Source organism: Stegostoma tigrinum, chromosome 14 (genome assembly GCF_030684315.1).
Source record: "Stegostoma tigrinum isolate sSteTig4 chromosome 14, sSteTig4.hap1, whole genome shotgun sequence".
NCBI lineage: Eukaryota > Metazoa > Chordata > Chondrichthyes > Orectolobiformes > Stegostomatidae > Stegostoma > Stegostoma tigrinum.
Window position 1 is genome coordinate 30,877,821 of NC_081367.1, and position 72,089 is coordinate 30,949,909.

Below are 72,089 nucleotides of genomic sequence, written 5' to 3' on the forward strand. Positions count from 1 at the left end.
AGTTATAGGAAAGCATTAAAGGAAAAGATTCAAACCAGTTTCAGACAGTAAAAGCAACTCCCTTTATCACTACAGGGAGAAATGAATACAGAGATTAGCAGACATTGGAATGTGAATTGAATGAGCACATTAAGACACAACTTCTCAACTAAAGAATTCTAACATTCGGTGTAATCACCTAACTTTGTTAGAACGGATCAAAGATCGAAATTCTTTATTTCCTGTAATGAAGAATTTAAAAGGTCCTGAAATAATAGGCAAGAATCCAATTAATTGGCAGTTAACACGGTGCAGCTTGCAAATGTTACTTGAATACTGTATCCATTGTGAAAAGCCTCAGAAAGGGAGATAAGAGCCTGGCAATATCATGAAGCACTGGGCATGGACCACAAGCCTGTCCATCTATTTGTCATTTTGCTGAAGCAATCTTAAATTGTATAAGATGCTGTACCAGAGAGCCAATTACAGAGGGGCAACTGGGCTCTGATGACCAATATTAATCAAAAGGGGCATGTGCACTCTAAACTGTTTCAGTTAAGACAATCCGAAGCTTTTTGTGTGCCTTTCTGCTGTGCTGTACCTGACAGGTAAGTCACAATAAAGGTCACCTGAAACCGCCCTATGGCCCAGACTGTCATTGAAGATATGAGACCTAACAGATAGCTTTCTGACAAGAGCTGCTGTTTTAGCAATAGAAGAGGATTGAAGTAATCCATAGCAAAATGAATGAGAAAAAGAAATGTTAGAGACTGCAATATAATTTGCATATTCGATCACCCACAGTGAAACTCATAAAGAAATACTTCACATTTTAGAGATAATGAACTTATAGGTTTTATGGTAGTATGAAGGATAATCTGATTTATGTAAGATTTATCATTTTATCAACAAGAAACAAATGATTAATACAAAATGTTAGTGGCCAGACAAGTATTGGATTTTTCAATGTAACTCTTACTCTCAGAATTAGCCAGCCATATTCAATCCACATAAAAAGGAAAATTTTAATCCAATCACTTACCAATATATAAAAGTCCTCCATATCAGAGGTAAAGTGGTCAGATGGGAATATATTAGCATTATTGTATGGTCGATTATTTTAACAAGTAACACTTAATCACTAATAATCAGCTAGATAATGCTCAGTTCAATTTCCAACAAAAGTCTTTGGTTCAAAACTCCATCACAACATTGATCCAGACATGGGTTAGTTGCTGTTTGCTCGAGGAGAGAGATGGCTTCCTGGGGATTACCACTAACTAAAAGCACAACCAAGATCAGAGCAGAGCATTGTACTCTGCAATGCCTGGCTTACCTCTTGGCTTCTCACTGCCCCTCCATAATGTGCAAGACTTGTCAAGACTGTGATGCAATACCCATCGCTTGCCTCAGTCAGGAGAGTCACAATCAGACTATAGGCAGTAGACACCATCCAGAAAATGGCGACTGACATGCTTTTGATCAAATTCCCACCTGCTCTGCATTGAAGGTATTGAAGCTACTGACCACAGGTTATTCTGGCCGTATTTAACTATGTACTGGAACTCATTTCAATGTGGTTATGGACATTCCAAGGACATCTAGCAGTGCAGGAACTATTTCGCTGTTGGTGTCAATGTTAAAATTGCAGTGTGATGCCATCACCATGCCCTCACCTAATCCGGATCATTTGGTCAAAGAATGGGCCCATCAGCTGTGGAGAAGGAACAGTTCAGCAGAATTGGGATGGGTGGGTAGGACATACAGATTGCCTTAAGTATATTTGTTTACTTAAGTGCAACCATAATTTTCATTGCTGGCAACATGGAAACATTTTTCATTGTGGTCAAAAATCATGACAACCTGAGTTGATTTGCTGCCTGACTGTGTGATGCTACTAAATCTCATCGTTACAAAAATGTTGAAACTATAATGAAATAGGAAAATCAGATTGTCATGTAACCTTAATTAGTGTTATTCACTCCACTCACTGCAGAAAATTAATGAGACGACCTTGCTCACATAAGAACTGACACTTTTAATTTTCTAACTATGCTAATAGTAACTATCAAGATCAACTTTAGCATTTGTTGCATAACTTTTCAAATCTGAATTTTAATCCAAGTGTAAAAAAAAAGTCAATTTGCCAGTATCCAGCCTTTTTCCTTCTTATTAAAACAGAATATAGCATTTGGCATTGCTGACAATTTGATGTTTCATTAATTACAGCTGCCTGGAATGAGCCAAGTTAGTTTCTGTAAGATGCACTGTTTACAATCCTACAAGTGCCTTCTGCTGATATGTCATTTATGTTTCAATTTCACATTAAATTGAGCATTAGAGATGGACATCAGGCAGAATGTGGCCTTGTTTTGCGAGGAACACTAAAGAATTGAGTGGAATTACTTTTCTTTGTAATCCAGTTGACAGTTTGAAGAAGACCTCTGATATGGTTCAAGGTCTAATCTCAAATAAATGAATCACTTTTACAACATGTTAAAAGAGGAAAATGGGAAATAATTTGTTTTTAATTGTCACCCGTAATGCGTCCATCATTTAACCCATTTCAAATGTTTTAATGTTCTTGGTAATTAATTTAAGCTCAAAATAGTTGAGCTTGTCAAATTCAACAGATGTCAAGCACCAAAGACCAACTAGAACCAGAATCAATGTCTATAAGCAATAGGACCAGGATATATATTGTAATGTTATAATGCCCTGAAAGGTCAATGCTTAACGTGCCAAACATAGCTGACAGTTAACAATTCTGATGGTTTCTTCCCCTCCTATCTGGTCTAACATAAAATAAGTTTCCTCATCGACAGATCCTTCCATATCTTTGTTCCAGCATTCACTATAACGCTCAACAAATCCAGGTCCTCTATAACTTTAAACTCACTGCTTTAGCTTTCCACTCATTGATAATTCTCCTCCCTCATCTCCCCCCACTTCACCTTTCAACTTTCTTCAATAAACCACACTGAAATTGTGAAAAACTTGTCAAAATGTATTTCTTCAGCCATGCTTTTGGCCACTTCTAAATCTACCCACAGTGCTTAGCAATCATACTCATTCCTCTGTGAAAAACATTGAGTTTTTTTTACATTTGAATTGTGCAATAAAAGTAGAGACTTTTGTTATTTCTCCGATGTTGAGAATCACCAATTCTGCAGAATCACTCTCATATACAAATATTGCGTAAAGCTAACATTTTAAGGACCTCATTGGATGGTGTTTGAAAATTAAGTTAAAGGTTTACAATGGCTGTTTTTTCATAATGACTAGTAACAGTTCAAGCTACATGACTATAAATGGGGGAAAGTTTTGTTGGAAATTACAGAGCCATCTAGCATTTTTAATGTATATTTAAGTCCTTATTTACGATCGTTTTGTGAAAAAAAAACAAGAAAATGTCACAGGTAATGTAGGTTCTGACGAGGTGATAGACGAAGGTGAACGTGATGCTGAATGAGGTAGTTTTAAAAGATCTTCATTCCAACATCCCAGTTCACTGCACAGGCTATAGTGTTATGGTCAATTTCATGCAAAGTAAATAGACAAAGACTTAAGGACACTGTTGGCCAGTAACATGTATTATGTGGAAGGCAGTAGTGAGAGATGATGAGACAACAAATTACACAGGCCCTTATGTGGCATTGCAATGTATCTACATATTCATCTGGAAATAGAGTTAGGAAGGTACCAATAGAGAGGTGCAAGTCGTAGCCTGAGCTGTTTGACATTGTTAATTAGCCCAGCTCTTTTCTTTCCATTAAACATAAGTAAATGGAAATTTCCATTGGAAAATCTATTGTTGCAATATTTCAAGCTTAACTAAAAAACAGATGGCTAGCAAACCTAGCACAAATCCTTCTGATTAAACAATTCTAAACAGAAAAGAAGTTTAGCTTAATCTGTTGATCCTATTACCGTACCCTGAATGGAGATAAGAAAGCAGAACAACCAACAAGTCCTTGGATGCCCATTAGGTATCGGTTGATAAATTAGCCTTAAGCTGTGAATATCACAAAATTGTGTGAACATTGAAGTAATATCATCAAGACTGATTATAACATAATTAACTGAAATCTAATAGTCAATTTTAGTGTCAGTAACATGATTGCATGCATGAATGGTCAATAGTTGCCTACAAACCTCGCAAAAGGATCCCCGTCCATCTGTTGATCAATTGTTGCTGCTTTACAATTTTTAATTGAACAGAAGTAAACCTGAAAGTGACCATTTCAAAAATAAATTACCATGTAAGGAATATTTTTGCCATTTATTCAAGGTTACCCTCATATAGTACACACTGTTTTTTATCTTTTTGGAACAATAGCATACTATTTATTGCATTAGGAATACAAAAAATATCTACAACCAAAGTGGGTGAGCATATTTTCATCAGAGATAATGGGAACTGCAGATGCTGGAGAATCCGAGATAACAAAGTGTGGAGCTGGGTGAACACAGCAGGCCAAGCAGCATCTCAGGAGCACAAAAGCTGACGTTTTGGGCCTAGGCCCTTCATGACTGGCAGAATAGGGGCCCTGATATTTACTCAGACATGACAAAGCTGAAGTGAGGTTAAAAAGAAATTAGCTTTCTATGTATACATTGGCGTTTAGTTCTATGAGAGATTGATTTCATTTTGAAGAAGTTCTTTTCCCAGAACAGTGCCTGATTGAAGGACTTGGGGGGCTCCTGTTGCAGGCAGGAGCAGATACAATTTGTGCTTTTGAGAATAGAGACCATAGGTGTCAATTGAATGCTGGTGTGGGGAAGTGGGGTGGAGAGTTTTGGGGAGGAATAGGAGGCACACTAAGATTGGAGACAGAAAAACTTAGTTGGGGAGCAGTCAGAGCGTGTCAGAGATTGGACTCGGTGATGGAGGTAGGAAGAGAAAGGGTCAGAAACTAGAGGGAGTTGGGCATTAATTAAGTATCAAAGATAGGGGTGATAGAGAGTCTGGGACATTTTGGTAAGCATGGAATAGATCAGGGATAAGAGCGTGTTTGGGGATGTTTGGTGATGGGAGCAGGTTCATGGAAAGAACATAGAGGTGAGAAAGACATGTTTCTAGTTAACCTGCTGGATCTGGATAAAATGTTCCTTCTGTTCCAAGCCAAAAAATCAATTACCTTTTCTATCTAGTCTTACCCCCTTCCTTTCTAGTTTCCCCAAGGCCCAAAGGGACAGTTGACTGTTAAAATGAAGGCATGCAACATACTTAGAAGTCCCCTTTTGTGTACAATTGCCATGCCTCATCTTGCCTCTATTAAAAGCAGAATTCAGCAGGGTTAAGGAAGGTTGAGCTTTTAACTCAGGTTTTTAACAACATTACTCAAAATAAAATCTACCATTTTTCGGGGTTAAAGTTAGTTTTAAAGTTCATTGATATTGACAATAGAATCAAATCCAGCCACTTTTCTTCAAGATTCTTGTCATTTTGTTAACCTCCATCGCTTACAGCTCCTACATAGAGATATCCCTTTATATTAAAATTTGCTAATGGTTTAGTTCAATTATAAGTTAAAATTGAAAAGGCAGACAAGTCTATTGCAATGTCACCTCTGTCAAAAGGGATTGAAGAAAGATAAACATTTTGATCACTTTACGGCCAGGTGGAAGTAAGACTGGCCTTATTCAAAAGTAGGAAACTGTAAAATTTTAGTTAGCTGCATTGCCTAGTGAATTTTGTTACTTTGGCAAGGTGCATTTATTGGAATAATTTGCAGGTTCACACTAAAATCCTTAATGTTCTGGAAAGACTTAATCATTGACTAAAAGACACAAAACAGTATAGAAATAAATGAGCCATTCCCACATTGCCAAATGGTGTACTGCAAGGATCGGAATATGGGTCTTAGCTATTGACAATATATATCAATAGTTTGGATGTAGGAACCAAACGTATTGTTTTGAAATTTGCAGATGAAATAAAACCCATCAGGTCATTATGCTACAATGAAGATGCAAAACATTTTCAGGAGGGTTTGGACAGGTTCACTGAGCACAATAACATAATGCGGAAGAATGTAAGTTTATCCACTTATTGAAGAAAGAAAAAATGTGTAGAGTATTGCTTAAATGATGAGGGGTTTGAACGCAGATGTGCCAGGGACTTGGGTGTCCTTGTTGATAAATCCCTGAGGGCTAATGTGCAAGTGCAGCAGCCTATTAGAAAGTCTAATGGAATGTTAGCCTTTATCACAAAAGGACTTCAGTACTGCTGTAGTAAAGTCTTGCTTCAGATGTATAGGAGTTTGATTAGACCACACCTGGAGTAATGTACGCAGTTTTATTCTCCATTTCTCTATATCTCAGGAAAAATATCACTGCCATAGAGGAATGCAACAAAGGTTCACCAGACCTGTTGTGGCAGGAATGTTCTATGTACAGAGATTGGGAAACCTGGACCTATATTCTCTGGAGTTTCAAAAATGAGAGGTGATCCAGTTGAAATCTACAAAATACTTAGAGTTATACAGGGTAGACACAGGTAAGGTGTTGCTGGGGAATCCACAGCTTGGGACATGTTTAAAAATAGGAAGAATGTCATTAAAGACAGAGATGTGGAATTTTTTATCCTCAGACAGTCATGAACCTTTGAAATTCTCTAACCTAGAGGGCAGTGCGAGCTCAGTCTTTGAGTATATTGTAAGTGGAGGTTGATGACTTTTGATTACCAATTAGAAATTGCAGATGAAAGATTTGATCATTCATGATCATATTAAATAGAGGAGTATTTTTGATGGGCTGAATAGCCTACTCCCGTTCATATCTTCTGTATTTTAAGCATTCCTATGTTCCTATCATGGACCATTTGTTGATATACATTAGAAATTTGATACATTTTTCATTTTCTTTTTAATCATCTCAAGTAATAGTTGGAAAAGCATGCACACAGAATCTGTAATTCTGATATATAATCTCAAAGTAGAAATCTATTTAGCAAATATAATTGCTCATTACATTGAGATGTCAAAGGACAGGGCATGAAAACCAACATAATTCTCACTAATTATTTAACATCTTGAGCCATTATTTCTCCTCATCTCCAGAGAAGAACAACTGAGTACAAGTCCTTTAAGTGTTTCTATATCTGATTCCATATTGCCTGATCATGCTGCCCTCCCACTGTTCCATGGCAGGACTTTGTGTTATTACTTCAGCGAACTCACCTTGCTTTCTTGTGGAACATCAGTCCATACTACAGAAAAATCCTTCAGGAAGGTATCCTAGTGCTAATATGCTCAGAATGCATCATCACCCTCTACGTACAATAGTAATGGCCTTTCCTATGTGCAGCACTGATTACACTGCAAGGTTATTCAACATGTTTGCAATGTTTTATAACTATTCAAGAATTACTGAAGTACCAGATGATTGCAAGCTCTTTCTTCAATCTTTATTCCCCCAGTGTTTTTTTTTCTGATAGATCCTCATTGCCCATCTGTTCCACATTCAAAATCACATGTTTAATAATGCAGAACAAACACTTGAAAATTAATGGTTTTACAAAACAGGAATGATGCTGAGATTCCGTAGAGGGTCTGCTGACTCCACGTACATTTCCGGAAAGCATCATATAGTCTTTATGTCATTGTTCTGGAAAACTGTCAATTCTCTACCAGATGTAGAGTAAGAGATAGTGAAATCACTGGCAATTTTATGAAATTTCATGATTTAAATTTTGAAGACCTGTACAAACATGGCTGAATATGCATTGTTTCACGTAGAGTCAGTAAACTTGAGCAATATCTTCAGAAAATAAACTGGAATTTATTGTTTATTGTATAGTATTTTTGTTAGATTTAGTGAAACTTATGTATTCTTAACACCCAAACATTAACTATACACCTTATTTTGATGAACACAGAGAGTCAATTTTGCTTTAAAATAAACTCATTTTTACTTGATTTACTCTCTAGAATTCTGTTGGATCTAATAGTGCAATGAATAGATATTTCAAGGGACCAAACCCTGTGCTAATATAATGAAGCTTACTTAATATATATCATATTAATAATGATGTTATGTTTTCACAGTTGGTATGCAGTATACCTTTAAGACATATATTCATGATATCAACACTGCGTCATAGCATGTGGCCTGAGGGAAAAAGATCTCACCCTCTTTGTTAACAGGTGCCAATTGATTCTGATAAAAAGACTGCACAGTGTGTAATAGAATGGCTTAATGTTAGTTCAGAAGCTAAAGTACCTGTATATGTAATAGATGGATGTATCAGGAGCTATCATAATTTCAGCTGAGTTTTTCAACACAAGTTGCTGATGTCTAGCCTTTAAGGTACAAGAGTTAATATAAATATTGCCACATCAGGTATAAATATCCAGCTGGAGGTATAGCTTACATCATGGTGGTAAATAAAAGAGTTCAAGATCTCGGTGGCAACTATCTGGAAACGTTTAAGTCACTGACGATAAACAATATAGCAGCCTGGATATCTAAGCATGTTGAAAACTAATGACACCAATTTTCATGAGTAGAGATGTATTAATTAAATAGCCAGGAGGCGATGGTATTCTTAGTCTGTTTAAAACATAATTTCTGTCAATTTAGAAGATGTCATTTAAAAAAAATACTATTAGCCTGTTTTCTAATTTAAAAGCAAAGAATAGCAGTCAAAGGTTGCTTACAGGTTAAATACAGAGCTCTCCTGAATGAAATGTGGCATTTGAAAGAATAAAAGGCAGTTTTATAAACCAACAAGGCTTACCTGCATACAGTGATCAGCTGGTTCCACTATTTTGCCTCTCTGGTTGAGTGTCAAAGCAGAAGGACTCTCCTTATTTGACATGAATATCTCTTATTGGCAGAAACCTACTACTAGAAACATATATTTCTCAAAGGAACAATCTAAAGTGACCAAAATCCAGTAAAGGAACAACAGCAGTGAACAACGAATTAAATAAAGATTTGAAAAAAGGGAAAACAAGAAGACAAAAGAAAAAATAAATTAAAGAAAGAAACAAACAAATGAACCCTGCAATCTACTTAAAAAATACACTAAGGCCATTCAAGAATAACTAGAATTTATTTGTTGCATTGTTAATTATGTTCTTACTGAACAATAGCTTCTCAAGTAGAGAATTTACTTGGAATACTGCGTCCAGTTCTGGGCGCCCTATTATAGGAAAGATGTGGATGCTTTGGAGAGGGTTCAGAGGAAGTTTACCAGGATGCTGCCTGGACTGGAGGGCTTATCTTATGAAGAGAGGTTGACTGAGCTCGGTCTCTTTTCATTGGAGAAAAGGAGGAGGAGAGGGGACCTAATTGAGGTATACAAGATAATGAGAGGCATAGATAGAGTCGATAGCCAGAGACTATTTCCCAGGGCAGAAATGGCTAGCACGAGGGGTCATAGTTTTAAGCTGGTTGGTGGAAAGTATAGAGGGGATGTCAGAGGCAGGTTCTTTACGCAGAGAGTTGTGAGAGCATGGAATGCGTTGCCAGCAGCAGTTGTGGAAGCAAGGTCATTGGGGTCATTTAAGAGACTGCTGGACATGCATATGGTCACAGAAATTTGAGGGTGCATCCATGAGGATCAATGGTCGGCACAACATTGTGGGCTGAAGGGCCTGTTCTGTGCTGTACTGTTCTATGTTCTATGTTCTAAGTAATGTGCACAGTTCTATTTTAGGGATCAATGAACGAATGATCCTGATGAGATATTAGAAAGCTTTGCTTGCCATCACTAAGGCTTACAGAATTAATACATCTAGTCATTCTATGGAAGATAAAAAGATGAAGAAAAGGTTAGGAGGCTACTTAAAGATCAGCTCAAAGTAAGAAGTAATTTCAAATTTTATAAACAACAAAATCTGTAGTGTACAGCTTGGAGCACCTCCCCAAAAATTGTCCAGTGTTTCATCATATCTGCAAAGAACGTGGCACCGATGGATATTGGACACTATTTGCAAAAACACCTGATTCCAAAGGCCAACCATTCCTCAGAACAGAACACAGGTGAGTGCCAAGGTGGTACAGCAGCACAACACTAGGAGTAAGGGAAGTCTAAAGAATGTGCAAACCCGTCATGAAATGCAGTCACCTGAGTGAGAGTGACCAGACATTGCCTGTTATTGTGACGGCACAGGAATAACAAACCAGGCCAAATCCAACCTGTTAACATTGGATTCACAGCACAGCAAAATTAAAACATTTGATGACACTCAAAATTGCCCAATTATTTCTAACCAGATCTTAAGAAAAACAGATAGCAGATATCAAATTTATAACTAAACAGAAGTTAACAATTTATTATAACTACTGTAACTTTAGCAGAGTAAAGTAAACAAAGTAATCTAATTAATGTCTACGATTCAAGCCCATTCTTCTGTGATCACAACCCCCACTCACACACAGAGAAAGACAGAGAGACAGACATAATTAAGGGATAGTTTTTTTTAAGCACGGTTGTAACTGGCTGGTTCATTTAAGCAGTTTTGAACATGGTTTCAAAATATTCATGCAATCATAGAACCATAGTCATGCCACAAGGAAAGAGACCCTTTAGTTTCAACCAGTCCACATCGAACATAATGCCAACCTCAACTAGCCCCATCTACCTGTGCTTGGCCCATATCCTTTCAAACATTACCTATTCATGAACGTATCCAAATGTCTTTTAAATGTTGTAATTGTACCCGCACCAACCCCTTTCTCTGGTAGTTCATCCCACATTCAAACCATTCTCAGTGTAAAAAAGTTGCCTCTCATATCCTTTTTAAATCTTTCTTCTCTCACCTTAAGAATATGCCCAAAGGTTTTGAACGTCCCCACCCTAGGAAAAAGACCCTTGTTATTCAACTTACCCATGCCCCTCATGATCTTATAAACCTCAATAAGGTCACCCCTCAACCTCCTACTTTCCAGTGAAACAAGCCTCAGTCATTCCATTGTATTTTTATATCTCTAACCCTCCATTCCTGGACCCTCTCTAGTTTAATGATATCCTTCCTGTAACAGGGCGATCAGAACTGCACACAGTACTCCAGAAGAGGCCTCACCAACATCCTGCACAAATTCAACATGACAAATCAACTCAAAAATTCAAAGCTCTGAGCAATGAAGGCAAGCATGCTAAATGAGGTATACAAGATAATGAGAGGCATAGATAGAGTTGATAGCCAGAGACTATTTCCCAGGGCAGAAATGGCTAGTACGAGGGGGCATAGTTTTAAGCTGGTTGGTGGAAAGTATAGAGGGGATGTCAGAGGCAGGTTCTTTACGCAGAGAGTTGTGAGAGCATGGAATGCGTTGCCAGCAGCAGTTGTGGAAGCAAGGTCATTGGGGTCATTTAAGAGACTGCTGGACATGTATATGGTCACAGAAATTTGAGGGTGCATACATGAGGATCAATGGTCGGCACAACATTGTGGGCTGAAGGGCCTGTTCTGTGCTGTACTGTTCTATGTTCTATGTTCTATGTTCTATGTCTTCTTAATCGCCCTATTTACCTGCGACATAAATTTTAAAGAATTATATACCTGAACCCCAGGTCTGTCTGTTCCACAACACTGCCCAGGCCCTACCATTAATGGTATACATCCTTGGATAATGAATAGTTCGCATGAATGTGGGACTATATTTTTTCCTTGAGTTCTGAATTCACAGTCAATGTAAACAGCTTGAGCAAACCACTGGAGACTTATGTTTATGTCCTAAAGGTCGGGTATTTTTTCGTCTCTAAAAACTCTTAATAATTCAATAAAAACTGAACAGGAAAATAAAACTTAACAACCAGTCTAGTACCTTCCAAGCACACTGCCTTTGGCCCAAGAAACAGTCAAAACCTGTTCGATCATTGGTCTCTCTTTCTGATTGGCATCAGCCTCTCTTTGATTAACACTTTTAACATCAAAGCAGCTGAAATATAATAAATCTTAGATGCCAAAACATCTTGAGTGTTCTTAGAACAATAACAACCTTAGATTAACTTTCCAAGCCATTTCCCATGTATGTAGTTTGTTTTTTCAAACTTATTTTCAGACAAGGCTGCTGTTCAAAGTCTAAAGTTCAACTATAAAATTTAGTTGCAAAAACAAAAATTGTAGGAAAATCTCAGCAGGTCTGGCCACATCTGTGAAGAGAAAGCAGAATTATGTTCCAGGTTAGTGACCCTTCTTCAGAACACTTTAGCTCACAGTTCCAAGCCATAAATGAGAATAATAAAGAAAAACAATGATGATTCTGACATTGTTAACCTCACTGGGTGGAATTTTCTCAGCTGCTTAAGAATGTGGTTAATGGCATGTTAGTACAAAAAATATGGCATGATTTGAAAAATGAGATTCTCTTGGTGCGACACTGAACTTTTTTTAATGTGGGAGGAATGTGAGACCCATCAATGCGCAATTGTAATAATCATGCACTTACACAGTACAGGTCATTATAGACATCATAATCATAGAAAGTTGCAAGTGAAATGTGTGCAGGGACCAAATGTATGGAATACAAATTCTAGTCACAAGCAATCTTGACCATGCCAGAGTTCATTATAGAATGATCATAGCCATCTATGTGAAGCCAATGTAATCACAGGAAATCTTAAAGGTTTCACTTGCAGGCTGCAATTCACAAACTTAAAGGTCTCATGGAATGCATGGTGGGGCTGATTTTTCTCACATTGTGAACTATAAATATTTCCAACCATACTCTTATATGTAGCTCTGCTTAAATGGAGATAGGTAGTAGACAGGGGATAAATCATGAATATTCTTACTGGGAGCACAATGTCCGACCGTATTTGCAGAACGGTTTGTACTGCATACACCTGAATAGAGCATACAATGTCAAATGTCCACAGAAGGTCATTCCAAACCATTATTGTTTGAGTCCTCTATGTCCATTTTATCGAGAAACTATGTTAAACTCTGATTTGTGTTTGATTTGAGTGCCGACTGCTCATATCACAAAGAAATTTTTTGATTTCAGATATTTCCCAAATATACTTATCGGAGCTATGACTAATGGATCTAACCATGCCAAAGATTGTGGACACTGTGGCCACTGCTCAAAGAAATTGAGGAGGAACAAATGTGATATTAAGTACAGGACGAGCAGCAATGTCGATCATACGTAGAACAAATTCCTCATGATGAAAAAGTAGCAGAATGTCCTTTCATATTGCATTGGAAGTACAGAATGCCCATCATTTATCATTCTGCACGTCATTTCCTCCAGAATAATAAAGTGCAGAATTAGCACCAAATGAGAATGTCCTGGGATACCATCACAGAATTGCATCATTTGCTGGAGTAGGACTATGACTACAAGTTATGGGTGGCCATTCAATCCTGCTTGCTGTCAAGATGACAGTTTTGGTTAATTTTTTAACGCAACTGGATATTTCTAAGAATCCATTAGGGACCTATGTGAGATCTTTCAGACCTCAACAAAATGTTCCAAGGCTGCTGTCAATGGAATTTCTGATAGATCACGCCACTTAACTTTCCCCTGGCAAGGTTGGAGCTGCTAACTGGCTGTAGTTTTTGCCAAAATAGCCGACCTCTCCAAGATGCAGGCCACGAGGGAATGTGTTGAGAGCACAATCTCAAAATGTGGGAGACTTCGACAACAGAAAAGGGTTAAATCATATCAAAGTACAAATTACCTGTGAGCTTCAAAACTAAATCTTGAAAGTTTCTTCCATGATGGCTATGCCCTTGAGAATTTTGATGTTTCAGACTTAATTTCAAGTGCCAGATATCTTACAAGGATTGTCACTGGGAGAGATGGGCTACCCTCTGGGGCTATGGCTGATGACTTTGTTTCAGAACATGCTGACTGAGGCTAAGTGTAGATACAATGCAGCCTATTGTTCCACCAGGGCCAGAATGGAAATGATAGACTTCCTGAAGATGTGGTCCTGATGCTTGAATCAGTTGAGGGAATCATTGCTGTGTGCCACATAATTCTTGCAGGTTGTCCTCTGTGCAACTGCAGCAGGCAAGGTGTGGATGATTTGGATGCTGAAGAACTGGGAGATTGATTGCAGTCTGCCAAGGATGAAAATGAAGAGATTGAGCAGGAGGCACATCACCTTCACAGTGACAGAGCAGTGAAGCATCAGACATAACAACTGGACATGACTTAATTGACACTTGGTTCCAATAGGTGTGGGCCTGGTGAATTGATCAACATTGACTGTGAATTTGTGTTTACGTTGATTCCCAGAAACCTACATTTATCCCCAGAATACAGACATGCACACACAGAAGCATGCACAAGTCAGAAAAAGAGAGAAAATAAGATTTCTCTGGGAAAAAAGAAATCAATTTGGCCTGTAGGTTATTCTTGAAGACAAATAGATAAAGTGAAGGATTTTCCAGCATCTGTTTTCAGTGTTTTTAAAACATTGAGCTATAGATGTTCACTTTCTAACCAGTGGGTTAGAAAGAAACTTTACCCCACTGTGTTTGAAACTTAGTGAAATGCTCCTGTTGAGTATCAAAATGTAAAGTGCAAAAATCCTTCCCATCATTTTAGTTAAGGATAGAATACATTATAATTATAAACTCCTTGTCCTGTCTGTAATATTAACATTAGATGATAAAAATGTAATTTCAAAAGAAATCTTTCTTCTTTACGAAGGGAAAAAATCAGATTTTAAAGATTACTTAGTAAAATACAAGTGCTGTGTGTGAATTTTATCTCTTTTCTCTCTCCTCTCACGGGTTAAGTAATTTATGCTGAAGTGCTGGAAAGTTCAAGAAATACAATAATGAGGCATGGCTGCTAAAACAATTACCTCTACCTGGCTGATTTAATACTGACCGCAAGTATTCCTTGTCTATTTATCCTATCCAGGCCCCTCATGATTTTATAAACTTTTGTAAGGTCATCCCTCAGCAGCCAATGCTCCAGGGAGAATAACCTCCTCCCCTGGCAAAATCTTTGTAAATATTTTCTGAACCCTCCCAAGTTTCATCCTTCCAATAGCAGAACTGCAGACAGTATTCCAAAAGTGGCTTCCCAACTCCTATATTCAATGCACTGGTCAAAGAAGGCAAGCATACAAAACACTTTCTTCACTATCCTATCTAATTGCACCCCCATTTTCAAGGAAAAATGAACCGGTACTCCAGGGTCTCTTTGTTCAGCAACCATCACCAGGGCCTAACCATTAAGTGAGAGTCCAAAACTAGAGGGCATAGGTTTAAGGTGAGAGGGCAAAAATTTGAAAAGGATCAAAGGGTCAAATTTTCATGCAGAGGGTAGTGCATGTATGGAATGAGCTTCCAGTGGAAGGGTTGGAGGCTGGTACAATTACAGCATTTAAAAGACATCTGAATAGGTATATGAATAGGAAGCATTTAGAAGAATATTGGCCAAATGCTGGCAAATAGGACTAGATTCATGTCGGATATCTGGTTGCCATGGACAGCTTGGATCAAAGGATCTGTTTCCATTCTGTACATCTCTATGACTCCATGACTCTAGGTATTCTATTTATTTAACAGAAATTAAATCTTTTAAGGTGAGTTTCAAATGTAGTGAATGAGGCTCCCACTGAGATAATGTCTTAGGACCACTCGTCATGCATAACTCTCAGCTAAGTCATGTTTGTAAGTGGCCAGCTATGGGTGCAGTTTCCAGATTACTTTGAAGAAGGGGTAGGAACGATGGGAGAAGCAAATGGCTCCATGGCATAGCATAGCCATATGTGTAGAAGAAAAAGACTTTTTTAAAGTACCTTTTACACACGTGGAAAGTTCCAAAACACTTTACGGAACTTATTTTAAAAGCATTATACCAGAAGCATAGCAGCCACTTTGCACACCACAAGAACCAGTAACCAAGCATTTTGTAAAATTCACTTCTGGGACATGGGCATCACTGGCTGACTAACATTTCTTACCTGTCCTGAGTTGCCATTGAGAAGAACAAAGAACAAAGAACAAAGAAAATTACAGCACAGGAACAGGCCCTTTGGCCCTCCAAGCCTGCGCTGATCGAGATCCTGTGACTCAGCCTGTCACCTATTTTCTAAGGCCTGTATCCCTTTGCTCCCTGCCCATCCATGTACCTGTCCAGATACATCTTAAAAGACACGAACGTGTCTACGTCTACCACCTCCGCTGGCAATGCATTCCAGGCATCCACCACCCTCGGTGTAAAGAATTTTCCACGCATATCTCCCATAAACTTTCCTCCTATCACTTTGAATTCATGACTCCTAGTAATTGAGTCCCCGACTCTGGGAAAAAGCTTCTTGCTATCCACCTTGTCTATACCCCTCATGATTTTGTAGACCTCAATCAGGCCCTATTTGTTCATAAGTTATGATTCTTAGTCATTCAGTGCATAAGAAGGAAAAGCAAAACAAAAGGAGAAGTTTAATAAACAGAAGAAAACTAGAGGCTGCACACAGTAAACCAGCATTACAAACTGATATTCAAAAGTGGATAATCTGAAAATCCCTGTTTTATTAAGCAGAAGTACTTTTGTTGTGATAAATTTAATGAATTTTATAAAGCTTGTCAAAACATACTTGTATCTGTAATGGGTCTTGTAACTCATCAGGACTGCTAAATCTTTAGATTGGCTCTCCTCAGACTATAATTGTGATTTACGTCTTAAAATTAAAGTTATAGAATCCCAAAATCTTAGAGTGACTTAAGTGATGCATTTACATGATGAAGGGTTATTGATTATTCCTAAAAACGGTAAGTATTTAGGAATTCAAATTTCAAACTGTTCATTCAGTAGTTGAAAATTTCCTCTAAATATGTAACAAATCAAAACAAATTATAGTTGCAACCAAATGTAATTGCTTTGGTATTTGACAGATAATGAAGTGAAAATGTTCTCAAATATTCTAAAGTTCTATTCTTGAATTATTGCATTCAATAGAATGCAGAACATCTTGGAAAAATATAAGGGTATTTGAAATGAATAATCTAAAACTAAGATAACTTTTCAGCAGATGCCCATACAGAATTTTTGTTTGCTTTTTTTTGCCTCTACCTAATCCAGTGGAAAGTTATGTAAAATAAATAATGCATTTTTGCTCTTAACCATTGCAATCTCCAAGGACTGATTGTAAAAAGCAACAGCATTATTGAAAACCTTGAATAACATTGGCAAATACCAACTTCCAGTACTATTACTCCTGATTAACTAAAATATTCTGGTCTATTTCTGCTCTGGGGTACCTACGTAGTTTCCAAAAATTCTTGAATAAGGGTACGTTTGTTCGTGAATAATGGTAAACTTGTACTAGGCAGGCATATAATATTGTGAAGGAATATTTGGTCCATGATATTCACTGGGGTAAGGAGTGAAGTTTGAACTCTATGCCTTGCTCTTTGTTTAAAAAAAAAGCAAATTCCCCATCCAGAAATGAGTTTGTGGTTTGATTAACAAAATTGGATGCCTGACAGATTAATCTCGCAGACAAGGCCATTTTCCAAGAGCTGGTAAGTTTGGTGGTTATTGAAGTTAGAAATTACAGGTGTTAGTAGAGCTCTTTAAAATATGACTGGGGGGGTCAGCTGACCACAGGGTAAATTGCAAGACAGGAGTCAGCAAAGGCATTCAATGACAGGGGTTTGGAGATGGAGAAGTTAGAGAGTAGATTAATGAGATATGTTGTGAATGAGATTTTGCTGGGTTTTGGATAATGAAGTGAATGAGGTGACGTTGTTGGGTAGAGATCACAGAGGTGGGAAGGTGATTACAGGTATATATGTCAGGCTGGGAGAAAACATTCCTATTCCTTGTGACACACAGCAGGGATGATAAAATGCATGTATGATGGATTCAGAGTCAACTGTTGTTGAGTTAACATTGCTGTTGTCTATGAATTTGAAAATTGTCAGTGCGAGTCCCGCTCTAGAGACATGAACGCAGTTTCAAAGCTGACACTCCAGTGCAACAACGAGGAACTGCTATGTTGCTGGAGATGTGATCTTTTGGACAAGACGTTACAAATCAGGTCATGAGAAATCACATTGCGTTATTATGGAAGAACTGGGTAGTTAAGACTTGTGTCCTGGACAGCTTTTGCCAGTTCAGAAATAACATCTACTATTATCACATTGCTGTTTGGGGAACTAACAGTGCACAAAGTGATTGTCATATTTCTTATATTACAACCAGGATTGCATTTCGAAAGCGTTTCATTTGATGTAAAGTGCTGTTATGACCAGATGAAAATCACCAGGAGGGCTTCACTCTTTGCCCACACCCTGTTTGATTTTCAACTTATTTATTTAAAACAAGGATACATGCTCCAATCAAACGGGTGTTTCCAACTGCTAAACACACGGACAAGTTCTGTTTTATTTTCTAAAATAAGAATAACAAAGTTTAAACTCGGGGATGTTTTGGACTAGTTGTCAAGGTGGATTCGTTTCAGAGACAGCAGATGCTAGGGTTAGGGTCACTCCCTGCCAGTAATATGACAACTATTAAACAGCACAGAGAGCTCTAAACTTGCAAGTTTGATGGGTTTTTTTCTTTATTCTTCACAGCATTTTATTCTTGAGAGTCTCATTTGTTGTGTGCTGATCTGCAAATAAGCCAGTAGTTTAAATACAAAGGGGTCAGCTGGCTTATCACAAGATCATTCTTATTCGATAGCCCAACAACCCAAAATAGTTATGGCTAGTGGGTTCTAGTTGTCTGAATATTATTATTAGATTATTCCTAGGTCTATGCCTTTCATATCCAGAGTCCTGTTGTCCAAGTAATTATGTCTAATGGTTTGTCCCTACTGAGTTGATTGTCGAGGTGATTCTCAGGATATTTTGTTGATGACATAAGAGATGGCTCCCATTTGTATTCCTTCAAAGTCATGGGTCCTGTATCCCCAACCCACACTACAAATTTTCACAAAGATCACACAATATCCATCTAACTCACTTGTTTTTTTATGGAAGGAACCTTGTCACCCTTACTTGTCCTGCTATGGATGTAATTCCAAATCCACAGCAATGTGATTGATTCTTAACTGCTTGTACCAAATGGCTATGATTGCACTAGTTCAAGGATTAGCTCAGAACAATTATCATGAGAGCAATGGGTGACAGGGGATCATGGTGGAGCTACTACCCATATGTTATGAATGAGTTCAGTTTAAAAAAAATTGAAAAAAATATATTTAAGCTCATTTTAAGTACTAAATTGATGACTCAAACATTTCCTTTTCATCGTGATTTTCAGGCAATGAGTAGAGCCCTGTTGAAGCAGGCTGATTCTGGGAGGATAAATATCAGCTGTCACCAGGCCTGGGTTGGGAGAATATGTTCCACCAGTGATCTCCCAAGGGCTCTCATGTCTTTTCTGTAAGTAGGTCCTGGGCTCACTCCTGTTCCTGCCAATATAATTCCATTTTTTGAGACAATTTTACAGCAATCTCTTTCAGGATAATGGATGCTCAGTGCCTGTTATAAATAGATGGAGCATTTGCAGCACAAACTTCATTGTTTGTATTGATGATCAGATTCTGGAGAAGGAGGTAGAATTGTCAACTCCAGTTGGATGGATCTGATTTCAGGGTGGAGTGTCCAATCCGTATCACTGGGCCAGAAGTCCCAAACCATGAATCAAAGGGTTAGTTTGATCTGCAACCCATTATTGGTTTCCTGATCTGCTGTGGTTTTATTTTTCCATTAAAAGTTCTTTTGCAGCATTGAATATGGGCCAAGAAGATTATTGGGGTATCCTTGCAGCTCCCCACCCACTTTTCATCAACATCAGAACCTAAAGCCCTCACCTCAGGATCAGACTGATACCCTCCCCTTTCCCTGTCAACCACAGCCAAGGTTTAGGCTGTCTCCCTTTCAATTGGGCTGTCCACCAGCTTCCTGGATGACAAATCCATTGATCAGATTGACCTCCAAGCAGGGAACCATTCTTGGCTAAAAGTCACTTAAACCTTCGGGAAGTTCCAAACTTCTGGGTTTTCTTGCCCATCACCAAATTTTCTATTTCTAGCAAGTCGCCACAAGAAACTGCCTCCATTGTTTACTCTCCTTGAAATGTGTCCATTAAATAACAATCTCATTTCTATGCCAGAATAGGGAGGTGATGGCCCAGTGGTATTATCACTGGGTCGTTAATCCTTCCGGGGACCCGGGTTTGAATCCTGCCACAACAGATAGTGAAATTTGAATTCAATAAAATATCTGGAATTAAGAATCTAATGCTGGTTATGAATCCATTGCCAGACCTAAAGAATGGTAATGCCCAAAATTTTGACTGCTCCTTTCCACCAAATGTTACCTGGCGTGCTACATTCTTCTAGCCTCCTGTTTGTCTACCTTGGGTTCCAGCATCTCCAGTTTTTTTTACCTCTGATCTCTGTTGGGAAAAACGCATTTGGTCCACTAATGTCCTTAGGAAAAGAAACTGCTATCCTTATCTGGTCTGGTCTACATGTGACTCCAGACCCACAGCAATGTGGTTGACTCTGAACTGCCCTCTGGGCAATTAGGAACGGGCAATAAATGCTCCCTAGTCAGCGACATACTCATCTTATTAATGACTTTTCTTTTAAAAAATGTGAAAACTGCGAATTTCAAAAGATTGGGTTGCCATTATAATCAATCATGTCTTGTCACTTCTTTCCAAATAATCATCTCATTTCTCCCACTCAGGATAGCTGCAGTCAAAATGTATTTAAAACAGCTTTTAATATTTCTATTTTTAATGTTAGAATGCTGGACTTGCACAATATCAAGGTGCCAGAGATAGTGAGATATCAGTGACTCAACGTCAGAATGAATACCACTATAAAATAATCATTCAGTTCTAGCTTGTGCACTGTGATCAAATTTGATCGTACCATTTGACCAGTCCTTGAACATTTTGTTGAGTTTTGATTTCAAAGGAGCCATTATGATTGATTGTTGACTCTGCATATTGAATTGCTGCACAATTGAGGGTAAATATATGCGGAGAACATTTATGCTGGCTCTCTGGCCATGTGCATGGCATACATTTTGAGTGGACAATAACATCAGTGGCATGAATTTCCCAACAGGAGAAACAGCAAGTTAACTACAACGCAACCTTAGGGCTGAAGTGTTATAATTTGGACAGCGACTGACATCCAGCATTCATACCCGAAGTCCAATTTGTTATTCTATCCATATAAACCGGGTATGCAAAGTTATGAGACCATGGCTTTCATTTTAAAGTTATAAATATACAAAGCCTTTGTTCAGCTTTTAATTTGAATTGTTGTCTGATTAAGATTTGAACCCAGATTTTGAAAATCCATCTCCTGAAACATTTTTTGATGCAAAGTAATTGTATTTCAATAATGAAGTAATGTTTTACTTTGTCTAGCACATGGGAAGTGACAATGTCCAAAATATGCTGAATACAGAATTCTGAGAATTTTTACAGCAGAGAAAGGTCCTTTGAACCATCGTGTCTGTGCCAGTTGTGTATCATCTATGTATTTTAATCCCATTTCCAACACTAGTTCTATAGCTCTGTCATTTGCTGTTTCAAGTGTTTACCAAACTGCTTCTTTTATGGTTTCTGCCTCCAGCACCCTTTGACAGTGAGCTCTGGATACCCACAATCTTCTGTATGACCTTTTCCCCCTTAAATTCCCTCTGAACTTCCTGTGCCTTACTTTAGAAATATTCCCATGGTTATTGACCTCTGTGCTAGGGGGAAGTTTCCTCTCATTTACCGTGTCTATGTTCTTCAGCACTTCTGTGCATTTTAATCAGGTCCACTCTCTGCTCGGTGGAAAACACCTTTAGCCTATCTAGTGTCTCGTCATAGCTGAATCAATCCAGTCCAGGCAACATCCTGGTAAATCTCACTACACCCTCTCTGCCCCAATCACATCTTTCTTATTGAGTGATGAGTTGCACACAGTCTTCCGACTGTGGCCTAACTCATGGTGTATATGACTACATCATAACCTCCTTGACTAACAAAGGCATGATCCATTTTGGCTCAACCACCATCTCCCTGTTCAGTTGTTTTCAAAGATCTGTGGACATGACCACCAAGTTTCCTTTGATATTATACATTCCCAAGGGTCTTACCATTCATTAAGTAGTCTCTTGCCTTGTTAGTCCTCCCTGACTGCATTACCTCACCATTACCTCAGAAATAGAGTAAGACTGATTCACTTGTTGATTGTTTTAGTTATTTTTATTAAACCACATATAGTGAGTTTGGACATGGTGTGACATACCGCTGAGGTAGGTGGAGCTTGAACTCAGACCTTCTGACTCAGGGATAGGGGAATTACGAATGCATCAGAAAATGCTCCCTGATGATTTTTAAGTCTGTCATTTTGTTGCCATTTCAATTAAGCAGGATTACCACTGTTATTCACCAATCTAATAATTCAATCAATCAGGCTTGACTGCAGCCAATATTGTGGGTATGTTGAGAGTAAGCAGTTTAAGATCATTACAACACTTTAATTATGCAACAAAAACATGTGGTCATGTCAAATAGCAAGCTCTATCAAGCAGGAGAGCTGACGTGGAAACAGCTTTTCTCTTTTTCCTCTGCTTGCTCCTTCTCCAAAAACTTTCAATCTGCGCAATATAATTAAACCATAATCAACATGGTTACACATTTGAAAGCCTTCTGTTCATCACCTAGCATCAGAATTCCTTCGAGACAATTGGATATTGTGTGATTTCGTTCCATTTCAGCTCTATTTTTAACTCCATATTTATTTCCTTTTGATTAATTTAAACTCCCTAGCTGCCATGTTGCACTGTAAATTCAGCACACCAAATCTTAGGGTCTCCTCTGATTATTAGCCCTGTTTTACAACCACTTTATGCTACCATTTCCAGGCTAATATTTCAAATTCAAGCATGTCAGATACAAGAGATTTTGATGTAAAAGACTGAGAGGTTGTGGGGATGGGGATCTTGATGATTCTAGATAATAGTTTATCTTAGACAGTACTATTGTTAAACATTTTACCAGTACTGAAATTAGGATAATCCGTTTAAAAAACTTAGGCAACTACGATACAATTTAAGAAAAAAAATTCTTCATTCTGATTTCAAAGTAATTTCTAATTATATGTTTTAACGGTCATAATATCAGAATATATGTTCCATTCTTCCGTTTTAAAGAACAAATGTTTTATTTCTGCACTCTACTCGATTTCTTAATATTTTGTTCCTCAGGAATTCTAATCAGTCAGATATTGGCACCAGGAAATTGCATACATACACAACTTAAGAAACATGAGAAGGAAAAAATAGCCTATAAGTCTTCAAAGATTATTTTTCTAACTCAATCAAAAAAGAATTCAATCTTGCTCAATTTTTTTTGAGGAATTAAATGTTGTAGGCAAATGTTCTTTGGACAAAATTAGATTTTTTTAAGGACTTTATCTAATTGGATTTAGCTGCATTTCTGTTTGCTATTGATTATCATTAAATGTTGGAATACAATGCATTGAGTGGAATTTTAAAATCAGTCAATTCTATTTTAGGATTTGATAGCCTTTTTGGGTTCATAAGAAAAGCAATAAAAACAAATTTCAGTTAAACAGAACCAAACTGTCTTTGAAAACAATGGGGATTGTTTTTATCAATTAAATTTTGGGAACACTGAAACCCTTGTTTTCCGTGCTTACTCAAACTCCGCTCTCCAACTTTGAATACCAACCCGCTCCCTGGTAACAGTCTGTCTGCAACCTCGGTATCTCATATGACACTGAGAGCTTGCAATTTCATACTTGTGCCATCAATAACATCTTTGATTTTATCTCCATCAGAGAGCCAAACATCACTCTCATGGTTTGTTTAAACTCTCATCATACATGCCTTCTTTATCTCTAAATTTAACAACTCCAATGCGCTCAAGGCTGTCATTTGAATTTTACCCTCCATGCATTTAACATTATCCCAGCCATACGGCTAATGCCTTAACTCACAGGTCTCACTTAATGATCGTCCCCATGCTTGCTTTTTTACTTATTTTGGCCCTGAATCAAGCAACGTTGTAGTAATAAAATTCATTGGTTTAGTTCAAATCCTTTCGTGGCTTTGCACCACTCTATCTCTGTAATCTCCTCCAGCTCCACAGACTTTAGTCTCTTGATCTTAACTAATTTTAATCTCTCCATCATTGGTTGCTGTGTCTTCATTTGCATAGGACTGAACTTTGATAGATTGTCTCTGCATCTGTCAGCCTTTCTGCTTTTTTTGTCTTTAAGACAATCTTTAATACCCACCTTTTTAACCAAGCATTTCATTTTCTGACCTAAAATCTCGTTCAGGAGTTCAGTTTTTTTTCTATTTACTTTCTTTAACCATCCACCAATCAACCAAAGTCAAAATGTCTGCAGTGCCTCAAAAATAATGACAATTATCAATCTATTTGCTGCAATTATTAAAGTATGCTGAAAGCAAATCCAAGATATAACAACCTAGAAAAAAGGCAGGTAAGGACTCCTATATGCATTTTTTTTAAAGAAAAGAGAACTACAAATCACATCTCGTAAATATGGGGCAACGCATTGGCTCAGTGGTTATCACTGCTACCTCACAACAACAGGGACCTGGGTTCAATCCCAACCTTGAGTGACTGACTGTGTGGAGTTTTCGTGTTCTCCTTCTGTGGTTTATTTCCACAGACCACAATGTGCAGGTAAGGTGGATTGCACATGTAACAGGACATGGTAAATGTGGGTTAAGAGGATCGGTCTGGGTGGGATACTGTTCAGAGGGTTGATACAAATTTGATGAGCTGAATAGTATCTTTCTGCAGTGTAGGGAATCAAATGGTAATTAAGGGTTTGGAATAAATCCATGCAATGCATTCCAAAAATGCAGCTTTGATTATTTATATAATTTGCTAAAATAACCTTGTTGCAACCTACTGAAGGCTGAATGTGAGTAACAAAGGGGAACCAGTTCATTTTTCTTTAGCCAGGTGCTGAGCAGTACGGGGTATGCTATCTGGATCAATTATGAATTGGGGAACCTAGCCCAACGTCTGGGTTATAAATTGGGGTAATATGCTTAGTTCAAATTTTCATTTTATTTCTAATTGAGTGTGCAGTATCTTTCAGAAATCACTATTATATTGCCATTATGCGGAAGAGACTTGTCTCATCTGAAATAAGGCCAAAGAAAGATTGGAGCTTGTATTGTTCCATATTATAGCAGTGCCAGATGTCTCAAAGAGCTCTCTGGCAACTTAAATACATTTTGAAATGTTGTCACAGTTTTAGTATATTAACAGTGTGAAACAGACTGGTAGGCTAGAGGAGGTCGCTGTTAGTAAGGAAGATGTGCTAGGATTTTTCAGGACGTTGAAGATAGATAAGTGACCTGGGCCTGATGGGATTTATCCAAGGATTCTACAGGAAGCGAGAAAAGAGATCTCAGGGCATTTAACAATGATCTTTTCAACCTCACTGTCCACAGGTATAGTGCCGGAAGACTGGAGAGAGACAAACGTCATTCCCTTGTTCAAGAAAGGGAATAAGAATAACCCCGTAAATTATAGTCCAGTTAGTCTTACTTCAGTGGTGGGCAAATTATTGGAAAGGGCTTTGAGAGATAGGATTTATGATCACTTGGAAAGGCACAGTTTGATTTGTGATAGTCAGCATGGATTTGTGAGAGGTAGATCATGCCTCACAAAACTTACTGAATTCTTTGAAGAGGTGACCAAACACATGGATGTAGGTGGAGCAGCGGATGTGGTATACATGGATTTAAGTAAGATGTTTGATAAGGTTCTCCATGGTCAGCTTATGCAGAAGTTAAGGAGGCATGGGATAGGGTGAAATGTGGCAGATTGGATTCAGAATTGGCTGACCCTTAGAAGACAAAAGGTGGTAGTGAACAGAAAAAAATCACTATGGTGTTCAGTTACGAGTGGTGTACCTCAAGGATCTGTTCTGGGTCCTCTTCTACTTGTGATTTTTATAAATGATTTGGATGAATGAGTGGAGGGGTGGATTAGTAAGTTCGCGGACAATACGAAGGTGGATTGCGTTGTGGACGGTACGGAGGGATGTTCTAGGTTACAAAGGGACATTGATAGTATGCAGAGCTGGGCTGAGAAGTGGCAGATGGAATTTAACCCTGAAAAGTGTGAGATGATTCATTTTGGAAGGAAAAGCTTGAAAGCAGAATACAGGGTTAATGGAAAGATTCTTGGCAGTGTGGAGGAGCAGAGGGATCTTGGGGTTCATGTCCACAGTTCCCTGAAAGCTGCCACCCAGGTGGATAGAGTTATTAAGAAGGCGTATGGTGTGTTCACTTTCATTAATAGATGGATTGAGTTCAAGAGCCGTGAAATTATGCTCAAGCTATATAAAAGCTTGGTTCGGCCACATCTGGAGTATTGTGTCCAGTTCTGGCTGCCTCATTACAGGAAAGATGTGGGAGTGTTGGAAAAGAAACAGAGGAGATTTACCAGGATGTTGCCTGGAATGGAGGGAAGGTCTTACAAGGAAAGGTTAAGGGAGGTAGAGCTTTTTTCTTTAGAACAAAGAAGAATAAGAGGTGACTTGATAGAGGTGCACAAAATGATCAGGGGTATAGTTAGAGTAGACAGCCAGAGACTTTTTCCTAGGGTGGGGTAGCTATTATGAGGGGGCATAGTTTTAAAGTGAGTGGAAGTAGACATGGGGAGAGGTTAGAAGTAGATTCTTTACTCAGAGAATAGTTGGGGCCTGGAATGCATTTCCGGAGAGGGTAGTGGAGTCGGCCTCATTAGGGGCATTTAAGCGGCTATTAGATAGGCATACGGAAGATAGTATAAGGTAGGGGTGGAGGTTAGATAGACCTTAGGATTAGGATAAAAGTTCGGCACAACAGCGTGGGCCGAAGAGCCTGTATTTTGATGTACTATTCTGTGTTCTGTGTTCTATGTTCTACGAAAAGCAGTAACTAATGTGCAATCAGCAATATGATAATATCCAAATCATCAGATTTCCAATATTTTGCTTAGAGGTTGACAAGGACAACTGCACCTATTTCCTCCTGTCAAGATGAGGCTCAAAATTGTAAAAACATATATTTAATGGCAGCTCTAGAAATAGATTGAATATAACAGGGGACAAATTATTTGCACTTCTTCAAAAATGTTGCCCTCAATAGCCAAGTTTCATGTTTATAGGAGCAGGCATGTACCTGAGATGTACCTGTTATTGTATATACCATTCATTTTTTTGAAGGGACTTTGAATAGATGTCATGAACGTGATGAGGTTTTGTGACAGAGATGAAGTTACCCTGCTCAATTTTCAGGCACATTTTTGTTTTCTTCATCAAAAATGTGACATTTCGCAAGTTCTTTGCAATGGACAAGCAGTGAACACAAGGCTGCGTACATTTAAGAGAACTTCCTAGATTAGAACATTTTGATTTAGTCTTTGGCTCTGTAGCTTTATGCACCGAAATTTGAAAATTTCAACTTATTTTAAATCTAGGGTATTTTTAAAACGCAAGTTGAATCGTATAGTTTATTTCCCTATTTTTCTCATTCCCCTCATTGATGGGGATGACTCTTGCTGAGGTCTATTGTTATGTTTTAATAGTATGTTCATTGCATGAGTGAGGTAAAGGATTTAGAGTTGTGTGAGTGTCTTATAGTGCTGCAGTTGTGCCCTATATTTTGGCTTCATAGTTGTATTTTTGAGCGCACTGATACTTCTCGTAGTAATCCTGCTGCCAGGACACTTTGCACTCAGGGAAAGTCACCAACCTCATGGAATGCATCTCAGGGCTCCTTATTTGCTCTCTAAACATTCATCTACATTGAGCCTATTTAGATGACCACGACACCTCTGCTTTGCTTTGTCTTTCTGAAGTTTTCTTTCTCAGCCAGAGCTAAAGGCTCACAGTGCTTTATCTTGCCTTGCTGTTTACAGCACGCACAAATCCTCGAGGAAATGTAACAAAATTGACGCTTAGCTGACTTTTGGTAAAATTCAGCCCATTATGGCCCTTTTACTTTAGGTTTCTACACCATATTTAAATGCACTTGAAAGGTGATGGGCTTTTCAATCAAACAGGATTTAAAGAAAACTATATGCTGCAATATAATTGCTTTAGAATGTCTTTGTCTCAACTTTTCAAAAGGAATTTAGTAGAAAACCCATACCTTTTAGAAAGACAATCCATTTCCATTATATACTCACACAATCGAATCACATCATTCTACTCATAGGATCTCTTTTCATTCATTCTTACAGTACAACCAGTCCTCTCATTTGGCTTCTGTCACTGGTGTTAGGCTACCTTCCAGTTACAGGCCTCCATGGTCCCCATGTTTTCTACAATGGTGTCCTTCTAATTTCTTTGCATTAATTCAAATGCTACATCTCATATGTTTTATTGCCAACAATTTCTATTAACAACACAATTTCCTTATTATATTGCTCACTTCCTTTAGACTAACAAAATTTGAACCAGTAACAAAGTATTTTGTCATCTGTATCTCTGTCAGTTAGATAGTGAGGAAGAGTTGTGTCTTCATTTTAAGGTGGCAAGCCTAGACTTGTAATTGAGACCTTCAACACAATGAAGAGATCCTTCAACCACCAGAATATATGCGTGTGTACATTCTGTCATTATTTTACATTGTAAATTCCTACAGACATACTTGTAGTAATATAAGGAATGTGACATTTCACTTAAATACAGAGATGAGAAATTGATCAGATAGAGGGAACTGCTGGCGCTGGAAATCTGAGATAACACAGTGTGAAGCAAGATGAACACAGCAGGCCAAGCAGTATCAGAGGAGCAGGAAAGCTGATGTTTTAGGTCTGGACAGTCTCCACAAGGTGGATTTAAGAGGTTTATTCAAAATCATGAAGGGTATTGATTAACCAAATGAGGAGAAAAGTGTTTTGCAGCAGAAGGATAAATACAAGAGAACACAGATTTGGGGTAATTGACAACTGAAGCGGAAGGTAGCAGATTTGTAAATGCATCAAAAATTTGACCTGCAATTTTGCACATGGGTAAGAAATTAAAATATCAAATTATGCTGGTTAAACGTGCAAAGTCCTATATTACAAAGGGTTGAAGGCAAGCTCTATTTAACATTTTGAATTGGCATCTCAGTTATTAGTTGTTACTGCACTTCCAAAATAAAGTGTTTCAAAGTCATCTTCTGTTGCTGCCAGAATTGCAGCTATGGTTTAGATTTTTAAAAGAAGATTGATGAATCTGACAGAAGGGAAGAGTGTAAGCTTCTTTGTTTTGAGAAAATTGCAAATTAGGAAAGTATTCCCTAACAGCTGTTAAGCAATCATACCCTGCGGGGAGAATCTCGAACAGTGAGTATTCCATACACTAGGAACAGATCACAGGCTCACTTGATAGCAGGTCTTTTTAACTTTTCTGTGAAGTTATTAATTCCCAAACCTAGGAATGAGAGATAGAGAGAAGACACTGATCACTGTACTCCCCACATGATGTGCTGACTACCTCTAAGATACCTAACAGTCTCTCCACATTTTCTTTCCCTTTTTTGTTGTTTTTTTTGTCCCCTTGGTGACATTTGCAACACAGCATGAGAGATCATATTATATAGTGTTGGCAAAAGAAATCTGAAATTATACAGCAGGTCAGGCAGCATCCAAAGAGGGAGAAAAAGTGTGACAATGGATTTTGATGCCAGTAAAAGGGGGCAGCAGCTATATTATTAACATAAAACAAGAACAGCAACCTCCAACCAGCATGTGTCACACAACCTCCAAGGAGAAGCAGCAGGTATAGGCCAGACCCTAACTCTAACCACAAATCTATCCTTCTTGTAATCATTTTCTGTATCTCTCAGAAATACAGTGCAGATGCAGAATAAGGATGTCTTGAGCCACCATCACCTAAATATATAATCTGTTGGAGCAGGACTTACATTCAGAAAGAATGGGTGGCCATCAAGATTATAGTCCCTTTGTATTTTTGTGTTAATGTCTGGTTTGTAGTAGCAATGGGGCTCTGTGTGTTATCTTTCAATCCTCAACACACAAATGCATCCAGACGTGGCAATGCCATTTTTTCCAGATGGTACCTGTTGGTATCTTTGACAAGAAGAGTCAAGTAGTCAAGCAGCTCATGGAGTAAGCTTCTCCAAAGCCCAATCACTGTCTTCCCAAGGAACAGGACACAAGACAGTGTGTCCACATTGATTTGAGAGTGCTCTACACCAGATTGCAGAGTTCATTAACAGAAAAGGCAGCCACTCCACCAGTATTCAACTTACTTGTCACCAATAATGCCAGTTACATTGAGGCATGTGTGAGATATCCGAGGAGCTACTGTGACACAAACATACTAGAGAACCCAAAGATGTCCCCTTATAGCTGCCCCAACCCTTGCCAAAACCTTCTCAACTCTCCTGATCCCCACCCCACAAGTACCCTTTCTCACTGTGGACTAGGTCCTGGCCCTTGTGTGTTTGTTGTTCTAGCATCTGCAAAGGCCTCCTCAGTAATGCTGTCATTCAAAAAACTACTGGCTCCTGATTCACCAACAAATCTTCATAGATAACAAAGTGTGAAGCTGGATGAACACAGCAGGCCAAGCAGCATCTCAGGAGCACAAAAGCTGACATTTCAGGCCTAGACCCTTCATCAGTTGGTTTTTCTGCCTGGAAGGAGTAGCCCCAGGGAGACACCTGCTGCTGGCATGTCATATTCCTTGTTGGCACATACCACCAGCCAGCCTTCCCAGAAAATTATGAAACCAGAGTCATTAGGGGAGACTGCCATCATCACAATATTCTACCCATTGCAGATGTGATACAAATGCAGAGCTATGTACATGCAGCTAAGTTGATGGAACACTAAGTAGACACCAATGCTGCTGTGGGCCGTTATCAAAAAAAATTAATAACTGCTAACAAAATATGATAACAGTTTACTTTTTCAGCTATCTGTACTCAGTCAGTATCCCAGAATAAAAGAACCAAGCATTAGGATTCAATTTCTGTCTGCATTAAGCAGTCAGGTGAATAAATATTCAATCGTTCAGGATAAAACAGATGTGCTGGTATCACAGTCTAGTCTAATAAAAGGGAAAAGGTGCTTAATTAGATGGTGCTAAATACTTGAATGCTCTGATGATATTGATCGAAATAAATCAAGAACTTAACTAATGAACCCAAAAAAGCTGTTAAGAAAGCAAAGGAACATGACCAAAGGATTATTCGCACAATTTTGTTAGAGCTTATTACAGTTTAATCATTTAAAAATGGACGCATCACATCGTAAAAAAAATTTCCTAAATCTGATTTTCTGCAGTAATTGTAAGAAGTATCCATTTCAAATTATTTCAAGGATTGCCTCAAAAAGTTTGGCTTCTACTGTAAGCATTGAGTGAAATTCTCTAACAGTGCTGTTTAATTATTTTACATTTACTTTTAACTCAGTATCAGAAAGATAAACCAATTTTTTGTTCAGAGATTTTCTATTTTTCTAACTTTATGTATAGCTCTCATAAATATGCTGGATTTGAGCAGAAATAAATTTTGTGGAATAAATTTTGCAGGAGATCATAATTATAATGCTTAAAAAGCTTTTTTGTTGAGATAGGTTGGCTCAGTGCTAAAACAAAATACATCACATGTAAAATGTATTAAAAATACATTGAATGGCCAGATGATGTCTTAAACCAAATTTACGCCTGTTGAGTTAGGTATAAAAATCCCACAACACTATTCAAGAAAATATGACAAAGTAATATTCTCCCAATTTTCTCGATAGCATTGTTTTTATTTGTTCATGGAATGTCGGCTTTGCTGACTATGCCAGCATTTATTATCGATCCCCGCTTCCTCTTGAGAAGTTGGCGGAGAGCTTCCATTACGTTCCTCATAAGGGAGAGAGGTTTGAAGAGCTAGGTTGGATTTGTCTTTTTTTTTGTGCACAGGATACACCTGAGCAATTTTCCACATTGTCGGGCAGATGCTAATCTTGTACCTGTCCTGGAACAGCTTGGCTCTTCTGCATCAAGCTGTGGAGCACAGTGTTGCTGCCAAGTAACTCTTGGTGATGGACGGTGCACCCTTGCCATCCCCCGTTCTTCCTGAAAGTGGTGTTCAGCTGAGTGGAGTAATGGCTCATCAGCTGTGTGTGTGGACAGGGTGGGGGTGGGGCCAGGCACATGGTAATCAGCAGGAGCCTTGCCCATGTTTGACCTGATGTCATAAGATTTCATGGGGTCTGAAGTCAATTTTGAGGTCTCGCAGCTCAACTCCCTTACAAATGTGCACCAGTCTGCTGCTTCGTGTGCCTGGTCTATTTGGTAGGACAGGACATATTAATGGATGGTGCTATCTGGGACATTGTATGGGTATGATTCCATGACGTATACCATGTCAGGCTATTACTTGACTAGTCTGTGACACAGATGTTAGCAAGGAAGCCAACTTTGCTGTTGTCAATGCCGGGTAGCCTGTCCAGTTTCCTTCTATTTTTTGAGGCTCTTGAGCGATTGATACAACTGAAAGGCTTGCTAGGCTAGCCATGTTGCTGTGGGCCTGGAGTCACATGTAGGAAGGAGTCACAGGTAAAAATGGCCATTTTCCTTAAATGAAGATCATGAATAGCGAGGTTAGACCGTAGCCAGTGCCACAATGCCATTATCTACACCTAAACAAACTTGGAAGCAATCAATCATAGAAGCATAAACTGTGGCTATGAATGTTTCTGGAATTTTTTCAGGATATCATGGGTGTTTTTCTACCATGAGAGAAACACCTTGATTGTCAGGACAGCAACATTCAGAATTTGCTTGGAAGTTCTTTTGCTCCACTTACTGTACTTTACCATGTGTGAGGTGGGATTGCCCCTTACTCCTATGAACAGGGATTTTCACAACAGTTCTATTGAAGTGCTGATTGAAAATCAGGATCAGCTCAAGGAAACTTCCTGCTGCCAGATGAAAAATAAAATCAGATAATATAGTGTGATTTCAGGAAAAAAAAGTTCTGAAGAAGGGTCTCGATCCGAAACGTCAACCCTGCTGAATTCAGAAAAAGAAAATTTCTGAAGGGTCCCAACACAAACATAATTTCTCCTGCTCCTCTGATGCAGCCTGGCCTGCTGTGTTTCTCCAGCTCCACACTGCATTATCTCTGACTCTAACATTGGCAGTTATTGCTATCTCTGAAATCTAAAATCACTTCAGTTGGTTATTTTCACATTTCCCCAAAAAGAACTATTCTGATTTTAAGTGCAGTATATTCTGTGGGTGGGTAGTTGAAGAAGACATTGTGATTCTTTCGTTTTGAAAAGAAACTCCAAGAGAAGCATAAAATCAGCAAAGCTGCCTGCAGAATATGAACCACTTACTGAATCTTTAGGGAAGGTAATAACATTTCCAAACATCTGAATGCGATTGTTAATTTTATGCTTTCAGAATTGTCCCTTATTTCCTTTTAGAACATAGAAAAGTGCAGCACAGTACAGGCCCTTCGGCCCACAATGTTGTACCGTGGAATAATCCTAATCCAAAAATAAAATAACCTAACCTACACACCCCTCAATTCACTGTCCATGTGCATGTCCAGCAGTTGCTTAAATGTCACTAATGACTCTGCTTCCACGACTACCACTGGTAAACTATTCCATGCACTCTCAACTCTCTGGGTAAAGAACCTCCCTCTGATGTCTCCTCTATACCTTCCTCCTAACACCTTAAAACTATGACCCCTCGTGGCAGTCGATCCTGCCCTGGGGAAAAGTCTCTGGCTATCGAGTCTATCCATGCCTCTCATTACCTTGTACACCTCGATCAGGTCACCTCTCTTCCTCCTTCTCTCCAGAGAGAAAAGTCCAAGCCCAGTCAACCTCTCCTCGTAAGACAAGCCCTCCAGTCCAGGCAGCATCCTGGTAAACGTCCTTTGCATCCTCTCCAAAGCCTCCACATCTTTCCTATAATAGGGCGACTAGAACCGGACACAATATTCCAAGTAATTTAGTAGAAGAAGAAAGATTATAAAGAATTTTTGAACCCTGTATTATCTCGTGCATGAACCAACTGAAATACTTTATATTATTGTTGAAGGAGACATGCTTTTGAATGTTTTCATCTTCCATACATCTGGACGGTGTAAGAATGCCAAATTTCAAAGGGAAGCGACAGGTTTGTATTGTTTAAGAAAAGGGGGCTGATTCGTTGCCAAGTGGACTCTGGTTGTGGTATTGCCATGTACATACCCCATGGCAACATCCCAACCAATCAGGGTCAACATTGGCAATTAATCAGCACCCTTTTCTCATGTAGTATAAATTGTTTCCCTTGAAACCTGGAATTCCTGCATGTGTCCTGGTGAGTGAAAGATGAAACGATTTGAAAGCATGTTACTCTGCAGTGCCGAGTGACTGTATGTGTCGAGGACTTTATCAATCTGTGACACTGTGTCTCGACAAGGTACATGTCCATTGTGGTGGTGGATGCTGGGATGAATTTCGGGACAGCCTCCATCTCCTTTCGTCATTTCCTGGCTGCAGCCTGCAGCGATGGATCCGTGAGGTAAATGAATCTCTTCTCTCTTGCCTTGCGCCCTTTTCAGATTGAAATTCTGCCCCAGCACACCCATTTCGCACCCTGCCTACCCCACCACCCTACCCTAACCCCCAAGTCGGCTAGATCTTGTAATTCACTAGCACCTCTTTTTTTGAAAAGCAAAACTTCTCTCTCAACAATTTCATTCCCCTAAAAACTTGGGACCTCATTTGGGCTCAGAACGGAGCTCAATTGGTAATGTTCCTGACTCATGAGCCAGAAACCAGGGCCAGGTCCTACTTCAGCACTTGTCTGCCGTAGAAGGAACATTTGTGATGTGGTCATGCACCCATGGCAGGTGGTAAAAATGGTACAGACTCCTGGATAGCCATTACTAACAACAGGTTTTGCTGGATAATTGGAGTCCAGTATACCTGGAAGATATGTGAATAACTGGCAATATGGTAATTGTCCGGTAAGTTGAAATTCCCACATACACACAAATAAATCATTTCAAGCATCACAGAATGACTGGAAAAATTTATTATGTCATTGTATGCTGGGATTTTTAATTTTTTTGTGTGCGATATGGGTGCTGCTGGCTGGCCAACATTTCTTGCTCATTCCAAGTTGCCCTTGAGAAAGTGATGGTGAGCTACCTTCTTGAGCCGTTGCAGTCGACCTGCTGTGGGTTGACCGACAATGTCATTTGGGAGATAATTCCATGGCATAAAACCATAAGACATAGGAGCAGAAATTAGGCCATTTGGCCCATCTAGTCTGCATTGGCATCCAATCATGGCTGATAAGTTCCTCAACCCCATTCTCCCCTTTCTTCCCATAACCCTTGATGCCCTTGATAATCAACAACTTATCTATCTCAGTCTTAAAAGTACTCAATAACGTGGCATCCACAGCCTTCCCTGGCAGTGAATTCCATAGATTCACCACTCTCTGGCTGAAGAAAGTTCTCCTTATCTCTGTTCTAAACGGTCTTCCCTTTACTCTAAGGCTGTGCCCTCGGTTTCTATTCTGTCCTGCCAATGGAAGCATCTTCCCAACATCCACCCTGTCCAATATTCTACAAGTTTCAATTAGATTTCCCCCCTCATCCATCTAAACTTCAATGAGTATAGTTCCAGAGACCTCAAACTTTCTTCATATGTTAAGCTTTCCATTCCTGGGACCATTCTCGTGAACCTCCTCTGAACCTGCTCCACAGCCAATACATCCTTCTTGAGATATGGGGCCCAAAACAGCACACAATACTCCAAATGTGGCCTGACCAGAGCCTTATAAAGCCTCAGTAGTGCATCCCTGCTTTTATATTCAAGTCCTCTCAAACTAAATGCCAACACTGTATTTGGGATAATGGGAACTGCAGATGCTGGAGAATCTGAGATAACAAAATGTGGAGCTGGATGAACACAGTAGACCAAGCAGCATCCTAGGAGTGCAAAAGCTGATGTTTCGAGCCTAGACCCTTGATCAGTAAAGAGGGTTGGGGAGAGGATTCTGAAATAAATAGGGAGAGAGGGAGAGGTGGACCAAAGATGGATGTCAGAGATAATGGGAACTGCAGATGCTGGATCAGAGTTAATGGGAACTGCAGGTTCTGGATCAGAGATGATGGGAACTGCAGGTGCTGGACAGGGATAATGGGAACTGCAGGTGCTGGATGCCTCTCCCTCTCTCCCTATTTATTTCGGAATCTTCTCCCCAACCCCCTTTTCTGATGAAGGGTCTAGGCCTGAAACATCAGCTTTTGTGCTCCTAGGATGCTGCTTGGCCTGCTGTGTTCATCCAGCTCCACACTTTGCTATCCCAACATTGTATACTTGCCTTCCTGACTACTGACTCAACCTGCAAGTGTGCATTGAGAGAATCCTGGACTAGAACTCTCAAGCTTCTTTGCACTTCAGACTTCTGAATTTTCTTTCCATTTGGAAAATAGTCCATGTTTTTATTCTTCTTACCAAAGTGCATGTCCTCACACTTTCCCACGTTGTACTCCATCTGCCACTTGTTTGCCCACTCTCGTAACCTATCCAAATCCTTCTGCAGCTTCCCTGCTTCCTCAATACTACCTGTCTCTCCATCTATCTTTGTATCATCAGCAAACTTAGATGAAATTCCTTCATCTAGATCTTTAATGTATGAAGTGAAAAGTTCTGGTCTCAACACTGACCCTTGCGGAACACCACTTGTCACTGGTGCCATCCTGAGAAAGACCATTCAATTCCCACTATCTGTTTTCTGTCAGACAGCCAATCTTCTATCCATGCTTGTACCTTGCCTCTAACACCATGGGACCTTATCTTTTTCAGCAGCCTCCTGTGCAGCACCCTGTCAAAGGCATTCTTGAAATCTAGGTAGATAACATCCATCGGCTCTCCTTGATCTACCATGCTCATTACTTCCTCAAAGTACTCTACCAGAGTTGTCAGGCATGACCTCCCTTTGATTGTGTTTTCCCTTGATTATATCTATCAATTGTATATTCAGGACCTCTGAAACCACATTTTGTTAGTAAACAAGAACAGGAATTAATCAGCAGATCAGGCAGCACCTGTGCAGAGAAATATAGTTAATGTTTTGACTCTGGTATGATTTTACATCAGAACTTTTCAGACTCTTCTGACGAAAAGTTGTACCAAACTCGAATCATTGACTTTGCTTTCTTTCCACAGATGCTGCCAGACCTGATGAGTTTCTCCAGTGCTTTCAATGTTTGTTTCAGCTTTCCAGAGTCTGTGGCATTTAGCTTTTGTTAAGCTGAAATTCCCAGTGGACCACTATGTGGCACCTGGGAACCTCCAAAAAGTCCCAACTGAGAGCTAATGTTGAAGATTTTGTAGGTTTCTGACTGACATACTTGAATAGATACTCAGAAACGTGCAAAAGGAATTAAAACCTTCTGTAACTCCTGTCTAACTAGAAGCCTGACCTATCCCCACAAGCAATCACTGATCTTGAGCCTTGAATCATTGACATTGACCAACCCAATGGGGCATACCAGACCAATCTAGCTAACTGCCTGAACCTACTCTGGACCTGACCCAACATTCCCTCAATACATCAAGACCAATCCAACCAAGCATCTCATTTTGACCATACCACACTTGGCTGGTGCCCCACCACACACCTTCCAGCAACCCTACTCCCCTTACCCACCTGCTACCCTGAGTCTTCATCCATCCACCACCCCAATCCCTATTCCATTTACCTTACAATTTATCTTCTCTCAACAGGTGCCAAACTAGCTTCAGGGTCTTTCAATCTTTGACAACAGCAGCTGGCGCCAAAAACACCGATCAATTCCACTGCCAACTATGTGGATTCCAGGGACGGACTGGATATTGTAGCTCTGAAGGCTGCAGGCTTGAAGGATCACACAGATAACTCTGCTAAAGGGAAATGTGCATTCATTTTGCTAAACAAGGCTAGTAATAGGTTTTCTGGAAGATTGAGGCCAATATTTCTGTCTATGAAATAACTGTGATGGTTAAGCAGTGGATAGCCAAGAAATACAAATGGCTACACTGAAATTAAATGACTGCAGATTTTGCCCCATTGGGAACATGGAAAATAAGAACAGGAGTAAGCCATTCAGTCTCTGGAACCTGCTTTGTCATCACATATATCATGGTTGATTTTCCACCTCAAAGCTATTTTCTTGCATCATCACCATAATGTTTGATCTCTTTGTACCTAGGTATCTATTGATCTCTGCTTTGATCCCTTTCACCTAGTCAGACAATCATTCAGCCAGTCTAGAACTAGGGGACACTGTTTTAAAATTAAGGATTACACGTTTACAACAGAAAAGATGAGAAATGCTTTTCTCTCAGGGACTTCTGTACCTTTGGAAATCTCTACCTTTGGAGGCAGTGGAAAGGGGCATTAAATATTTTTAAAGGGATGGTAGATAGATACTTGTTAGGCGAAGGGTCAAGTGGTTATTTGAGTTAAATGGAAACGTGAAATTCAAAACACAAACTTGTCAATATGATCTCATTCAATGGAGGAGCAGGATCAGGATCAGGAAGCTAAATTGCATAGTTTTCTCCTAAATTGTATGTTTGATTGTTTGAACATAATCAATGAATGAACCTCCATATACCCCTGGAAGAGAGAATTCTAAAGATCCATCACCCTCTAAGTGAACAAATTCCTCCTCATTGTGAGTCCTAAATGGCCTGCCCTTTATATTAAGACTGTGTCTCCTTGCTCTGGACTAGACCAGCTAGTGTATACATTCTTCTGGCAACTACTCAGTGGAGCCCTATAGGAGTTTTATATATTTCAACTTCATTACCTTCATTCTGGTTGCCTCAAATGAAGCGTTGTTGGTCTGTCCCGCTTGTCATTTTATGTTATTTCACAAACTGAAGAAAGGTCACTAGACCTGAAATATTAAGCCTGGTTTCTGTACAGATGCTGCCAGACCTGGTAACTTTTTTCAGCAATTTCTCTTGTCCCTACAATTTTGGGACTCTCTGCCCCAGAAGGTGGCGAAGGCTAGTTCATTGAATATGTTTAAAATAGTGGTGGATACGTTCTTGTTAGACAGGAGAATTGAGGGTTATTGGAGAAGAAAACCTATATGGAATTTGAAATATGAAGAGATCATCCATGATTTTATTGAATAGTTACTCCTCTTTCATTTGTTCAAGCTCCAATATAGCTTGCCTAGCCAGCATTAACATGTGATTTTTTTGGCAAGATATTGATGGAAAATTTAATAACTAAGGTTTTTTAAACAGAACAGTTTTTATTGCTGAGATAGTAGGAATTGCAGATGCTGGAGAATCTGAGATAACAAGGTGTAGAGCTGGATGAACACAGCAGGCTAGGCAGCATCAGAGGAGCAGAAAAGCTGACATTTTGGGTCTAGACCCTTCTTCAGAATTGGGGGAGGGGAAGGGGGTTCTGAAATAAATAGAGGGATGGGGATGCGGATAGAAGTTGGATAAAGGAGAAGATGGGTGGAGAGGAGACAGACAAGCCAAAGAGCTGTGGGTGGAGCCAGTAAAGGTAAATATAGGTGGGGAGTTAGGGAGGGGATTGGTCAGTCCAGGGAGGACAGACAGGTCAAGGGGGTGGGATGAGGCTGGCAGGTAGGAGATGGGGTGGGAGGTAGGACAGGTCAAGGAGGCAGGGGCAAGCTGGGCTGGTTTTGGGATGTGGTCAGGGGAGAGGAGATTTTGAAGCTTGTGAAATCCACATTGATACCATTGGGCTGCAGGGTTCCCAAGCGGAATATGAGGTGCTGTTCCTGCAACCTTCGGATGGCATCATTGTGGCACTGCAGGAGGTCCAGGATGGACATGGCATCTGAAGAGTGGGATGGGAAGTTAAAATGGTTCGCAACCAGGAGGTGCAGTTGTTTGTTGTGAACCGAGCATTGGTGTCTCACAAAGCGGTCCCCAAGCCTCCGCTTGGTTTCCCCGATGTAGAGGAGGCCACATCAGGAACAGGGAATCTGACCCCACCACCAATGACATTTTTTTCCTCCCCACCCTTATCTGCTTCCCAGAAGGATCACTCTCTCCGTGACTCTCTCATCTGCTCCACACTTCCCACCAGCCCCACCACTCCCAGCACTTTTCCCTGCAACCGCAGGAAGTGCTACACCTGACCCTACACTTCCCCCACACCCCCATCCCAGGCTCCAGAAGACCTTCTACATCAAGCAGATGTTCTTCTCCACATCTGCTAATGTGGTATACTGCATCTGCTGTTACAGATGCGGCCTCCTCAACATCAGGGAAAGCAAGCAGAGGCTTGGGGACCACTTTGCAGAACACCTACACTTGGTTCACACTAAACAACTGCACCTCCAAGTTGCAACCATTCCAACTCCCCCTCCCACTCCTCAGACGACATGCTCATCCTGGGTCTCGTGCAGTGCCACAGCGATGCCACCCGAAGGTTGCAGGAACAGCACCTCATATTCCACTTGGAAAACCTATAGCCCAATGGTGTCAATGTGGACTTCACAAGCTTTAAAATCTCCCCTCCCCCAACCACATCCCAAAACCAACCCACCTTGTCCCTGCTTCCCTAACTTGTCCTTCCTCCCACCTATCTCCTCCTCCCACCTCAAGCCCCATCCCCATCTCCCACCTACAAGCCTCATCCCACCCCCTTGACCTGTCCATTCTCCCAGAACTGACCTATCCCCTCTAACTCCCCACCTACTCTCATCTTTACTGGCTCTATTCCCCCTATTTGACCTGCCTGTCTTCTCTCCACCTATCTTCTCCTTTATCCATCTTTTGCCCACTTCCCCCTCTCTCCCTATTTATTTCAGAATCCCTTTCCCTTCCCCTATTTCTGAAGAAGGGTCTAGACCCAAAATGCCAGCTTTCCTGCTCCTCTGATGCTGCTTGGCCTGGTGGGATTATTCAGCTCTACACCTTATTATCTCAGTTTTTATTACCTCCATTTTCCACAATCAAGGGTCTCCTCTATTATAATTGGTAGGTCTCTTAAATGTGTACACTCCATTTCCTGCACTTTAGCTCTCACTATTTCCTCCTCCATCCCAAAACAACTTGGCTGCCTTCCCGCCATCCTCCATCATTTCCACCACTGCAAATGTTTCTCACTTTCTTTTTAGTAAGGCAAAAAGATGATCTCTCCACAACTACCTGGTCAACTTATCAATCACCCTCATCTAGATTATATTGCTTCTTTACTTCTCCCATGAACTTTTCCATTTACCTCACCTACATATCTTTCTGGCCATTCACTGACCTTATATTTAGTTCTTTTGCTTCCCTCCTGTTTTTCTTTGCCTTTATAAATGCTTATAACATGCTTCTTGCCAACATTTCCCAATCCAGATGATAGATTACTTCCCCGAAATTTCTCTCTCTACGGATGCTGCCAGACTCCCTGAGAGTTTCCAACATTTTGTTATTTAAATTTCAACTTCTCTTTGTCACTTAATTCAAATTATTGTTAGCATTTAATGGAGTTTTGTTCTCCCATCTTATGAAATCCCATAGCATCTATTTGTCTTTATTTGCGTAAGCCTAGAGCATGCCATAGTTTTTGCACAATTATTACCATTTTGCTCATTATTATGTTATTGAATAACTTAAAACTGCTTCATAAATGTGAGTCTTCCATCCACTCAAAGATCATTTATGTGTTAGTGCATCTCCTCAGCTAAAGATTTTCATTATTTTCTTTCAGCAGGCTCAGGGCTGCATTCACTGTCCTGTTTGATTCTATTTTGAGTGCACTCTAAATCTTCCATACTCCTACATTAAAATCATATAATTAATAAGTGTCAATTGTGATATAATCAAACCTTAATTCTCCATCCACCTGAGCCTCTATTGTGTCAGTTTCAATTGAGCCCACTTGACTGTGCTTGAGCACATTATAGCGTAACATTTCCAAAGGCTAGACAAACATTTCTGGGAATTCTGGAAGATTACAACAAATAGATACTGCATCCCTGTCGCCACTTCTATCAGGATCAAAGACTACAGGCATTGGATTCAGAGCTCTTTCAGATTTCCTTCACTACTTCAACTAATCCAATGGCTTAGCCTCCTTCACCACATCCCTTTTCCCAGTGCCTTTCTTAAACCACCAGCATTGTGACTTTGTGCTACCTCATTGTAGTAAAAATATCTGCAGTCTTTCACCTCTTTTCCACCATCTTAGGTTTCTTTTCTCACATGTGGTAAACTGTTCCCAGTGTGATCTACTTTTTGTTTTTTATTGAAGGATCTCCCTCCTTTCCAATTTTTATCCTTTGTGGAATGAAAATGCTGTGGAAGCTAGATTTCAATTTATGCACTAATACGCATTCATCTGCCATCCCTGTAGCTCTTCTCGCTGTTTTGACTTTCCGTTCCTCAACATGAGTTCTTATCATTTCTGAAAGTGAGTTTATAAACTCCTCTGGCAGAATAACATCTCTAGGATCCTCATATATCTTTTCTATCTTTAATGCTCTCGCCCTTCTATTGAAGTTACTACTTTTAATTCTTTCAAACTCGATATAAGTCTGATCGAGTTCCTTTCTTGCATTTCTGAACCATTGTCTATATGTTTCTGGTACCAATTCATTGGCACTCAAAATAATCTGTTTTTCTTTATATTTTCTTGACACCTCCTCTGACAGAGCAGAAAACACCTCACTAGCCCTGCCTACTAACTTGGTCCGAATTAACATTACTCACGCTGTTCTGAGGAAGGGTCACTGGACACGAAACATTAACTCTGATGTTTTTTCTTCACAGATGCTGGCAGACCCGCTGAGCTTAACCAGAAATTTTTGTTTTTGTTCCTGATTTACAGCATCCACAATTCTTTCAGTTTTTATTACCCACACAGTCTCTGGCCAATTCATTTGGTGAACCAATTTCTCAAAGGAAATGAGAAAGGCTTCTATATTTTATCAGTGAATTCTGGTAATGTTTTGGCATACTTGTATACATCCCTACCAGGTCTTCAGCTATGATGCATCTGCTCATCATCACCATCCTCCTCATTTAACCTATCTTCTACCTTTATTTCCATCATTTTATGTCAGTTATCCTGTCTAATTTACAACTTTTGAAGGTCAAACTCTCCATCTTTTCCTTTTTCTGTTTTCTATGCTTGTAACCATAATTTAGATTGTTTCAGTTCCCTTTCTTTCTCTTCTATTCTCTAAATCCCACCTTTTAAGTTCGCGTTCTAACTCCAGTTGTCTTATTTGCAATTTAATTTTTCTAACTCCACTGCACTTTACTGTTTCTCTAACATACCTAAATGCTTGACCAGCTCCATTACAATTTCAGCTTCCTTCTTATCCCTAGTTATACCCAATCCTAGCCTGTTTGCTTGTTCAAAATTCTTTTAGACAGACTTAAGAAAGTCTTTCTAAACTTTCTTAGCAACTTTAGGAAGCATCTTCAAACCCCAGAATCTCTTTAGCAATGTTAAGAACCATTTCCCTCACTTTTGATTTAACCAACCGCAAGTAACTGAAATTAAATAGATTTTTCACTTCTTATCTAACCTGTATTTAAAGATATAGAATGTGAGCCCCCAAGTCTGTTTAAATATGCTGGGACCTTTCTTGTACTAAATGTCTTACAATCTGTCCAGATCTTTCCCAATCCTGAAACTGAGCTGTCCAGATCCTGGACCTGAGACCCCAATCTGTTACTAAGTGGAGGTTAAACCCCTTTCTGATAATTAAAACCGAATTCCCCAGAGAGGCTCACCTCAACTGATAATCTGTTAAAAGAAGTGTGGAAAGTCATATAACCTGCCTCTCCCCCACAATCTGCTCTAAAGGAATGATTAAATGAAATGGACTCCTGACACTCAGTCCGTAATCAACAATTAACAATTTATTCATGTAACTCTAACTGTGAAAAACATCAATTGCACTATTAACAAATCAAACAGTTCCCCTCTAATCATTAACTATTCCTAAATAAAACAAAATTTGAATGGTATGCTGTTCCAATAAATACAAGTCCCACTTATATAAACCAAAATACCAAAAATAATTTAGAACTTAATCCCTCAAAATTACAGTTAGGGTACATCTCCCAGAATGTTTAGTGCCTTCTCCACTGATCATCTGTTAGGAATGCGTTTTACTTCGAATTTTTTGTGTCAGGAATGTTAGCTAAGAGTGCTGTGGTACCTTTATTTAGATGCTACCTTCTCTCAGAACTGAGAGAGCTGATCTCTTCAGATTGCAGTTCACTCTGCTGATTTTGCAAATGTCCACATTTTTTATACCTTTGAAGGCATATCAATTTCTAGCAATAGGATTAGTCCTATGTTGCCAAAATCATCATGTTTAAACTTAATTAGTTTCTAGTAGTAAGCGCCTGGTTTAAATTAATTGACTAAATTCAAAATTATTGTCTTGGTAACAAAACAAAACTACGGCTTGTCATGCAAACCACCCAGCTCTATGCACCTACAGACCCACAGACAGTGTTGTTAGTCTCCAAGCCAGAAAAAGCATATCATCTTTTAAAGGGACTACACACTGCTTTCTCCTCTACCATTTTATAAACATCAATATTTTACAAACACCAGATTCCAATGTCCTGCATTCCAATCCACAAGTACTCTATCCAACTTCACAATGGCAGTAATCACATCCACTATCCAACCACATAGTTGCCTGAGTCAAAAGAACAGAGGCGTTTTTTTTATTAATGTCAGCAGTAATTTTATTCCATATTGTGCAAGGTATTCAATCTAAAACAATAGTCAAGGTTCAATTTTGTGGTAGAGGCAAGTTCAATTAGTGCTCGCAATTTTCAATGGACAACAACATTTCTATTGATAACTACATAAAGAGAAGATAAGTTAAGCTACTAAAGCATACTATCACCCATGTTCTTTTTGTACTAAATTGGTGCCTGTTGAAGAAATGTCTCTATTTTAAATCTATTATCCTTCTTTTCAAATTGTTCTATGACCTCGTTCCACCCTAGCTCTGTAAACGTCCTCACTCCTACAACTCTCAGATATGAGGGTGTAGATATGCTCGCCGAGCCGATGCGTTTGATTGCAGACATTTTGTTGTCCTGCTCGGTAACATCATTAGTACACATCAGGTGAAGCGTTGGTGTTCTGTCTCGTTTGTTATTTATATGTCTTTATATGCCTTGGTGTGCTGGGGTAGTTGGCATTACAAAACAGAACTGGGAGTGATGCCAACCACCCCAGCAAACCAAGGCACATAAATAGCAAACAGGACAGTACACCAATGCTTCACCTAATAGGCACTGACAATGTTACCTAGCAGGGTGATGAAACATTTGAAAGCAAACACACCGACTTGGCAAGCAAGTCTACAACCTCATTCACAACCCAAGCTACAAACCTTTTCAAAAAATTCAAACTCTCACATGCCTGTAATCCTTTAATTCTGGCCTCTTGAGCATTCACAAGTTTTACTGTTGTTTCATTCATGCCCTGATCTCTGGAATTTCCTCCCTAGATTGTTCCACTTTTCTATTGTGTTTTCCTCCGGGACACTCAGTAAAATCCAACTGTTTGATGAACCAACCACTCTAATATCTTCTCATGTGGCTCAACGTCAGTTTTACAACATTCTTGTAAGGTGTTTAGGGACTTATTGCTATTTGAAACATGCAGCATAAGCACAGTTCTTTCTGTTATTTTATCTAAATGCGATATAGTCTGCAAAGAAATATGAAATCTATAAAAATAAAACATAAGGAAACAGCAAGTATTGTATTCAACTTGTTTATTAAAATGAAGCCTTTTCCCGTTGCAAAATAATAGTGCCAACCCCATTTGGGAGAATTGCGGTCGTGCACTATTTTCCTCCACCTGCAGTGCAGTTGAATATAATTTGCAAGAACACACAGAGATACAGATGCACCAGCATTGCAACATGCCATTGAATTCTATTCCTTTCTTCCTCTACAAGATTGACACAGAATTGCTTTAATGCATCCTATGCAGACATTATGGTGAAATTTACCAAGGTTTCTGTTGTCAATTTTGTGGATTGTAATATTCATTATTGGCATATGCCATAAAGTAAAACCTGATCTGACAGAAGCAGAGATCAGCATAACCAATAAAGGCCCAAGGTGTGATGATGTGTCACTTCAAAAAGGTTACATTGTCCTTTTTTTTGAAGAGACGTTGTAAAGGCAGAAGTGCCGAAGAGTGTAGGGAGTTTAACAGTTTAACGATGGTAGGGGTTTGGCCAGTTCTCCCTGATCAAGGTGTTTTTTTCTAGTTTACTTTTAATCTGTAGCAGTCACAAGACGTTTTGAGTACCAGAAGTGTTGCTAGCTTCAGTAGATATATCCTCTAACTTTCTCTGAAATCTCTCTCTGGGTGTTGTTCCCTCCTGCTTGTAACAATCTGTGTTTGAATTTACCTTTTTGCTAAGGTGTATGTCTATAAAATGCTACTATATTGGAGCAGTTAATTAGTTAAGTTGCTGTATTGCATTGGTTAGGTTTTCAAATAGTTAAGTTACTCTAAATTCCACTTTCTCTTACTCATGTTTCAACTGTAGTGTTTACCTAAGTTCTGTTTTGCTTAAAGCAAGTGATTTGACCTGTTACATCACACCTGGAACACCCACTTCACATCTGCCTTTAAGATAAGATAAAGTTAGAGTCTAGACTATCTTCTTAAAATATTTTGAGCTGAGTCTGGTTGGGTCCATATCAGACTGGAAACCCTTGTCAGTGATTCGATAATTCCAATTTGGGTTCAGGGTGTTTGGCGAAAGGTGGCGAGAGGCTAGTCCTAGTGTCCTTTGTTTCTGATATTGAATATGGTTGGTTTAAACAGTGCTTTGTGTAGCAATGGCACTTTCAGTCACTAGGATTTTTCTGAGGCAAGAAGTGACTTTGGAAGTTTTACAGAAAGTGAGCGAGGCAAAGCTGTTGAAATTGGAAGACAACCTCGAGTTGGGGTTGCCTTTGTCTGTGAGAAAACGAAATATTATTACAACAGCAGCTCAACATATACATTTGCTGGAAATTCTATCAGAAACTTTAGAAATGGCTAGAATTCAACTGCAGATGAAGCAGTTTGAAAATGAAAGTGAACTAAAATAGTTAGAATTACAGTTAAAAGCAGAGGAAAGAGAAAAGGAAAGAATTGCCCCTTGTAGAACAGAAAGTAAAGGAAAGAATTGCTCTGGCACAATAATAAGAAAAGGAGAAGGCTCTCACATAAGGAAGGGAGAAAGAGAGAGACCTTGAACTTCAGAAGTTGGCAATTAGACAGTGTAGAGGACTCAATAGGATGGAGGTGAAACTAGATAGTAGGCTTAGTGAGGAGGATAGTGAGGATCAGCAAAGCCATCATGGCCAAATTCCTGGTGGGGATCTGTTTAAATGTATACAAGCATTGCCTAAATTTGATGAGAAGGATGTACAAGCCTTTTACAACTGATTTGAGAAAGTGGCTAAAAAAACGAAGTGGTCAGTGACTTATGTGGGTTTTGTTGATCCAAACAAAGTTATTAGGTAGAGCAAGTGAAATATTTGCACTATCAGAGGAGATTTCTGGGGAGTATGAGGAGGTGAAGAAAGCTATCTTAAGTGCACATGAGCTGGTGTCAGAAGCCTACTACAAATGTTTTGAGAATCTAAGAAGGGACCCTGCTCAAACATGCCTTGAGCTGGAAAGGATCAAACAGAGTAATTTTGATAGGTAGATAAGGGCATTAAAATAAATATGACACTCTTAGAGAGGTAGATTTGATGAGGTGAATAGCTGAATTCTGCTTTCATAACTTATTGCCTTACTTAGCATTGAGATTCATTTTAAAGTAGGTTCACAGTGGCTTTGATATAGAGCCACATCAAACTCGAACAATGCCATTTTGGCACAGCTTTTCCCACATCCCACTCTTCCTATCACAGCCAACCCTCCAGTTAATATCTGTTTAAAATGCTCATATTTGGTGCTTCCCTCTCCTGAGCCCTTACTGTGACAGGGGCCTGATGAGTAGAAGGTGAAAGGTGTTAATTTCCAGAACACCCTCTCACAGTGAAAAATGTAGCGAGTGGGAGGGTCACTGAGCAGAGGATTTGGCAAGAGTGAGGTGCAAAAAGCAGGAGGGGTCACAAGGCAGGAAGTGAGTGGGCTAGCAAACAGGACAGGCTGTCTTACAGAGTGTCAGATGGGTCCACAGCAAATGGAAAACTCAGGTAGTCGGATAGTTGGTGAATGGGAACTTGAAAGAACTGGATCAGCAATAAGTGGAAGTTGGAAATTACCATATTTCTTTTTAAAAATGTACTTTACTTCAGAAAGTATTCAATTTTCCAATATACATTTAAAGATGTTAATTCATTCAGTTATATGATTGCATATTTTATTGCTTCCTGATGTATAAAGCATTACAGAACCTAGCTACAGCTTTAACATTGGTTTTAAATGGTTTCCTTAAGTTGTGATTTTCAGGAACGCAACTATAACTTTATGTGAGGCATTTAGCTATTCTACTGTCTTTCAAAGACAAAAAGGATCGCATTAAGGTACATGAGAAAGTCATTAACAAAACTAATCAGAAGTTAGTTGTCGTTATGATTCCTAGTTATTCTGCAACTTAATCAGATGCTCCAATATTTCTTTGGTATGAATCTTTTATATCAGATCCTGCAAGTGTAGCTTTGATCCACTCTACAAGATGATCTGTTCTTTAACTTGCATTACAGAGGGTACATCAAAAAGAAATTCTCACTCCCTACAATGAGATTCTTGTGTCAGGTAAGTTTGCACTTTGCTTCAAGTTTAATGATTAATGTTACTGCTCTACCACAGACCACAAACTCCAGTCAATATTCTTATCTACCATTTCAGTGATAAATGCTGTTACTCCCACCTAACATTTCAATACGTACCCCTGCCAGGGGCAGTAATTTGTCATCTGCCTTATGATGTAGGATGGTTTTTCTTTATCCTTTGATAATCTTTTCATCATTGTTGCTTTTATTGTCTGCTTCAGACTTTTAGCTCTATTTCTATCCATATCTTTTAATGACCAAAAAATAGTGATTCTTTAAGATTGTGTTATAATTCTTTTATGAAACCAAATAGTTTGAGATGGAAAGGGAATCTATTGTAATGAATTAAATTTCAAATTATTTAGCTATATTCCAAGCACACCTATCTGATTTGTGAGATTTTATACCCAGACATTATTATTTCCATAACCTTGCCTGTCTAGCTTGTAATGCAGGATTTTAATTATTGGACTCAGCCACGTTTAAAAAACAGGCTGCACAGAGTTTGATATATAGTTATGTACAACATCTAGAGAAGGATAAACATCTTATTGAATGAATGAAATATTCAATACTATGTTTTTTTAGAAATATTTTAACAAATGTTTGTGTTACCAGTTTGTGATAGCCATATATTGCAGAAACATAAATGTAGAGTATAGTGAACTGACTTAATATAACTTTGAGACTTGTATTCAATTTTATTCTGAAATTTCACTCGATAATTTCATGGCTGTATTATTTTGAATGAGACTTCACAAATGGTCACACTTAACCTTCATGTCACTGCATATTTGCTTAGATTTATTGAACTCATTCAATAATAATTCAAAAGAATTGATCATTCACACTTTTTTTGTCAAGTGTGCTCTGCTTGGCAAAGTATTTTATATTAAACTCTCCATCAATTGAATGAGTGCCAATTTTTCAATTGCTGAAAATGAGAAAAATGTTCTTTTCTATTGTCATTGCTGATATGCAAATAAAATGGAGGAAATAGATGATTTTGAATCATGCAATCTTGTTCAAAGTGACTTCATCAGTGGGGACCAAAAGGAAAGAAGGTCAATCGTGGCTCATCTTTAATCATGATATTTTAACACTTTTCAAAGAACGTATTCAATATAAGTTACGGAGTATTTGGCAAATGCAGTGTGCACGTTATTTTGGAAACAACAGTTGAGACAGTAAATACTTAATGTTTAGGTTGGATGTTACGAAGTACATTTGGGTTCAGGATGAGTACTAGAGAATCAGAAAATGTTTTCCTTAAGAGCATTATTAGGAAAAAGGATGGCAGGTTATGGGGAGACAAGGTGATCTGCAAAGAGTGCATTGGAGATAATGAATGCCTGCTGTTGACCAAATGCAAATGCAAGGAAGAAAGTGACAAAGGGCCAGAGGAAAGAGCAATAGAAGTTTACCCGATCTACATGCTTTACATAGATCCAACCTAATTAATATTGGTAAAAGATAAAAGCTTGGGTTTGAATGGAGGTGTGTGGTAAAAGCTTTTAGTTGCTAACCTACCTTCTAAGATTAGAATGGGTACAATTCCTCATCTCCCCACCACCACTAAAAGTGCAAGTGGGTAGTGTTGAAGACTTTTACTGTTTTTACTTCTCACTCTGTCCCAAACCACATGTTCTTCAGAAATGAAATCATTCAATTACAAACTTTAAGTTCTTGTGATTAACGTACAAACATACAGCGGGACAGGACTTTGCATTGCACTAAGGTTCAGAGACTAACCATATTACAATCGAATGTAATATTTCGCGGCATTGTAAGGTCAACATTCATCAGGATTAGACCTGAAACAGGTTGAGGCCCAGAAAACTTCCTGGATATAAGGTGCTAGAAAGGAAGTGTGTCTTCACTTAAACGCAAGCTGCAACAGGAGGTTGAGATGGCAGTAGCAAACAGGAGAAAAAGAACAGCAAAAGTTTTCAAAATAAATTGTTTTTGTTACGTGGGACAATGCTTAAGTTAGATGCCTTTTACAGAGCAAAAGGAAAATTCCTACAACTTTCATTGTACTTGTAAATAGAAGCTTTGTGACCCTCAGCACAGTGCGATAAAGGTGAAAAAGGTTCAGTGATGTTAGGGAAGCAAGACTGTGGCTGATTTTCACCCCACTAAAACAGCGAGCGCAGAAGCAGGCAGATGCGAAAACATGAACTTACATCCAGCCTAATAGGTTGCCTTCAGGCCATTTTCCTGGAGATGGGATTGATGGAGAAATGGCGATGTGCCTACAAGCAGCAAGTATGTTAATTAAAGTAGGTAAGTACTCAGTAAAGGACGGTTAGGAGGCTGAATGGAGAGGGTAAATTCTGAAACAAGACATTATTAATACTGACATAAAAACTTGCTGGCACATTGAAAATGGATCCCTACCATGGTGGGCATTTTTTCTTCTTAAAACTGGTATTGTTTATCATAGTTTAATAAGATTTATTGCAATGAATAGAATGTAGCCGTTGAGCAGATCATGACATGGCACTCAAAGGACATTTTCCAATGGGAAATTGTATGACAATATTAACTCTGGTGAAATTTCATTTAAATTAGCTATCTTGGTGTGGTTACCTTGGCTTGGAACTAAGAAAATTCTTGGGAAATATTAGCATTGAAGTGACCTTGGCAAAAATGCATTAAATAGTAGTGCTAACTCATGTACGATTTTCCATCATTGACAATGTTATTTTTTAGAACATATTTTCTTTTTGGACTCAGAAAGGGTTTACAGTGGAATATTTTGTACTTGCTTTCTTACACCAAAGTGCATACAACATGACATTTTGCAAAGAAAACATGAACAATTCAATGGTAGATTGGTTATTGTTATTGGTTATTGCTAGTTCTAAATCGGTAAATTTAACATTGAACTGGAACATTCACTCCAGTGCTTCTCCCCCAGGTAGCTAACCAAAACCCATTGGAAGTCAGGTTCAGGGTGCACTAACAAAATTAATGCAGAAAAAAGTGTAACCACCAAGACTGAAGAAGAAGGGTCTTGACCCAAAACATCAGCTTTCCTGCTTCTCTGATGCTGCTTGGCCTACTATGTTTATCCAGCTCTACACTTTGTTATAACCTCCAAGACAGTCTTTTGGAACTCCAGAGTAGCTGTACAAATTTAAGTATGATTTTCAACTAATTTTCCTCAGCAGATTCAAAACTGAATGAGATTATTGATTTTGTATGTTAAAATTGATTTGGGATGTTAACTGCATCTGAGGATTATGACTTGCAAATATAAATGAAGCTCCCAGTTCCTTCAAGTGAATGCAGTTAAACCGTGTCATGAAGTTGGGATTGAGCATGAATGTGAAGATAAGTCTTCTGATACAATTTTATTTTAGCTGTTGTTCTGCACCCCCTTGGCCAGATAGATATCTTTTTCTTTGAGAATCGAAATGCCTGTATCTCTTTAAAATAAACTTTTGGTGAATTTACTGTTCAGAACTGGCTTAAATACTGAACACTGGTGTTCTGGTCTTTTAAATAGCAAATAGAATTAATGAGGGGCAAACAGTTTTGGCAAGTCTACGCTGCAAATTGGAAGAAGTCACTTGTGTAAGGATTCCCTTGATCCTTTTCATTGCGAACCAATGCAGATAATTGTGTAAGTTTTCAGCAAACTCGTGCCATTCTCTGTGACAGGTTTCATCTTCAGATGGTAATACAGACATTATTGATCTGAAATATATTACATTACCATGAGAGTTGCATTACTGTTAATAGAACTTCAAGGGAAGGGCACCATCTACTGGTGATAGAGATAGGAAAGTCTCTGCTATTCATTTGAGTGCTTAAGGCATTTGCTCCCATTTGCTCTAATAATTTCTGTTCAATTGTATTTGTAAAATAGATTAAACAGGCAATGCTCTTATATTAATTGTAATTCTGCTTTTCTGCAATTTCCTAACTAAATGAATGGGCTTGGCAATAGTAAGTAACATGTCATTTAACTGGAAAATGTAAAATTGTAATAGTGCACTAACTAGAATTATGACATACTAATTATTGAAGTTGTTATACAATTTAATAGCAAAGCGAAGGCTGTAACCACAACTCAAGATTTTCATGTTACTTTGAAAATGATGTTTTATTAAGCAGATGAATCATTTGGAACAGTAAGAATCAGAAATCAGTTTCTGACTCCACTGTCATTGCAGCCTGCCAACCCGCATGCAAGTGGGAATTGAGAAACTGTCCCAGAGACTGCTGGTTACATGATGTTGCTGCATGTGCCTAAGTTCAGCAGTCACTCACTTCCTTTTACATTGAGACAGCATCCCAAAAGCAGGCAGGGGTTTTTCATTCTCGTTAGGCTAATCCCTGGAAAATTGGCCATGGCCTATATGATGGGTAGCCTGAGGTCCCAGACAACACAAACAGATCTGTGACCTGCAAAAGTGAGAAACCGTCCCTTCAGTAGTCATATTCTAGTATCCATAATAATCCTAGAGCACTCTAAACCAGAAAAATACAAATTTGATTATATAATTCTCCCAATGTCTGCATGGGTTTCCTCAGAGTGCTCTGGTTTCTTCCCACAGTCCAAAGATGTGCAAGCTAGGTGGATTGGCCATGCTAAAGAGCCTGTAGTTTTCAGGGATGTGTTGATGAGGTGGGTTATAGGGGGATGGGTTTGGGTGGGAGGGCCTGTTTCCACACTGTAGGGATGCTATGAAAAAAGAATTAAATTCACATACTTTATTAGAAGAATCAGTGACCCAACATTCCTCACACTATTTCTAAAAATTACTTGTCATGTTGACATAAATATATATACATGGATGAAATTTGACCTCTTGGTGTACATACTTCAGATTCTTAAAGGCTCATGCAACAACCAAAATGTTGTGCAAGCCTTGCCAACAAACAAACAGTGCAGCTCCATAAACCAATAGCCACGTTCTCATATTTTCATAAAACATATCCTTCCAAAGACACAAAAAAAAGCTACAGATGCTGGAAATCAGAAACAAAACCAGAAATTGCTTTGAAAACTCGACAGGTATGGCAGCATCTGTGAAGAAAAAGTAGAGTTAAAGCCTCGAGTCCAGTGACCCTTCTTCAGAACTCCTGAGCTCCCATTGGACCTGAAACGTTAACTCTGCTTTCTGTCATTGGAAGCTGCCCAACTTGCTTAGTTTTCCCAGCAATTTCTGCTTTTTCTTCCAATAACACCTTTTTGTTCAGGTACACTCAGAATTTGTCTCAGCAAGTTCTGAAAAGAGTTACAATCAACTTGAAATGTTAACATCTGTAGAGGGAGAGACAGAGTTATTAAACTAGCTGAGTTCCTCCGGCACTTTCGGGTTTTCTTTCAGCAGGACCCACCTCTTGTTTTAGAGGTGCCAGCTGATGCATTGCACTTTTTATTATCTATTCTTGAGCCTTGACAATTCGAACAGTCTGTCCAGTTGTTGATCGCGACCAAGGTGGACAATTTGCTGTCAAATCATGCAATATCTACATGTACACATTGCCAAGACAGACAGATTGGAACTCCTATTTTGCCTCTCTAACAGAATGACATTAAAACTAGATGTACCACCTGGACACCTATCACGGTTTCATTCTACTGCCTCCGTAAAGGTAGGCTAACAAAAGGGGCATTTTTATTTCAGCTAAGATACACAATCCTTCAGACTTTAAAAATAGGATTGCAGCCATAAATTCTGGATTTAATACATGTGTTCCACAAGTTCAATCCTGACACTTTAATACATTATGAATCTAAATTCCATATTTAGGCTCCTTAGTACAAAACACACACTGCTTAACATTTGAATTAATCTCTTTTTGTAGTACAGTTGTTTCCCAAATTGCAATGTTCCCATTTTTTTTTCCTGGGATGTGGGCCTTGCTGGCTAGGCCAGTATTGATTTCCTATCCCTAAGTCCCTTTCAGAAGGTCATGATGAGCTACCTACTGATTTGTTGCAGTACACGTGGTACAGGTAAACCCACCATGCTTTAAGGAAGGGAGTCCCAAGGTTTTGACCCAGTGACAGTGGCAATAGTTCTTAAGATGCTCAATGGAGCACTTAGGGTGGTGTTCTTCCCATGCATCTCTCATTCTTGCCCTTTACAGAGGAAGTGGGTTTGACAGTTGCCTTCACAGAAGATCTGACAAGTTGATGCTGCTCATCTTGTAGATGGTGTGTTTTGCTGCCATTTTGCACCCATGATGGATTCAGTCATTAGTGACGATGCTGGAGGCCAGGCATAAAGCTTTCGCTTGGATTACATCAAGCACCTTCAGTTGTTAGAGTTGCACCATTTAACCAGGTTGAGAATATTCCATCACAATCCTAACTGGTGCCTTGCAGATGCTAGACTCTCTTTAAGGAGTCAAGAGATGGATTACTTACCACAGAATTCCTAACCTTTGACTTGTTCCTGTAACCACAGTATTTATATGGCTAGTCTAGTTCAGTTTCTGGCCCATAGTAATCCACATTTTGATGGAGGAAATTTCATGATCTTAATACCTTTGAGTGTCAAATGAAGATATTAAATTCTCTCTTATTAGAAAATTCATTGCCTGGCACTCATCTGACACAAATGTTACTTTGCCCTTTAATAGTTTAGCCCAGTTATTCAAGTCTTGCTGGACAAAGGCAAGATCTCTGGTTGTGAATGATACTGAAAAGTCAGCAGAAATCCCCACTTCTCATTTTGTAATGGTGGGAAAGTAATTGATGAAGCAGCATAAGGTGGTTGGATTCAGTGCCACACCCTGAAGAACTCTTCTAGCAATGTTCTGGGATTGAGATGATTGACCTCCAAGAACCATAACCATCATCCTTTGTGCTAAATATGACACCACAGATTCCAGTTGACTCCAATTTCACGCAAATTCCTTGGGGTCATTTTTGTTTTATTTATTCATTCACCAGATGAGGGTGCTGTTGACTAGGCCAGCATTTATTGCCCATCCCAGAGGGCAGTTACAACTCAAACACATTGGGCCTGGAATCACATTTCTTTTTTAAATTCATTCACAGGATGTAGACATTGTTTGCTAGGCCAGCATTTATTTCCCAGAGGGCAGTTAAGAGTCAATCACATTGCTGACGGTCTGGTGTCACACGTAGGCCAGACCAGGTAAGGATGGTAGTTTCCTTCCCTCAAGGACTTTATTGAGCCAGATGGATTTTCCAACAATCAACAATGGTTTTGTGGTCACCATTACACTTTTAATTACAGGTTTTTATTAGATTCAAATTCTACCATCTGCCATGATTTGAACCTGGGTCCCTAGAACCACAGTCAAATGTTGCCTTCATATCAAAGACAACCACTCTGGAGCGTAACATCTTCATGCAAGTTTGGACCAAGGTTGAATTGAGATCGGCAGTTGAATGGCCCTGGCAGAACCCAAGCAGAGCTTCACTAAGCAGGTTATTATTTTTAAGTTCATTTTGTAGGATGTGGCCATCACTGGCTAGCCAACATTTCTTGCCCGTCTCTCGTTGCCCTTGACAAGGTGGTGATGAGCCGCCTTCTTGAACTGTTGCAGTCTACCTGCTGTGGGTTGACCCACAATGCCATTAGGGAGGGAACTTCAGGATATTTCCGTGACAGTGAATGAATGGAGTTATATTTCCAAGCCAGGATGATGAGTGTATTGGAGGGGAACTTAAAGGTGTGTGGTGTTCCATATATCTGCCGGCCTTGTCCTTCTGGATGGAAGTGGTCGTGGGTTTGGAAGGTGCTGTCTGTGGATCTTTGGTGAATTCCTGCAGAGCATCTTGTAGACGTTATGCACACTCTGCTACTGAGCGTCGGTGTCGGAGGGAGTGGATGCTTGTGGATGTGGTGCAAATCAAGCGGGCTGCTTTTTTCCATATGGTGTCAAGCTTCTTGAGTGTCAGTGGGGTTGCAATCATCCAGGCAAGTGGAGAATATTCCACCACACTCCTGACGTGTGCCTTGTAGATGGTGGACGGGCTTTGGGGAGTCAGGAGGTGAGTTACTTGCCGCAGTATTCCCAGCTTCTGGCCTGCTCTTGTAGCCACTGCGCTAATGTGGTGAGTCCAGTTGAGTTTCTGATCATTGATAGCTCCCAGGATTTTGGTAGTGGACAATTCAGTGATGGTAACTGGGGCGGTGGTTAGTTTGTCTCTGGTTGGTGATGATAACATCCTGGCATTTGTGTGGCACGAATGTTACTTGCTACTTGTCAGCCCAAGCCTGGATAATGTTTAGATCTTGTTGCATTTGAACATAGATGGCTTCAGAGTCTGAGGGAGTTGTGAATGGTGCTGAACATTGTGCAATCATCAGTGAACGTCCCTACTTCTGACCTTGTGATGAAGGGAAGGTTATTGATGAAGTAGCTAAAGGTAGTTGAGCCTTGGACAATATCTTGAGGGACTCCTGCAGAGATGTCCTGGAGCAGAGGTGACTGACCTCCAATGACTATTACTATCTTCTTATGTGTCAGATATGACTCCAACCACAAGAGAGTTTACCCGCAATACCATTGATTCCGGGTTTTCTAGGGCTCCTGCATTCCTCAATCTGTCAAATGCAGCCTTAATGTCAAGGGCTGTAACTCTACCTCACCTCTGGAATTTAGCTCTGTTGTCCATGTTTTATCCAAAGCTATAACGAGGTCAGGTGCTGGGTAGCCCTAGCAGAACCCAAACTGGGCATCCAGGAGCAGGTTATTGCTGAGCAGGTGCTGCTTGGTAGCAATGTCGATGACACCTTCCATCATTTTACTGATGATCGACAGTAGATTGTTTGGGCAGTAATTGGCCTGGTTGGATTTGTCCTGCTTTTTATGTACAGGATAAAATTTTCCACGTTGTTGTTTAAATGCATACTGGGACAGTTTGGCTAAAGGAGCACAAGTCTTCAGTACTATTACCATAATGTTGTCACAGCCTGTACCCTTTGCAATATCTAGTGCCCCCAACCTTTTCTTGATATCACAGAGTGAATTGCATTGGCTGAAGACTGGTATCTGTAATGCTGGAGACAGCTATAGGAGGCCAAGATAAATCATTCACTCCCCACTTCTGGCTGAAGATTGCCATGAATACTTCAGTGTTATCTTTTGCACTGATGTGCTGGGCTCTTTCATCATTGAGGATGAGGATATTTGTGGATCCTCCTCCTCCAGTGAGTCGTTTAATTGCACACCACCACTCATGCCTGGATATGGCAGGACAGCAGAGCTTAGATCTGATCCACTGGTTGTGGGATTGCTTAGCTCTGTCTATCACTTGCTGCTTTTGCTGTTTGAGGTGCAAGTAGTCCTGTTTGGTGGCTTCACCTGGTTGACACCTAATCTTCAGGTATGCCTGGTGTTGAGCCTGGCATGCCCGCCTGCACTCTCATTGAACCATGGTTGATCCTCTGGCTTGGCGTTAATGGCTGAGTGGGGGATATGCTGGGCTGTGAGGTTGCAGATGGTGCTGGAGTACAGTTCTGTTGCTGTTGATTACCACAGTGCCTCATGGATGTCCAGTCTTGAGTCATTAGACCTGTGCAAAATCTGTCCCATTTAGCATGATGATAGTGCCACACAACACAATGGAAGTTATTCTCAATGTGAGGGTAAGATTTTGTCTCTAAGACGACTGTGCGATGGTCACTCTTACCGATACTGTCATGGACAGATGCAACTGCGGCTGGCAGATTGGTGGGGATGAGGCCACGTATGTTTTGCCCTCTTGCTGGTTTTCTCACACCTGCTACAGACCCAGTCTAGCAGTTATGTCTTTCAGATCTAACCAGCTCGATCAGTATTACTACTGCCAATCCATTCTTGGTGGTGGACATTGAAATGCTCCACGCAGAGTACACTTTGTGACCTGCTATCATCAGTACTTCCTCTAAATGTTGTTTAAGTTGGAGGAGTACTGATACATCAGCTGAGGGAGGATGGTGCGTGGTGATCAGAAGGAGGTTTCCTTGTCCATATTTAACCTGAAGCTATAAGATTTCATGGCTTCCAGAGTCAATCCTGAGGGCTCCCAGAGCAACTCCCTCCCAGCTTAATACCGTTGTGCCACCACCTTTGCTGGGTCTGTCCTGCCAGTGAGACAGGACATATCCATGGATGGTAATAGCGGTGTCTGGAGCAATCATGTTATTACTGAATGAGTGCTGCCTGACAGCAACATTTGATGATCAAAAGTAAATTGATGAAGCAAGCTGGATTTGTCCTGCGTTTTGGAGACAGGGCCTGGGCAATTTTTCAAATTACTGGATACATGCCAGTGCTGTGGCTAAAATTGTAGGGACACACAGATGCTACACCACAAGTCTTCAATGTTATTTATGTCAGTATCCAGTGCCTTTAGCCATTTCCGTATGAAACATGGTGTGGATTCAATTGGCTTAAGACCGGCGTCTATGATGTTGGGGACCTCCAAAGGAGGCCAGAATGGATCATATACTTAGCAACACTGGCTGACAATGGAAGCAAATGTTTTAGCCTTTTACACTGGTGCACTGTACTCTCCATCATTAAGTTTGAAGTTACTTACGTAACCTCCTCCTCTGGTTCATTGCCCACCGTCATTCATGACTGGAAGTGGCAGGATTGCAAAACTTAATCTGATCCATTGGTTATGGAAGTTATTAACTCTGCCTGTCACATGCTGCTTCACTGTTTGGCACACATTTAGTCCTCTGTTGTAGATTCACCTGGTTAACTGCTCATTTTGAGGCATGTCTGCATCTCCTCCTGGATGTTTTTCTATGTTTTTCATTGATCCAGAGTTGATCCTCTGACTTGATGGAAACTTTATGGTAGAGATGTGCCAGACGACAAAGTTACAGACCTACATTCAGCCACAAGAAACACAATATCAAGAGTTTCTTACACTTTATGGAGCATCCCAAAAAGTACAACAGCTGGAACATTGTATTACTATCAAGGTATCAGGAAGTAAATAGTGTAAAAACAAGAGAAAAAACAGAGGAACAATACAGCTCCAGTAGCTGCCTTTATGGTCTCCAGGACACCACACTTTCACAGGGCCTTCAGAAGCTTTGAGTACAGTTCATCCGTGCTGAAGTCATCCAGGAGCATCTCTGATCCTGTGTGCAGCACCGTGAGTGGCTAAGTATGGATACCAATGCTGCTGCTTCTCCCTAATGACCCTTTAATCCTTTCGTATAAAGAAGGCTTCAGCATGTGTCAAGCTACAATAAGTCCCTGGTTGTTTGGGATTGGTGTCTTTCAGATAGCAGCCCCATAGGACTTTAAGGCTACAATACCAATTTCACCCATGCAATGACTCTAGGCCCCATGAAGTCTGGCAACTTCAGCTTAAACATAGCCAAGGAAACCTCTAGTTGATTGCCATGTACTGTCCACCCTTAGCTAATGAATCTATACTCCTCTGTATTGAACAGCAATTGCAGGAAGCACTGGGGATACCTGGGACAGGGGATTTCAATGTCCACCACAAAATGTGGCATGGCAGCAGTTCTACTGATCGAGCCCTAATGGACTTATCTGTTAGACTGGGTCTGCAACAGGTGGTGAGGGAACCAACAAGAGGGAAAAAAACCACCTGACCTCATCCTTATCAATCTGCCTGCTGCAGATGTATCTATTCATGACAATATTGGTAGGAATGGCCACTTTGGTCCTTGTTGGACACAAAGTCCCACCTTCACATTCAGAATGCCCTCAGTTGTGTTGTGTGCTACATAGGTCAGACTTCAAGCAGATCTAGCAACTCAAGACTGGGCATCCATGAGGCTCTTCGTACCATCAAAAACAACACAATCCTATTCCAGCACAATTTGCAACCGCATGACTCTAAATATCCCCTACTTAATCATTACCGTCAAGCCAGGGATCAATCTTGTTTCAATGGACAATGCAAGAGAGCGTGCCAGGAGCAGCAACAGGCACACCTCAAAATGAGGTGTCAAACTAGTGAAGCTATTGAATAGGAATATTTGCATAGCAATCAACATAACAGCAAGTGATAGACAGAGCTAAGTGATCCCATACCCAATGGATCAGGTATGTCCTGTACATAAACAGCAGGACATATCCAATCCGGCCAATTACTGCGCTATCAATCTCCTCTTGGTCATCAGTAGTGGTGGAAGGTGTCATCAACATTACTATCAAGTGGCACCTACTCAGCTATAACCTGCTCAGTAACGGATATAATAGGGATTCCAGATGCTGGAGAATCTGAGATAACAAGGTGTAGAGCTGGATGAACACAGCAGGCCAAGAAGCATCATAGGAGCAGGAAGGTAGTCCATGTTCAATTGCAACAAGATCTGGGCATTTTCCAGGCTTGGGCTGACAAGTAGCAAGTAACATTCATGCCATACAAATGCCAGGCTATGACCATCACCAATAAGAGACAATCTAACCACCGCACCTTGAAACTCAATGATATAACAATCACTGAAACCCCCATCATTCCAGGGAGTTATCTTCGATCAGGAACTCAGTTGGACTCACCACATAAATGTGGTGGCTACATGACCAGGTCAGAGGCTAGGAATACTGCAGTGAGTAACTCACCTCCTATCTCCCTAAAGCCATCCACAAGGTGCAAGTCAAGAGTGTGACGGAATACTCCCCGCTTGCCTGGATGGGTGCAGCTCCAACAACACTCAAGATGCTTGACACCATTCAAGACAAAGCAGTCTGTTCGATTGGCACCACATCCACAAGCATCCATTCCCTCCACTACTGACGCTCAGCAGCAGCAGTGTGTATACTGTCTACAAGATGCACTGAAGAAAGTCACCAAAGATCCTCAGGCAACACCTTCCAAGCTGCTGATAACTTCCATCTAGAAGGACAAGGGTTGCAGACATGGGAACACCATCTTCTGCAAGTTTCCCTCCAAGGCAGTCACCATCCTTTACTTGGAAATATACCACTGTTCCTTCACCGCCACTATGTCAAAATCCTGGAATTTCCTCCCCAATGGAATTGTGGGTCAACACACAGCAGGTGGGCTGCAGCAGTTCAATAAGGCAGATCACCACCACCTTCTCAAGGGCAGTTAAGGTTGGGCAATAAATGCTGGCCAGCCAGTGATGCTCACGTCCAACAAATGAATATTAAAAAAAATTTGGTTGACACTTAATACCATCTTAAGAGGTGAGAACTTTTGACAGTGTCACTGTTATTCAGAGAATAGGCTTAAGAAGAATTAAATTGAGAGCAAATTTTAATGTACTGAGACTGATTTGAGATAAAAGAAAATATCCAAATTCTGGTGATTGATACTTATCCTGCTCATTGTGTGCTTTTTGCGAAATTTCAAAACATGACTTTTGCCAATTAATTAAAATGATTATGTGTAAATTTACATTTACTGTTGTATTTTCATATCAAGAATCACTTTAAACTGGTGATAGATGGAGAAGTAAAATGAAATAAAAACAAATTGATATTTACATGTTTATAATTGCCCATTCTCCAGAAGTTAGACAATTGAAAAATCTCTAAACACTGTATTTGACAGAATTTTAAAACATTGCAAGTTATATTTATAGTTACAATCTCATTACAGAGTACGTCTACAAATCCTCTATAAACAAAGTACAAAACAATAAGGAGTTTTTGTGTAATATGTGAAGCATTTGTCAATAGTTACCTTCTAAGGCAGATTTCCAAGCTGTTGAAGGTGACATTTGCAGCATCAATCAAGCAATAGTACCCAGGTATAACAAGTAAATTACTGATGCTTTGTTCACCAAGATAAACACATTCAAATTCCCCACAGAAAAGCAAAACAGAATGAGAGAGTGCTGCAAATCTTCTGTATGGCAAGTGTACACAAAATCCAGGAACTATTTGATGGAACTCATATTCATTAGGCCCCTAGGCATAGAGCCACGGTATATTTCAACAGAAGTGCATGATTAAGAAGGTCAGTGCCAAGTTTCCCAGACAGCAGTAATAATTCTCTTATTTAAAGGCAATCTTCTGGTTCTGATATATTTCAAGGAGAAAGCTGATGTGAAACATGACTCCCTTGAGACAGAACTCACATTCAACCATGGCTATATACTGTCCTGAATTGAGATGCCAATATCTACCCAGGTTATAATAAAACAAATAATTTTAATCTTTTAGCAGGAATTTAGATGCTTGATTAATCAGTGGCATATTATTCTACAACTGACTTGAACCTCCACAATTATCATTGCTCCTGCCTACCTGACTTTTGAAAAGTGACCTAAATGTGCAGGTGATACAACAGAAGATCCTTGCACAAACAAGGTTAGATCAGGAAACAATTGGGTGCTTGTGAGTGTTGCAGAATTTCGGAGTTGTCACAGCTCCCTGGATATTATACACACATTTGGAGTATTTGGCTGATGGCATCCCAGAAGATATGCACATTAAGAGAATCTTTCAGAGCTGGGTGCTGTGATGACAATTTGAGTTTAAACTTGCTACGGTAGCAAGCTGGCTGCTTGAATCAGCATTCAAAGGGTGGTAAACAAATTTGGTGTGTTTTAGCAACGTGTGCATCAGTCACCTCCCAGATTCATTGCTGAGAGGTTGACGTAAACAGAGGATCCTGTTGAGTTTCTGAAATAACCTACTTGTTTAAAAGTTGAGCCTAGCTGTCATCTCCAAGGCAATTATTATGGGATTGCCTTCTAGTCTTTGTAACCATGAACGCCCTTCAAAATGCTGCCAGATGTAGGATCTGACATCCCAGTACAGAACAAAGTGCCTTCGTAATTGCCTTTGTCAATTACAGATGGCAACTGGCCAATGCTCATCAACGTAGCCCCAGTTACTCTGGATATCATACCTCTGCAGGTTTGATCACTGCTGGTGACTGTCATGACTCCTTTCTTCATCACTGGTTCATTCTGAATTGCAAGATAACCAGAGAAGGGCAGGGTCAGTCTGTGCCAATGTTTGTTGGTTTCTATTCGGATTGAAAATTAATCAAGTATAAATCTCTGTCCTACTTTGCTGTATCATCTAACCTCTACAAGACACATAGACAGTGTGACCAGACAGCTTAAATTTCAGTTCAATACAGTCCCTGTGTTGAACACACTACTCTTGTCATACACTTAAGATATGGTGTCATGAGTCACAGAGGCGAGAGTCCAGAGCTGAAATAAAAAGCACTGCAAGAACTGAGCTGCCACTGGGAAAGAAAAGCAAAAAGATCAGTGAAAAAACCACTCAAGAGAAACTTTATACACCTTTTCCTCAACCATTTCCTATTCAAATGGTGGAGGATATGTGACAAACCTGGGAATTTTCCCATGAACAATGGCAGTTTTACAATATGTACAGATTTATTAAGCTTAATCAGAACAAGTACAAGTCATGACAATTTTGTCACTGCTGCGAAGAGACTGTTTCAGTTTTTATTTAATTCATTCATAGGATTTGGGCTCACTAGCTGAGCCAGCATTTATTCCTGATTCCTAATTACCCATAGGGTGTTTGAGGAACAACCACATTGCTGTTGGCCTGTAGTCCTTTGTAGACCAGACCAAGTAAACAGGCAAAGTTCCCTTCCCTAAAGAACATTAGTAAACCATAAGACCGTAAGATATAGGAGTGGAAGTAAGGCCATTTGGCCTATCAAGTCCACTCCGCCATTTAAATCATGGCTGATGGGCATTTCAACTCCACTTCCCTGCACTCTCCCCGTAGCCCTTGATTCCTTGTGAGATCAAGAATTTGTCAATCTCCGCCTTGAAGGCATCCAACGTCCTGGCGTCCACTGCAGTCCGTGGCAATGAGTTCCACAAGCCCAACACTCTCTGGCTGAAGAAATGTCATAGAACATAGAACATAGAACATTACAGCACATACAGGCCCTTCGGCCCTCGATGTTGTGCCGACCTGTCATACCAATCTGAAGCCCATCTAACCTACACTATTCCATGTACGTCCATATGCTTGTCCAATGAGGACTTAAACGTACTTAAAGTTGGCGAATCTACTACAGTTGCAGGCAAAGCGTTCCATTCCCTGACTACTCTCTGAGCAAAGAAACTACCTCTGACATCTGTCCAATATCTTTCACACCTCAATTTAAAGCTATGCTGCCTCGTGCTCGCCGTCACCATCCTAGGAAAAAGGCTCTCCCTAACCACCCTATCTAAGCCTCTGATTATTTTATATGTCTCAATTAAGCCACCTCTCAACCTTCTTCTCTCTAAGGAAAACAGCCTCAAGTCCCTCAGCCTTTCCTCGTAAGGCCTTCCCTCCATACCAGGCAACATCCTAGTAAATCTCCTCTGCACCCTTTCCAAAGCTTCCACGTCCTTCTTATAATGCGGTGACCAGAACTGTATACAATGCTCCAAGTGCGGCCGCACCAGAGTTTTGCACAGCTGCAGCATACCCTCTTGGTTCCGGAACTCGATCGCTCTATTAATAAAAGCTAAAACACTGTATGCCTTCTTAACAGCCCTGTCGACCTGGGTGGCAACTTTCAATGATCTGTGTACATGGACACCGAGATCTCTCTGCTCATCTACACTACCAAGAATCTTACCATTAGCCCAGTACTTTGCCTTCTGGTTACTCCTACCAAAGTGCATCACCTCACACTTGTCCGCATTAAACTCCATTTGCCACCTCTCAGCCCAGCTCTGCAGCTTATCTATGTCTCTCTGCAACCTACAGCATCCTTCGTCACTATCCACAACTCCACCGACCTTAGTGTCGTCTGCAAATTTACTAGCCCATCCTTCTACGCCCTCATCCAGGTCATTTATAAAAATGACAAACAGCAGTGGACCCAACACCGACCCTTGCGGTACACCACTAGTAACTGGTCTCCAGGATGAACATTTCCCATCAACGACCACCCTCTGTCTTCTTTCAGCAAGCCAATTTCCAATCCAAACTGCTATATCTCCCACAATCCCATTCCTCCGCATTTGGTACAATAGCCTACTGTGGGGAACCTTATCGAACGCCTTGCTGAAATCCATATACACCATATCAACCGTTTTACTCTCATCTACCTGTTTGGTCACCTTCTCAAAGAACTCAATAAAATTTGTGAGGCACGACCTTCCTTTCACAAAACCGTGCTGACTATCCCCAATCAGTGTTGTCCCATTTCAGTTTTAAATTTACCCCCTCTAATTTTAAGGCTGTGCCCACGGGTCCTAGTCTCTCCGCCTAACGAAAACAACTTCCTAGCATCCACCCCTTCTAAGCCATACAATATCTTGTAAGTTTCTATTAGATCTCCACTCAACCTTCTAAACTCTAATGAGTACAATCCCAGGATCCTTAGCCATTCATCATACGTTAAACCTACCATTCCAGGGATCATCCGTGTGAATCTCCGCTGGACACGCTCCAGGGCTAGTATGTCCATCCTGAGGCGTGGTGCCCAAAATTGGACACAGTATTCTAAATGGGGCCTAACTAGAGCTTTATAAAGCCTCAAAAGCACATCACTGCTTTTACATTCCAACCATCTTGAGATAAACGACATTACATTCGCTTTCTTAATCACGGACTCTACCTGCAAGTTAACCTTTAGACAATCCTGGACCAACACTCCCAGGTCCCTTTGTACTTCTGCTTTACGAATTTTCTCACCATTTAGAAAATAGTCCATGCCTGTATTCTATTTTCCAAAGTGCAAAACCTCACATTTACTCACATTGAATTTCATCAGCCATTTCCTGGACCACTCTCCTAAACTGTCTAAATCTTTCTGCAGCTTCCCCACCTCCTCAGTACTACCTGCCTGTCCACCTATCTTCGTATCATCGGCAAACTTCACCAGAATGCCCCCAGTCCCTTCATCCAGATCATTAATATACAAGGTGAACAGCTGTGGCCCCAACACTGAACCCTGCGGGACACTACTCATCACCGGTTGCCATTCCGCAAAAGAGCCCTTTATCCTAGATAAAATCTTTAAACCAAATAAAATTTTACAATAATTGACAGTGGATTGACATTGTGATCATTAGGCTATCTTTTAATTCTGGATTTTTATTGAATTAAAATTTCACTATCTGCTGTGGTATCATTTACTCCCATGTCCCCAGAGCATTTGACAGGATTACTAGTCTAGTGATATTATCACTACGTCACTGCCTTTTCTTATTCCACTCAATGTCTCTTTGAAGAGTACATAAAACACATGGCAGAAACATTAAAAGCTTTGAAGACACACTTTGAGCCCTAAGTGAATGTCTCTATATGAAAATTACGTTTTCAAATACAAGGAAACAAAGTGAGAAAGAGTCCATTACAGCAGAATATAGACAGACTGGAGAGTTGGGCAGATAAATGGTCGATGGAGTTTAATCCGGACAAATGCGAGGTGATGCATTTTGGATGATCTAATTCAAGAGCACTCTATACAGTAAATGGAAAAGTCGTGGGGAAGATTGATGTACAGCAAGATCTGGGTGTTCAGGTCCATTGTTCCCTGAAGGTGGCAACGCAAGCCAATAGGGTGGTCAAGAAGGCATACGGCATGCTTTCCTTCATCAGACAGGGTATTGAGTACAAGAGCTGGCAGGTCATGTTACAGTTGTATAAGTCTTTGGTTCAGCCACATTTAGAGTACTGCGTACAGTTCTGGTCGCCACATTACCAAAAGGATGTGGGTTCTTTGGAGAGAGTGCAGAGGAGGTTCACCAGGATGTTGCCTAGTATGGAGGATGCTAATTATGAAGAAAGGTTGAGTAGATTAGGATTATTTTCATGAGAAAGACGGAGATTAAGGGGGGACCTGATTGAGATCTACAAAATCATGAGGGATATAGACAAGATGGATAGCAAGAAGATTTTTCCAGAGTGGGGGACTCAATTACTAGGGGTCATAAGTTCAAAGTGAGAGGAGGAAAGTTTAAGGGAGATATGCGTGGAAAGTTCTTTACGCAGAGGGTGGTGGGTGCCTGGAATGCATTGCCAGCAGAGGTGGTAGACGCAGATATGTTTGTGTCTTTAAAGATGTATCTGGGCAGGTACATGGATGGGCAGGGAGCAAAGGGATACAGACTCTTAGAAAACAGATGATAGGCTTAGACAGAGGATCTCGATCGGCGCAGGCTTGGAGGGCCGAAGGGCCTGTTCCTGAGCTGTAATTTTCTTTGTTCTTTTCTTTGTTCATTGATAATACATAACATTGATTAGTACACAACATCATTAAGTCAGCTTGCCAAAGCCTGTGAATTTACACGATTAAAAGATGAGCTAATTAAACACAGGATCCAAAAAAGAAAGCATACCTACTGAAAGAAGATGAACTGCTGTTTAGGTGGGCAACTGATTTGTGCAGAAGTGCTAAGGTTTTACATCAACAGATAGAACAGATTCACAGCAGAACAGACAAAGGTTTGCTTTGTGCTGACAGGTACTCTAGGCACAAAGAGAAATCCACAAAGGGCATGAAGCAAATACTGCAGAAGCCATTATGCAAGAGAGGAAGGTATGTATAATGTAGAGACACAAGATTTCTCACTGTAAAAAGCAGAATCATTTTGCACATGCGTATGGCTAAAAGGAAGCACAAAGAGCATATTATGTATGGTCACAGAAAAGACAACAACCAAAATATCAAACAAATCTATGTGCACCATACACCAGAATGGTTTAGTTGTGTCACAGTAGGTGAGACATTGTTTATGGCCATTGGAATGAGGATTGTGTAAGGAGAATATCAGGTCAATATAACATGTCAGATAGAATGTTGTGTGTTGTGCAACATCATGACCTTCACTAACCTGTCCAAAGCGGTCAATGTGGTGATCTAAAAATGACACCATCGAAAGATTTTTTACTCTAATGAGTATGTGATAGTAGTAGGATACAGAAACTACAATAAAGTGACAAAAATGATAATTTTATAACAATACGATGTCCGTCATTGATTGGAATCTAACTCAGAAAGCACACTTATACAAGGGAAATATATACCTCTAAAATTAACTCAATGCAGTTCAACATTGGCTAAATAAACATTCTGTTTACAGTTTTAATGGATTAGAAAAGCTATGAAAAGAAAAGAAGCCCTACCAGGCAGTATTATCATCTCATCAATGTTGAAATTACCATCGTCATATCCATCACTTTTGATAGTGCTTCATTTAAGGTCATGATTGTGGCAACATATAATTATCTGGAGGGAAAGACGTTGTAATATCTGAAGGGTTGCAATTAATGTGGTTAATTTAGCTTTGCATTACAAATGCTAAAATTATGCTACAAGTCATGCAAAGGAAATTAATATCACAATGTATAAAATGTGATATCTCTCCAAATGATTAGATATTATTTAAATGCTAATACCACAAGAATAACAACTTGATTTTCTTAATGGAAAGTATGAAAATATATAATGGTTATATTGTAGATTACACTAACAACCATTATTTTAATCAACTAATATATAATTTCAACTCCAGTTCACAGAATGATCACTGAAGTGATTCCTTGGAAGAGAAGTTTGAGTTAGGAGGAAAGATTGAGTAGTTTGGGTTTATTTTAGTTGGAATTTAGAAGTATAAGAAATAATCTAACTGAACTTTTCTGGGTAGATGTTGAGAGGAATATTGGAATCTAGAACTACAACAACATTTTAGCAATAAATGGTACCCCATGTGAAACAGAGATGAGAAGCTGAAAGGCTTTTTAGTTTTGGGAATTCTGTTGCACAAAAACAGTGAAGGCTGGATCATCAAGATATAGTCAAGATTGAGTTAGACTGGTTTTTGATTGACAAGGAAGTCAGGGATTTTGGGGAGTAAGAAAGAAAGTGTTGTTTAAGCCATGATCTGTTCAGCCATGATCTTAGTGAATGATGGGTTAGACTTGATTGTAATTGCACTAGTCCATTTCCTTTACTCCTCATTTTGGATATGCACATTTCTCCCCAGTGGAACATCCAAAAGGAAGGAGCACCAGCCTTAACAGTCTGAACATCTTCCTAATTTTCTATTCCCATTCCAGACACACAAACACCAAACACTTGCTTTTGTTAACAATGTTGAGTGATTTCTGCAGCTTTCTGTTCTCTTGTTCTCCCTTCCAAAATTAACAACATCACACTTTCCCACATTATACTTCACTTGCCAACCTTTTCTCCCCTCTTATGTAACCGATCAATATCTTTTTGTAAACTGCTTATAGGCCTCTTACAACCTGCCTTTGCACCTATTTTTGAGTTGTCTAAAAATTTGGCAACAATATACTCACTGCCTTCCTCCAAGTCACTAATATATATTTCAAACAGTTGTGGTTCCAGCACTGATCCCTGTGAAACTCCAGTGGTTGCAAGTTGCTGTTTCTTGCACTTCCTGTTTCTTGCCTATGAACCAATTCTCTTTCCATGTCAAGATACTACCTTCAACACTTATCTCGTGACTTAATCTTATGTAATGTACCTTGTAAAACACCTTCTGGAAGTCCAAATACAATATTTCAAATGGTTCCCTTCCATCTACGCTGGATGAAACTTCCTGGAAAAGATCTAATAGATTAGTCTGACCTGACGTCCTTTTCACAAAGTCATGCTGATTCTGATTGATGAGATTATTATTCTCCAAATGTTTTATTTATAACATATACATAATTTTCAATGTATCTTTTAAAAATATTGTCCATTTGAGTTGGCTGGAATTATACGACTTTTGGCTTATTCTATCTTTTACAAGATTAATTATCTTAATACTTCATCCTTGACAACAATATTTGAGTGAAGCAACACAGCTTTTCAAAAAAAAATTCTAGAGACAACAAATAATAATTGCCAGAAAGGGGTTTCTTATTAATTTTCAGCTTATATTATCGAAAGGCAGATTGTAAAGCAAGGATAGTTATATATAACTGTACATAGATTTGGAATTCCCTATAAAAGACAAAGAAGTAGTAAGAGGTAAAGGATGCAAGCACAGGAGGGTTAGAAATGAGCCTGAATTATACCATACAGATTTTGTGTTTAATGGTACCAAGTAACCACCTTTGCATAAATTAACTTGATGAATTTTTTGTATGAATAGATAACAGGTAAATAACAGTATGCTGTGGTGACAATTCTACTCACTTATCTTCTACATGCACCAATAATTTCAGCTATTTTTTGAGTTTGAATATATAATTAACTTGGTGTTTAATCCTGACAAATCCAGAAATATTATACTTCTCATGAAAATTGGAAACTTGAATGTCACAACAATAGTACAATACGGATGACCAAATATCTAGTTCCATCATTTGATTCTAATACTAAGACCTTAGAGTCGAAAATCATCTTAAAATGGAAGAAAACACAATCCCAAAATTGCTGCAGTAAAGACCAGACAACTGATTGGGGCAAGAATAGGAAACCAATGTTGAATAAATGACAGTACATTTAAAGACCATTTCATCGAAAGATATGAAAACTGGCGAACAGGATCAGACATCATTATTTTGTTTTGTTTTTTACCTCGTTGTGAAGGTTATACATGGGACATGAAAAGGTTGTTTGCAAATATCCTGCTTGGAAAAACAATGGAGACAGACTCATGAATACATAAACAAGCTCTACTTCAGTAGTTGTTTTGCATTAGTGACAAAGCAAGTCAGAAACAGCTGCACTCTGAGAATGCAAGAATTCAACAAAGTTTACTCTGCTGAAATGCAAAACACTAACTAAATGACTTGGTCTCAGATTCAACTCTCACAAATCAAGGACCCTAAGAACCTTAAAACCGCATATGGTTTTATCGTCTTTTCTCCCCCACTTATCAATCTCCCCTTTTTAAATTTTATTCCTCTGACTCTCTAACCTAGTGTGTATGTCTGTTTCTATTGTGTTTCATTAATGCTATTGAATGAGTTTTTTTATTCATTCATGGGATGAGGGCATCACTAGATAAACCAGCATTTATTACCCATTCTTAATTGTCCAGAGGGCATTTAAGAGTCAAACACATTGCTGTGGGTCTGGTTCAGACGAGGCAAGGATGGCTGTTACCTTCCCTAAAGGACATCAGTGACCCATATGTTTTCTTTTTACTGACAATCGACAATATCTTCATGGTAATCATTAGACACTTTTTTTAAAAATTGAATTCAAATTCCACCATCTGCCATTATGGGATTTGAACCGGGATCCCAGAACATTGCCTGAATCTTCAGATTAACAGTTCAGCAATAATACCATTGGGCCATCGCTGCCCTAAATTCTAACATTCATATTTCTTTCACTCAAGGAAGTATTAAAATTGGCTTCTTAATGTTGAATAAAATGACGTTTTAATTAAAGTTTGACATACCTGCATGTTTAAAAGCATTTAAATTATTTGCTGTAGCCAACCAAAGGTTTTAAGAAGAGACAATAAGATCACCCTCTCCTTCCAGTCCTACTAAAATAGTCATTAAAAAAAAGT